The 72,089-nt window shown below is 45.0% G+C and overlaps 2 protein-coding genes across 6 annotated transcripts in view; one reads left to right on the top strand and one right to left on the bottom strand.

The window, feature by feature from the left end:
• LOC144509679 (rap1 GTPase-activating protein 1-like) overlaps positions 1 to 19,864 on the top strand; it is a 220,362-nt gene extending 200,498 nt beyond the window's left edge. For 2 of the 5 annotated variants that reach the window (XM_078238458.1, XM_078238456.1), the window contains 4 exons: positions 1,647 to 1,758; positions 4,942 to 5,042; positions 10,792 to 10,833; positions 19,406 to 19,862. In XM_078238458.1, coding sequence (XP_078094584.1) covers positions 1,647 to 1,758; positions 4,942 to 5,042; positions 10,792 to 10,809 — 231 coding nt within the window. In that variant the 3' untranslated portion in view covers positions 10,810 to 10,833; positions 19,406 to 19,862. Of the gene's footprint in view, positions 1 to 1,646; positions 1,759 to 4,941; positions 5,043 to 10,791; positions 10,834 to 19,405 lie in introns of all 5 variants that reach the window. The other 3 variants (XM_078238455.1, XM_078238457.1, XM_078238454.1) reach the window with 2 other exon arrangements.
• Positions 19,865 to 48,627: 28,763 nt separating this feature from the next.
• ybx1 (Y box binding protein 1) lies at positions 48,628 to 66,230 on the bottom strand. Its single transcript, XM_078238588.1, is given in 11 exon segments — positions 48,628 to 48,981; positions 49,060 to 49,159; positions 51,062 to 51,227; positions 55,328 to 55,425; positions 56,991 to 57,182; positions 58,507 to 58,626; positions 58,894 to 58,983; positions 63,992 to 64,025; positions 64,235 to 64,298; positions 66,034 to 66,175; positions 66,177 to 66,230. Coding segments are annotated over 10 exon segments (1,029 nt in total). The 3' UTR covers positions 48,628 to 48,981; positions 49,060 to 49,090.
• Positions 66,231 to 72,089: the final 5,859 nt, after the last annotated feature.

The raw sequence follows: 72,089 nt of genomic DNA, 5'->3' as shown, positions 1-72,089 counted from the left end.
CTGACAGCCAGAATTAGGCATTTCTCAGCAGTATTCACTGATGGGGATCCGGAATTGGGACATTGGTTTGTCTCTTTGGGCTAAGGACTCTAAACTGCCTGTACAGAGAACAGCTAACTCCAGCACAAACTAGCCATGTATCCCAGCATCCTCCTGGCCTGCACAGTTCAGATATAACATTACATCTCTCTCTGAGACATTGAGAACCTGCTTAACATCGTCTGCAAGCTGAATTTCAATTCCTAATGTAAAAACCTTGGTCAGTGTCACTTCCTCATCTGGGTTTCTGGCAACATTTCAAAAGCAGCAATTGCCAGTGAAACTGTGCGGGAGTTAATGACAATTCTTTTTCACTGTGATTGTTTTTGAGAGATCTCTTTGGTGTATTGGTCAGTCGCACAGCAATTTCTCACACACAAATCCAGCTGAATTCAGGGTCATCTTATTTCCATGAAGATTTTTGTTTAAAGGGCAAAGTTTTCCCAATCATTGGTAATTGTGTGAGTTGCAGCATTTGTTAACAGGTGAAGTCTGTACCTGTCAGCTGTGGAGTTTGACAGCACTTTTGGCAGTTTGTGAGTTGCTAGAAGCTGAACTCATCATTTTCACCTCCAGCGTAAAGCCTGGAAAAGCAAATAGCAGGACGGACACTGTGTGAATGGCCTCAGGGAGCCAGTGGGCTGTGTGGATGGTTTCAGGGAGCCAGTGGGCTGTGTGAATGGCCTCACTGTGCTAGTGGGCTGTGTGGATGGCCTCACTGTGCCAGTGGGCTGTGTGGATGGCCTCACTGTGCCAGTGGGCTGTGTGGATGGCCTCACTGTGCCAGTGGGCTGTGTGGATGGCCTCACTGTGCCAGTGGGCTGTGTGGATGGCCTCACTGTGCCAGTGGGCTGTGTGGATGGCCTCACTGTGCCAGTGGGCTGTGTGGATGGCCTCACTGTGCCAGTGGGCTGTGTGGATGGCCTCACTGTGCCAGTGGGCTGTGTGGATGGCCTCACTGTGCCAGTGGGCTGTGTGGATGGCCTCACTGTGCCAGTGGGCTGTGTGGATGGCCTCACTGTGCCAGTGGGCTGTGTGGATGGCCTCACTGTGCCAGTGGGCTGTGTGGATGGCCTCACTGTGCCAGTGGGCTGTGTGGATGGCTTCAGGGGGCCAGTGGGCTGTGTGGATGGCTTCAGGGGGCCAGTGGGCTGTAATGATGCACCGACACTATGGATGGAATTTATTGCTTTCCGAGGAGTGAGTTTGAAGGCGAGGGAGGTATTTGATTGGGTGGGAGGGTGGGTGGGAGGGTGGGAGCCCTCCCCTCCCCCCTCCTGATTAAGTCGGGATGGGAATGTTCATGGACTTTCCCAGGTGCTAATTGGATCAGTGGGATTTTATTAAACTGACTAAAAACTGCAGCTGAAATCTGTCCAAACTCCTGAGTTGAGTTGGTTGAAGAGAGCAGGATAAGAAACTTTCCCTAAACTCCATTGCATTTCACATTCCCCACATGAACACTCTTAAGGGATCCTATCGTTTTAAGCAGATTTGCATTTCTGTCTACATATGGTTCACCTTTTTTCTCAGTTTCCGCCCCCCCCAGATTTGGATTTGAATTGCCTGTCTACAGATCGATGTCTGATCTTTGTTTATGTCACCAGGACAGCCTTTCTTCTGTGGGTACACCTCATAAGAGGGATTCCTTCACCTACAGCACATGGCTGGATGATAGTGTGAGTGCTACCAGTGCACTGAGTGCAGGAAGCTCTACAGGTATGTTTGAACAGGTGTACGTTTATATAAGCAGCTTGGGCTGACAAGTGTCAAATAGCATTCGCCACAACACAAGTGCTCAGCAATGACCATTCCCAACAAGAGAGAATCTAACTATCGCCTCCTTAATATTCAATGGTATTACTATCGCTGAATCCCCCACAATCAATATCCTGGGGGTCACCATTGACCAGTCGCTGAACTGGACAGCCATATAAATACTGTGTTTACAAGACATTAGAGGCTGGGAATTGTGCGGCAAGTAACTCACCTCCTGACTCCCCAAAGCCTATCCACCATCTACAAGGCACAAGTCAGGAGTGTGATGGAACACACTCCACTTGCATGGGTGGGTGTAGCTCCAACAACACTCAAGAAGCTCGACACCATCCAAGACAAAGCAGCCCCGCTTGATTGGCACCCCTTGCACAACCATTCACTCCCTCCACTGCCAGTGCATATTGGCAGCCATGTGTACCATCTACAATGTGCACTGCAGGAACAGGGCGGCATGGTGGTACAATGGTTAGCACTGCTGCCCCACAGCGCCAGGGACCTGGGTTCAATCCCGGCTTTGGGTGACTGTGTGGAGTTTGCCCATTCTCCCTGTGTCTGCGTTTGTTTCCTCTGGGTGCTCCGGGTTCCTCCCACAGTCAAAAGATGCACATATTGGGCGGATTGGCATTCTAAATTGCCCCTTAGTGTCCCAAGATGTGTAGGTTAGGTGAATTAGCCATGGAAAATGCGTGGAGTTACAGGGATAGGGCGGAGGAGAGGGCCTGGGTAAGATACTCGGTCACAGAGTCAATCCAGAATTGATGGGCTGAATGACCTCTTCTGCACTGTAGGAATTGTCTTATTCTATAATTCTATTAATTCAGCAAAGTTCCTTATGGCCACTATTGGAGAGAAGGATAAGGGCAGCAGGTACCTGTGAACATCACCACCGGGAAGTTCCCCTTCAAGCCACTCAGCATCCTGAAATATATCATCATTCCTTCACTGTCGCTGGGTCAAAATCCTGGAACTGGCTTGCTAACAGCATGGTGGGTGTACCTACACCACAAGGACTGCTGTGATTCAGGAAGACAGTTCACCTAGGCAATAAATACTGGCCTAGCCAATGAAACTCAACCCCTTCAATGAATTAAATAAAAGTACATCAATCGACCACATGGGTCGGAATTCTACCACCTTGCCTGCTACGGAATCAGTGCGAGCGAGGGTCAGAGAACAAAAATCTCCGTTGGCCTCAGGCGGGAATTTCCACTCTTGCCTGAACGAGGCCATAAAATCCCACCCATAATAATGTCATTCACATTCCTTTCATTGGCAGTTACCCTGTTAACATTTACAATATCAGACTGAGATGACCTAAAGCACTTTCCATTCCTTTCCATTTCATTAAAGTATTTTAAAATCTAGGAATAAACCTTTACATTTATTCAACAGCATTTCTCAACTTATCTGTTCCATGTCCTCTTTTTTTCAGTTCTCTTGTCCAATAAATGGACTGCTGAAATTTCAAGTCTGTTCCAATGTCTGACATTTTCTGAGTCCCTCTTTTCCAGAATTTGCATTCATGATTTTCTTTGTAAATAGAATTAATTGTAAAGAAAACTTTGGACGAGAAATTGGATTAAGGCAGTTTTCAGGCTCTAAGTAGGTGGCACGTTCAGAACACAAGACAGGCCCGAGGCTCATGCGTATCTGGGCCTCGAGCCTAATCAGTGGAATTTGGGCAGCAGTTGCCAATTGGCTCGCAATCAATCTGGTTCCTAATGGGCACGTTCTTACAGAACAAAACTGCCCCGATTGGCAGCTCATTCAGAGGGGAATTCAAGAGGGCTGATGTGGGAATCTCAGGGCGGAGGAAGCATTCCGGTTGGATAAAGGTTTGGTAAATTCTCAGCCCAATCCCTTGGGGAATTTTGGTTACAATATGGCGGTGAACTGAAGGGGTGAGGGTGTAGGGAGTGGGGAAGTCTTCTAGATCCCTGGGGGTGCAGAAGTCACGCCAATGTTAAAGGGAGGATCCCATTATCATTTCAAAACTCTGTTTCCTTCTCTGCATCCAGCCAGATTGACAGGTCACTAGCCAGATAGGGAAACTAGCCATCGGGTGGCAGAGCTGTGCTGAGTGGTATTCAGGAGAGATCATGGGCGCACAGGGCATATCAGACTGGGAAAGGGAGGGGAGGGCGGGGGCAGAGAGAGGTTGTGGGCCAGAAGGGGATGGGTCAGCAAATTGTGGGGCAGGTGGCTTGGGATGGTGGGTTTGATGTGATTGGCCGAGGAGTGACCATGATCAGCAGCAGGTTGTTGTAAAGGGTTGGGCAACATGAAGCTCCTTCTGTTCTTCCCAATAATTCCTGAATTGAACATCAGTGTGGGATTCTCACACCAGCTTTCTTTGGCTGCTGAACAAGCCTGCCAACTCAGGGCAATTGATTCCTGTATGTACACGCCCTTTAGGAGGCAGATCGATGAAGTCCAAACCCACCTCGGGTAGGAACTCAACAGCTGACAGAGATGAGACTTTCCACCCTGGCTGTTTCCACTTCTTTCTCCTTGAGTTCTTTGCCTGAAGGCAGTTGCTGCCCACGGCATCACGATCTTCACCATGAATAGGGTAAGGAGGCAGCTCCTGAACCCAGCCTGAACAGGGATCGAACCCTATGCTGTTGGCACCAATCTGATCCAAACCAGCCATCCAACCAACCGGATTCCAAGGAGTCCAAGTTGCCTCATGCACTTTTCCATGCATGCTATAATCTGGAACAATGGATAGTGATGGTAGAGGCTCCAATATTCTTTCCATCATTGTGACCCGGAATCTCTCCTGGTTTCCTGGTTGTTTTAGACTATTCATTTTCTCGACTGTTCTCAACAGAGCACCCTCTGGTAAACAGCTATGAAATAACACAGAAAACTACAGATGCTCACGGCTTAGTTAAAAAAAAACCTTATACTGAAGGAGTGTTTTTGTAGGCATTATTTCTTAGTGAGAATGATGCTTCGTCTCCAAGCTGCCTGAGCTTCAAACATTAACCACAGAGTCAAGTTTCAGAACACCTTAAACAACCTTGGGGCTTAAATAGGTTTTCAGCTTGCTAGCATTTTGTTCTTTTCCTGTGCATTCTCTCTTGCACACTAAACTCTCGCCAATTTTCTGATGTGTAGGTGGTCCACGTCCGCCCCTAGATGTTAACAAAGCTGGTGACTTACCACGACCAGAGATCAAAATTAAACTCGAGAGACCTGAGCAGCAGAAACTCAGTCAGGTAAGGAAGTGCTGCGGATATTAGCATTCCTGGTGTGCTTTAATTTAATCCTCTGATTTTCTTTCACCAACTTTGTGACTCTATCCTTGTACGAATGTTGGGTTCTTAGCTGCTAACTTGTGTTGTTTGGTGTCAATTTTGTTCTATTCAACATTGATCTTCAGTCTAGGCTTTAACTTGATTTTAGTAATAGCAAAATGCTACAATGATTCATTTCCTTTGTGTGCTAAAATCTTTAGTGAGATAGTGACTTTATAGTCGACAAACCCAATGTTATTTTATCTGCCAGCTTAGCTGTCGGGCAAAAGATTGAATAAAAAATATGATACCTCCACGCTCCTGGGATTTTCAGGAGTTCTCCTCCGAGTTGATGTGCTCCCCAGAAATAGAGGGGTCAGAATTCCCTGAAAAATTGAGTGCCGAGTTTATCAATCCTTTAACGCACACACCTTCCCCACTGGTGAAGAGAGAGAAAAAGGCACAAATCAAGAAACTTTTAGTTATCAGGAATGGAATGTTCCACTTACATTGCACATTGTAAGGAAACAGTTGCCTGGCTACAGGAAGAGAGGAGAGGAGTGGCATTAATTGGTTAGTTCTTTCAAAGGGCAGACATAGGAACAATGGGCCAAATGGCCTCCTCCTGTAATAAAAACTGAAATGCTCAGCAGGCCAGGCAGCGCCTGTGGAGAGAGGCTCCACTGTGTTTTGCTTTTGATCTGTGCCTCGCGATTACCAACAGTTTCAAATCGAAGAGGCTCCGTTACCTTGGCAACTGTTTCCCTGGAACCCCCAATCTGTTTGTATTGTGATAGTGGATTCTAGAAAACCATCCCACCACAACAATAGCAATAGCTTTACGTTAGCCTGACACAAGCCAGTAAACACACCCAGAATCTTCCACTTGGTAAGGCTCAGGTACACAGTGGAGATAACATTCACCAGCTGTGTACTGGAGAGGCTCATTTTTAAGATTTGCATTCATGATCCCTTCACGTACACACTCGTACATGCACACATGCGTGCAATACAATATACACAGACACAGAAGATGTATTTAATAATAAAAATAGAATCAGCAAACAAACCTTGATTGTTCCTGTGAAATAGTAAAGGTGTCAGAGCACAGGGAAATCTGGAAACTCCGATTACTGAAGAACAGATTGGCATTTCATTAAATGAGGGGTAAATGGGCATAAGTTCTTTTGTTATGTATTCCACACTGCATTAGTGTAGTGTATACTGTAGTGTACAGCATACTGTAGTGTACAGCATACTGTATTGTACAGCATACTGTAGTGTACAGCATACTGTACTGTATGCTCATGTAGGAATTCAACATTTTAGTCACGTTCTAAAGTGTAATCGAGGGATTATATCTGATCATTTTAATCCACCTACACTGTCACTGACCAGGCCAAAGAATCGAACACAGCAGTGAGGTGTTTATTGTTCATTTCCACCAGGAATAATGTCACTTTGTCACGTTTCACGTTGATGACGTTATCTTGCACTTGTCCTTTCAAACCCGTGCAAGCTTAAGAATTGTCCCCAGGGATTGAAAAGAACAAAGAACAGTACAGCAGAGGAACAGGCCCTTCGGCCCACCAAGTCTGTGCCCACACAGATGCCTCTTGAATCTAATATTTTCTTGTCCATATCTCTCTATTCCCTGCTTATTCCTGTATCTATCCAGATGCCTCTTGAATGTTGTTGTAGAATCTGCTTCCACCACCTCCTCCGGCAGCGCGTTCCAGGCATTCACCACCCTCCGTGTGGGAAAACTTGCCCCTTACACATCTTTTTTAAATTGAAATAAAGAAAGGTTGCTACTCTTGAGCCTGTGAGAAAACAATCCGCTATCATTGACAAAGAATCTTAGTTGTAACCCGGCCATTCTGACCAGTCTCAATGTTTGATATTAGAGTGTATGGATTTAGCTAAATGCTGCATGTTTTACAGTTTCTTTGTTAGCTCACGTTTGGTCCGATCTGTCCATACACGCCTGATATAAAACGTTGGAATACACATTCTGATTATCAGAATTCCCAATGACTTGTATTAGCAGGTTATGTGTAATTGAGACATTCTGTATGTGTGGAATGATGTTTAAAAACAATAATTAAAATTCATTCTGAAGCATTAACAGATTGACACCAGTAGCACAACTGCAAACTGTTGATGGAACTTCCCAGGCTACAAACTGGCCAATGCTGATGGCACTGACAGTTGATGTGAACAGTAATGTTTCTCAAATCATTTTGAGCTGCAGGATAGCAGGGAGGTTGTAGTGGGAAATGGTGCAGAGTTGTATATTGTGTGTAGTATATGATAGTGACGTTCTGATGATGCATTAACCAAAGAACATAACATGGTGGCAGCCCCACGTTGATGCCAATACTATGAGGCCACTGTGCCATCGATGCGTCCAAAGAATCTGAGAACCTGCCTAAAGAGGTTTTTGCAACAAGACTAAGGAGGACTGCATTCACACAGCTTCTTACCAATTCTGGCCAATGCTGTGGCAATGGGTTTAGGGATATGTTTTGTGGTGAGTTGCTGCTTGTGCGGAGTTCCATCATTAGTGAAGGCTCAAACCTGCACTTATTAATCATTAACCAATGACCATCATCCTTGGGATGGGAAGGAAGTGAAGGGAAGCAGGGCTTTGGAGGGTCCTCCAAAGTGATGGAGCTAGCAGTGGAATTTTGGAATAAAGTCAGCTATCTATGGCAGACTAGGGCTGCATGGTAGTACAGTGGTTAGCACTGCTGCCTCACAGTGCCAGGGACCCGGGTTCAATTCCTGGCTTGGGTCACTGTTTGTGTGGAGTTTGCATGTTCTCCCCATGTCTGTGTGGGTTTCCTCCGGTTGCTCCGGTTTCCTCCCACAGTCTGAAAGACCTACTGGTTAGGTGCATTGACCCGAGCAGGCGCCGGACTGTGGCGATTTGGGGAATTTCACAGTAACTTCATTGCAGTGTTAATGTAAGCCTTACTTGTGACACTAATAAATAAACTTTTACTTTGGGTGTTGTTTCCTCACAAACAGGAAGTTAGCAGGTAGATTTCATTCCTCTGTATGATTTTGACTGGAGCAACATTTCCAATGATGAGAAGATGATATTCTTCCAGCCCTTTGAAACTCAGATAAAGGAGTCCTCGGGATTTCTGAGTCTTGTTTGTACTCACTCACCACCCATCCCTGTAGTCAAATCCACTGATTTTAAATAATGCCATTCTCATCAACTCCAGTTCATCACAAGTCAATACAGCATGAAGCTGAATTGGGAGGAGTGTTTCAGTGTCATAAAGATTTACAGCATGGAAACAGGCCCTTCGGCCCAACTTGTCCATGCCACCCTTTTTTTTTAAATGACTAAGCTAGTCCCAATTGCCTGTGCTTGGCCCATATCCCTCTATACCCATCTTACCTATGTAAATATCTAAATGCTTTTTAAAAGACAAAATTGCACCCACCTCTACTACTACCTCTGGCAGCTTGTTCCAGACACTCACCACCCTCTGTGTGAACAAATTGCCCCTCTGGACACTTTTATATCTCTCCCTTCTCACCTTAAACCTGTGCCCTCTAGTTTTAGACTCCCCAACCTTTGGGAAAAGATATTGACTATCTAACTGATCTATGCCCCTCATTATTTTATAGACCTCTATAAGATTATCCCTCAGCCTCCTAGCTCCAGAGAAAAAAGTCCCAGTCTATCCAGCCTCTCCTTATAACTCAAACCACCAAGTCCTGGTAGCATCCTAGTAAATCTGGTCCTGGTGTGGTGGGGAATAGACAGTGCATATAGCAGTTGGCCAAGTTTAAAAAGAGTGATGGGATGTTGCTTTGGTCCAACATTGTTGGAGTAAGAAAGGTTGCTGTAATGGGTGGAACTAAAGATAATCGGAAGAGAAATGAGGCAAGTCAAAGTCAAGGAATAGAGCACAGAAAAATAGTATTCGAGGCACATCGACACTAAGAAAACCAGAGACTCATTGGTAAAAGGGGAACATATAATTGGAGAGGCTCAATGCAGTGCAGATAAAGAACATTAAAGAATTTTTAATCAGTCATTTTGTTTTGTGTTGCATGAGGCAGGAAGCAGAATCGCAGAATGAAAGGATAAATGCAAATACATTAACAAAGAAAGGGCACTCTTGTGAGAAATGGAAAGTAAACTCATAGTGATTTTAAACACACACAATGGCCCAGGAGCTCCTGGTCTCTACATGGCCATACCCTGGAGGTAACCCCCAAGATGAATTGAGGGCCATTCGGAAGTCCCCATGCACTGACTACAAGGCAAGTGCCTGGGATATTTGGACTTCTGTTGGGTGATTCTGAGTTAGAGTCAAAGATTTCAGATGGTTCTCACTCACTGAACAGAATGATTTACCCAGGAAAACTTAGAAAGATTAAAACCAGTTCTACCCCTGGGTAACTATACTACTGACTTATGGACTCCCCATTGGACCCCCCCCCAGCCCCCACCACTGACTACTCCCCCATCCAGGTATCCCTCTGATGCCCCACTACCCCCAACCACCTGACTAACCTCCGACATTACCTCCACTACCCCGAACTGACCTTCCAGACTTGACTACCCCTCTGACACATCCATCTATCTTGATCAGACACGTCCAACTATCTTGATCAACTCCGCCCCACCCCCTCGGTGCCCCACCCCCTCGGTGCCCCACCCCCTCGGTGCCCCACCCCCTCGGTGCCCCACCCCCTCGGTACCCCACCCCCTCGGTGCCCCACCCCCTCGGTGCCCCACCCCCTCGGTGCCCCACCCCCTCGGTGCCCCACCCCCTCGGTGCCCCACCCCCTCGGTGCCCCACCCCCTCAGTGCCCCACCCCCTCGGTGCCCCACCCCCTCGGTGCCCCACCCCCTCGGTGCCCCACCCCCTCGGTGCCCCACCCCCTCGGTGCCCCACCCCCTCGGTGCCCCACCCCCTCGGTGCCCCACCCCCTCGGTGCCCCACCCCCTCGGTGCCCCACCCCCTCGGTGCCCCACCCCCTCGGTGCCCCACCCCCTCGGTGCCCCACCCCCTCGGTGCCCCACCCCCTCGGTGCCCCACCCCCTCGGTGCCCCACCCCCTCGGTGCCCCACCCCCTCGGTGCCCCACCCCCTCGGTGCCCCACCCCCTCGGTGCCCCACCCCCTCGGTGCCCCACCCCCTCGGTGCCCCACCCCCTCGGTGCCCCACCCCCTCATCCACCCACCTGCCCCTTCAGCCACTTATCTTAAACACTTATCTCCGTAGTTTCTCAAAGTGGCTTCAGTACCTTTAAATTCGCAGGAACATGGCAGTTAGTGCCCGTAAAAGGGAGCATGGCTTGGCTTCCCCCACTCATCCTGCACTCCCAGAACAGGCATTTCTGAGGAGGCCCAGTTTGGAAGTCCGGGTGATAAGTGCAGAGTTCCAGTGCAAGGTAAGAAAGTAGGAGAGAAGTGGCTGAAATACAGGACAATCGTTAGAATTCCAGTGGCCACAAAGCTGCTTTTCTCTTTTACCTTATTTCAGTTATTTGCCTTTTTGCAGTTCCTGCTACGATTCAAACACTTTCTGTTATGTATCAAATTGAAGCTCTCTTTTTATGTGGGATGACACTTTGCAGCTTACGTTTAGCAGTTGTACCCTTAACATCATGCAAATGTTTGATCAGTTTGAATCTTAGGAATTGGAATGAAAGGCTTTAGACGGAAATTAGATGCATTGAATGTAACTTTTTTACAGCATGATCTGGAGAATTAAGTGTTGAAGCAGTTTAACAAGAAGGTAAGTTTGGAACTGGATTAAGTTTAGTTTTTAAAATTCTGACGCTCTATAAACTAACACGTGGAAGTTGATATTTGATTTGCTTGCCTTTGTCGGAGTGCCTTGTGCTGTCTGCTTCAGCAGTGATGCTGTGTGTCTGTCAATCATACATTAGACCTTGGCAACTTTAAAAGCTGCATGATGACAAATTCGGAAGACGGCAGAGGACTGAGATTTTTCAGTGAACATTCTGGAAGCAGTCAGAGTGGCCTCATCATTATAACCCTCACCCGCTTCATTAACTTTTATTCTTAGATTGTGAATTTCACTTAAATCCAAACCTAGGGTCATAAATCTGAACGATGCAAGAGTTTGCTGAATTACACTGGGAAACTAGATTAGAATATATGATCGTAGATTAGCAAAGCAAACAGATTCAGATTCAATTCATAATTTGTACCAAATATACATTCAGTGGTAGTACAGAACTTGAACACTGATGAAAAGAGGGACTTGTTGCCAAAGCGTTTTATCAAATATATATTCCCTAAGGAGTACAAACCCCATACAAAATGTGGGCCAGAATTCTCCAGTCTCGTACGCCCCGTTACTGCTGCCAACGTGAATGAGGAATTTGGCGCTCAGCCAAACATTCGTTCACTCCAGCAGGACCGGAGAATCCCAGCCATGGGCGAGTTAGGAGAATTCTGGCCGTGGTCCAACCATGTCTAAGAAAAGGACAGCACGGTGGCACAGTAGTTAGCACTGCTGCCTCACGGCGCCAGGGACCTAAGTTCAAATCTGACCTTGGGTGACTGTTTGTGTGGAGTTTACACATTCTCCCTGTGTCTGCGTGTGTTTCCTCCGGGTGCTCCAGTTTCCTCCCACAGTCCAGAGACGTGCGGGTTAGGTGGATTGGCCATGCTAAATTGCCCTTTAGTGTCCAAAGATGTGTAAGTTAGGGGAATTAGAATGGTAAATATGTGGGGTTACGGGGACAGGGCCTAGATGAGATGCGTCGGTGCAGATTGATGGGCCAAATGGCCTCCCTCTGCACTGTACGGATTCTTGATTCTGTGAGGAGAATTTAAAGATGGTTTAGGATAGGTTCATAATGTTGTCAGAAAGAGTAGTAAGCCTGAAGATTGGGAGGATTTTAGAATTCAACTAAATATGACCAAGAAATGGTTGTAAAAAGAAGGGAATTTAGACTAAAACAGCAAAACCAGATAGTTAAAAAACCTCTATCGGTCGGTAATAGGAAACGATTAGTGAAAGTAAATGTGGCCAATTGGAGGCAGAGGCAAGGGAAATAATAATGGAAGTGGCAAATTGAAACTATTGTTTTGGAACTGACTTCACAAAATGAAATTCCGGAATTAATCTAATGAAAGTCTAGTAAGAATAAGAAGCTCAAAGATATTGGCATTCGTAAAGAAATAGTCCTGGAGAAATTAATGAGACAAAAAGCTGAAAACTCTCCAATGGTTGATCATACCTAACACAGACAAAGATGGTTGAGTTCGTTGGAGGCCAATCATCTCAGGGTATTGTTGCAGGAGTCCCTCAGGATAGTGTCCTCGGAAAAATCATCTTCAGATGCTTCATCAATGATCTTCCCTCCATTAGAAGGTCAGAAGTGAGGATGTTCACTGATGATTGCACAATGTTCAGCACCATTCACGACGACTCAGATGCTGAAGCAGTCCATGTCCAAATACAGCAAGACCTGGACAATATCCAGGTTTGGACTGACAAGTGGCAAGTAACATTCGCGCCACACAAATACTAGACAATGATTATCACCAATGAGGTAATCTAACCATCACCCCTTGACATTCAGTGACTTAACATTGCTGAATCTCCCATTATCAACATCCTGGGGGTAACCTTTGACCAAAAACTGAACCGGACCAGCCATATACATTCTGTGGCTACAAGAGCAGATCAGAAACTGGAAGTCCTGTGGTTGAGTAACTCACCTCCTGACTCCCTGAAGCCTGTCCACCATCTAAAAGGTACAAGTGATGGAATACTCTCCACTTACCTGGATGGGTGCAGCTCCAACAACACTCATGAAGCTTGATATCAGCCAGGACAAAGTAACCCATTTGTTTAGCAATCCATTCACCATCTTAAAAAACATTCATTCCCTCCACCGCTGATGCACACTGGCATTGCAGCAGCAGCACTGTGGGCGTACCTACACCACATAGACTGCAGCAGTTCAAGAAGGCAGCTCACCACCACCTTCTCAAGGGCAACTAGAGATGGGCAATAAATGTTGGCCTAGCCAGTGACGCCCATGACCCTGCAAGATTTAAAATAAGGACCTGAGGATGCCTTACATGTTCCAATCTGGTGAGAGATGATTAAATGAATTGTCCACCATATCCTCTCAGGTCCTTGTCCATTGGACTGAAGGGAATGGAGCAAATCAGTAGTTGCAGGAATGTTGTGGTGAATAGAGGACCAAAGGCCAAAGAATTGGGATAAGTGAATAGAAGGTAGTTATTTCCAGGGCCGGATACAGGATTTAGGGGTAGGGTATGGGTGCGGTATGTGGGAGGTGGGTGATGAACTGATCAGAGATTACCTTATCCCTGGCTGGTGTGATGGAACTAGCAATATCACATGAGATGACACAGTCACAGGAATGACCCTGAATCTGGATTGGCCAGTTCAGATGGAGGGAAAGATTTATGGAGGGTAAGAGGGCAATGAACTCTGAGGGGGAGAGCATGTTGATTCAGGACGGAGGTTAAAATCACCGGGGATAATAAGTTGTTCAGTGCAGAGGCTGAGGGAGAAAAGCAGTGAAAATCTTATGTTATCGTAACTGTGGGGCAGTGTAGAAGGAGGATTTTCAGTGAGAGCGGAGGGGTGGTCTGAACATGACGGCAATACAGTGATGATATAATTCAGTTACCTCCCTCAGGGAACAATCGCGCTGCATTTCCAACGTCAGTGCCATGCCTAACAATTACCTCCAGTGCTTCAGCCATGTATTAACTATTCCGCTCTTTCACCTGCATGCCCGCTCACCTTCAATCCCTCTGCCCACTAGTACAGTGAAACCTGGAAAAACAGACTCTTGCAAGGAAACAGCACTCATTGGCAGACCCAAATAACTTTGATGTTGAAATCCGAGATGGCCTGAAACCACAGACTCTCACTAATTATAAGCTCGAGACACTTCAGTGCACCAAGCCGTTTGACAATTAACACAAGGAACTGAGAGATCAGTGCAGAGCTGCTGCAGAGTTTGTGAATGGATCAGTTTTCATACAGCTCATTGCACACTGTCCAGAGTGGTGGAGAATTGGATAGCTCTATGACTGAACACTGGCACAGTTTGATTCCAGAGATACAGCAGTTTCCCTGCTGCTGTGGATGCTGGGTAAAGAATTCCCCATTCCCCCAACATTTTTAATCACGCAAAGAATGTCCATTTTGCGAGTAAGAATAGCTGCAAATAAATGCTAGCCCTGAGGTGTCTGTCACTTACAGATTTCACTGTATTCCCTGTTGTTACTAAAGATGTTCTGGTAAGTGATGCTCACATTTTAAGAAGCAAGTCACCGCAATAATTATTAGAAAATAGCCAGGGTATCGATTGGCAAAGACAAGCATCACTGGAGTAAAAATGATTTATTATTTTGTCTGAAGTTTTGCTTTTGTGTCTGCCTCTTTGAAAGTCAGTGGTAATGCAATATCACACCAGTTAGCACTAAGATTTCACACAAGGCAAGGCTGCATCAACACATTGTTCAGAACTTGGCTATAATGGCGTCTGTAGTCACAAATCCAACACCTGCTTTGCAAATGGACGTGGAGTTGGTCCAGATTCAATTTGACTGTCAGCTGTCTTTTGACCGAGAGATCGGATTCCTCAAATCTAAGAGGAACTGTCAACTCTTCACCAGTTTGTGAAAAACTCTTTTTCTGGTCAAGAGTGTGCGGTTGGAAAATTTCCTGGGACAAGTTAAACATCTAAGAAGCCATTGAGTGACTGTTTGAAAATCTTAAAAATGACAGGTCAGAACTGCTGAACAATGTGACCTACTCTACTTATACTTTTGTCAAGCTTTGACTTTAATAGAAGATGACATTTTTTTATCGGCTATGAAGTTAGGAAAACTGTATAACTAACAGACAATTCATAAGAACCTGAACAAGACCATTCAGCCCCTTTGAACCTGTGCTGTACACAAGGTGATGCAAGGAGTATAATACTCCTTATTCTGTACTGTAGAGACTCGTTCAAACAGATCACACCTGATTCACATTTCAATTCCACTTACCTGCCTTTGATCCACATCACTTAATGCTCTTAATACAAACTTGCTGATCCCAATCTGAAAAATGTCAGTTGTCACCACAGCGCCCCCAGCCAGACCCACATACACAGCCTGTTGGGAACAGAATTCCGGATTTCCACTGCCATTTCGGAAAAGGCACCTCCTTCCTGACTGTCCTCCTGAACAGTTAAAGATTTTACCTCCTGTTAACGCAACAAAGAGTATAGAAACATGGAAAAGACCTATTATCCAGCTCAGTAACCTGTTTCCTCTTCCTCCCCATATTTTTTGATCCCTTTAGCCCCAAGTGCAATATCTAACTACTTCTTGAAAACAATCAATGTTTTGGCCTCAACTGCTTTCTGTGGTTGCGAATTCCACAGGCTGACCACTCTCTGGCTGAAGAAATTTCTCCTCATCTCTGTCCTAAGTGGTTTACTCTGTATCCTCAGACTGTGACCCCTGGTTCTGGAAACCCCCACCATTGGGAACATCCTTCATGCATCTACCTTGTCTAGAATGTTAGAATTGTTTGGTTTCTATACGAAATTCCCCCTCAGTCTTCTAAACTCCAGCGAATATAATCCCAACCGACTCAATCTCTCCTCATACATCAGTTCTACCATCCCAGGAATCAGCCTGGTAAACCATCCTGTACTCCCTCTATAGCAAGAACATATTTCCTCAGCTGTGGAGACTAAAACTGTACACAATATTCCAGACGTGGCCTCACCAAGGCCCTGTATAACTGCGGCAAACCATCCCTGCTCCTGTACTCAAATCATCTCACAATGAAGGCCAACATACCATTTGCCGCCTTCAACACCTGCTGCACCTGCATGCTTACCTTCAGTGACTGGTATACAAGGACATCCGGGTCACGTCACACATTCTCCTCTCCTAAAGTACAGCCATTCAGATAATAATCTGCCTTCCCGTTTTTACTGCCAAACTGGATAACCTCACATTTATCTAAATTATACGGCATCTGCCAATAATCACTCAACTTGTCCAACTCACCCTGGATCTCTGCATCCTCCTCAAGCTCACCCTCCCACCCACCTTCATGTCATCTGCAAATTTGAAGATACTATATTTAATTCCCTTGTCAAAGTCATTCATGTATATTATGAATAATTGGGGTCCCAGCACTGATCCCTGTGGTACTCCACTAGTCACTGCCTGCCATTTGGATAAAGACCCATTTATTCCTACTCTTTGTCTCCTGTCTGCCAACCAGTTTTCTGTCTATCTCAATGCACTCCCGCCCCCCACCCCTAATCCCATGTACATTAATTTTACACATTAATCTCTTTTGTCGAAAGCTTTCTGAAAGCCCAAATAAACCACATCCACTGGCTCCCTCTCATCAACTCTACTCATTACATCCTTGAAGAATTCCAGTAGATTTGTCAAGCATGATTTCCCTTCCATAAATCCATTCTCGCTTTGTCCAATCCTGCCACTGTTTTCAAAATGCTCTGCTATTAAATCTTTCATGGTGGATTCTAGAATTTTCCCCACTACTGATGTCAGGCTGGCTGGTCTATGATTCCTTGTTTTCTCTCCACCTCCCTTTTTAAATAGTAGGATTACATTAATACATCTCCAATTTCCTATTTAGTGCCATCCGCAACACCACCACTACAGTTTGGGGGGCCTATATACAACCCCCACTGATGTCTTTTGTCCCTAGGTGTTTCTCAACACTACCCAACTGATTTCCCCTTTAACCAGCAATGCAACCCCACTGACCTTTCCTTTTTATCTGTCCTTCCGAAATACTGACCGCCCCTGGATGGTCAGTTCCCACCCCTGGTCACCCTGCAGCCATGTCTCTGTAGTCCTGACTATATCATACCCGTTTATATCCATTTGCGTGAATAATTCATCCTTTATTGTGATTGCTCTGTGCATTAAGGCACAAAGCATTAAGGCTTGTCATTTTAACATTCTTTGTCCTATTCCTATAATTTTGCACTGGGGTCCCGTTTGATTCTGGCCTTTCATTTTTTTATTCCTGTTTCTGTCTTTTGTTCTTGTCCTTGTTTCCCCCCTCTTCCGACTCCGTTCATAGGTTCCCATCCCCCTGCCATTTTAGCTTAAACTAAATATCTTTGTTATATCCACTCTTATCACGTGCTTTGATCACTTTATGCCCCTGATTTAGCTCACGCCTCACACTTTGAAACTAAAGGAAATACAGGCAACAAACCCTCAGAAGTTAATCCTATTTAAGCACTGGTGTCTTCCTGGTGACTGTGGATAATATCGCCTCCTCTCTGACCTGGGGTCTAACTAAGGCTCTGTACAATTGAACATCCTCCTGATTTATTTCGAGGGAGCTGAAATACAAAGTCAGCATTCCGTTAGCCTTTAGGATTATTTTTTGTTTCTATACATTTGCTTTACAAAGAACAGTACAGCACAGGAACAGGCCCTTCGGCCCTCCAAGCTTGCGCCAATCATGATGCTTGCCTAAACTAAAACCATATGCACTTATGGAGTCCGTATCCTTCCATTCCCATCCTATTCATGAATTCATCTAAATGCTCCTTAAATGCTGCTATTGTACCTGCTCCCACCACCTCCCCGGGCAGCGCATTCCAGACATTCACCACCCTCTGTGTAAAAAAAACTTGCCTCACACATCTCCTCTAAACTTTTCCCCACGCACCTTAAACGTATGTCCCCTAGTACTTGACTTTTCTATCCTAGGAAAGAGCATTTGACTATCCACTCTGTCCATGCCACTCATAATCTTGTAAACCTCTATCAGGTCACCCCTCAACTTCTGTCGTTCCAGTGAGAACAAACTGAGTTTATCCAACCTCTCCTCATAGCTAATACCCTCCAGACCAGGCAACATCCTGGTAAACCTCTTCTGTACCCTCTCCAAAACACCCACATCCTTCTGGTAGTGTGGCGACCAGGATTTTCCACAATATTCCAAATGAAGCCTAACTAAGGTTCTGTACAGCTGCAGCATGACCTGCCAATTTTTATATTCAATGCCCCGACCAATGAAGACAAGAATGCCGTATGCCGTCTTGACTACCTTCTCCACCTGCGTTGCCACTTTCAGTGATGGGTGGACATGTACGCCCAGATCTCTCTGCCTGTCAATACTCCGAAGGGTTCTACCATTTATTGTATAATTCCTATGCATACATGCATTGGACCTTCCAAAATGCATATTTCATGCTTGTCTGGAGTGTTTTTGTGTCCTGTCTACCCAGACATCCAAATCCCTCTGCTCTTCCGCTATTTATAATCTCTTATCCCTCAGAAAATAATCTTCACCAACTCGGAGCAAAGAAGAAAACTCACATTTTCTCACTTTGAACTCCATCTGCCACGCTTATTGACTATTTACTTGGTCTGTTTATATCACTTTGTTTTTGCTCCTGTCAACTCAATATCCCTCCCAACTTGGTGCCATTTACAAACCTTAATCTACAACTTGCTGTCCTTTATCCAGGTTCCTGTTTCTGGTGAAATAGTGAGGAGTCAATCGAGATCACTCGCTTTAATCCTCCTCTCCATCTGCTGATTCCCAACCAATTATTAACCCCTGCTCATTCCTTGTTTGATAAAGTTACCTCATATTTTAAACTTTAAATAGAATCATATGTTATGGAGCTATGTGAAAGCTAATACTAGAATCATAGAATCCCTACAGTACAGAAGGAGGTCATTCCGCCCATCGAGTCTGCACCGACCCTCCGACAGCATCCTACCCAGACCCTATCCTTGTAACCCATCACATCCTGATACATTTAAGGGACAATTTAGCATTGCCAATCCACCTCACATCTTTGGACTATGGGAGGAAACCAGACCACGCACAGGAAACCCACGCAGACATGGGGAGAACGTGTAGTCTCCGCACAGTCACCGAAGGCCAGAATTGAACCCGGATCCCTGGCGCTGTGAGGCAGCTGTGCTAACCACTGTGCCACCGTGCCGCCCAATAGCAATTACTAAATGGGGTTTGTTAGATAAATACATGACACAAAAAGTATGCAAGTTAAGTTTAAAGAACTGAAAAGGTTTGGAACCCATGAGACTGATGTTAGAAAAAAGTCAAACACTTTGAGGAGATTAGAAAGACCCAAAACATAAGCTCAGGAATAACAGATTATGCTAATAAAGATCAGGAAGTTTTTTTCAAAGAAAATTTCCAATGTGCCTCCAGTCTTTACAGCCCATATTCAGTATCCACATTATTGGGCTTGTATCGACTTGAATCAATAAAACTGAGGATAATCTTCATGTTTTTGATTTTATAGAATTACCAAAAGAGACACAAGCTGATGGAGTTGAGGAGAAACCGAATGTTTGCCACAAATGAAGACGAAGCCTTACTCTCTAAAGGAAGCCAGCAGAAACCAGGGTTGTAAAAATGAAGAATTTATTTGGAATTTAAAAATATATTCTCAAACTGCATTGCACTTTGATGGAGATTCAGTTTCAACTGGTTTTGTGTCGAAACCATTGTGATTGTCTAATTCTTGTGTTTTGGTGTTAATATTGTCATTGGATATAGTCTAAAAGCACAAAAGGTAAAGTTAGTGAAGCACTGTCCACACTGTTAAAACACTGCATCTGGGTCTATTTATGGGAATTGTTGCTGTGTTTTAGTGATTATTGCTAAAGCTGGCTAAATATCATCACTGAATAGAAAAATTGTAAATATGCTTTTGTAAATAATGCAAAATAAAAATCTTAAATGTAACAATCCAAATCATCCACTGTGTTTCACAGGTTGTGTTTCTTTTACAAACACTGGATCCCAGATGTGCATAGTGAGGCGACAGAGACTGAGACAGGTCCTCCTGCTACAGCCATTCATAAAGATTTAACAGACACTTACTCAAAGTAATGATTTGGCCTAAATATTTGTTTTGCATTTCCTTCAAACCCTCCACAAAAAATAAGTCAGTTGTACAGAGAATCATCTTCTCCTTAGGCACTCCCTCAGGTTCACGGATGACTTACTTCTGCTCTGGTTCAGTGAGTCCTGAGATGGCTGATAAGTCCATATGAATATACAAAATAAGAGCAGAAGTAGGCCATTCAGCCCCTCGAGCCTACTGCAGCATTCAACAAGATAATGGCTGGTCTGTTTGAGTTCCAAATTCCACATTCCCCTCTATCCCCAATAACCTTTGATCCCCTTACCTAATAAAAACCTATCTACCTTTGTGTTAAATTTCTGTGACCCCTCTCCCACTGAGGCAGAGTTACAACCCTTGGAGAGAAATAATTCTCCTCATCTCTGTCCTTTAAGGTGACCCCTAATTTTAAAACAGTTCCCCTAGTTCTGGTCTCACCCACAAGAGGAAACATCCTTTCCATGTCCACCTTGTCGAGGCCATTCAGGATACGAGATACTTCGATCGAGTCACCTCATTCTTCTAAACTCCAGTGGAAACAATCCCAGTCTGTCCAACCTTTCCTCATTTGACAACCCACTCATTCCAGGTATCAATCCAGTAAACCTCCTCTGAACCACCCCCAATGCATTTACATCCTTCTTTCAATAAGGAGACCAAAACTGCACACAGCATTTGAGATGTGATCTCACCAGTGCCCTGAATATAACTGAAGCATAACATCCTTACTTTTCTACTCAATTCCTCTCATTAAAGGATATCCTTCCATTGGTCTCTTTAATTACTTACTGTCCCTACACACTAATGTTTTGTGACTCATGCACTAGAACACCCAAATCCCTCCGCTGCCCAGAATTCCGTAGCTCTGCTCTGTTAATTAATATTCTGCCTTTTTATTCCCAAGGTATACACTATTTGCCATATTTTTGCCCACTCACTCAGCCTGTCTATATCCATCTGCAAACTTTGTTTCCTTCACAACATGCTCTCCCACCTATCTCTGCAAATTTAGCGAACCATACATTCGCTCCCCTCATCTAAGTCACTGATGTAATTTGTAATAGGTTGATATCCCAGCGCAGACCTTTTTGGGACTCCCCTCATCACATCCTGCCAATTAGACAACGACCCATACATACATACTCTCTGTTTTCTGTGCATCAGCCAATCTTCTGCGCAAGCTAATGTTGCCATTCTACACCATGAGCTTTGATTTTCCACAATAATCTTTGATGTGGCATCAAATGCCTTCTGGAAATCTAATTACATCTACATCCACTCGTTCCCCTTGATCCATAACATGATTTCACTTTCTCCATGCTGACTCATCCTGATTACTGAGTTTTTTTAAATGTCCAGCTATAAACTCAATGATCAATTCTAACAACTTAGTCACAACAGACATCAAGCTAACTGACCTGTAGTATCCTGTTTTCTGCCTTCCCTCTCGAAAAGAGGGTTATTTTCCAGAATCTGCAGATTTTGGGAAATTAACATCAACACATCTACTTTCTTGTCAAATTACTCTTTCCAAAGTGTATCACCTCACACTTTTCAGGGTTAAATTCTATCTGCCACTTATCTGCCCATTTGACCAGTCTGTCTATAGCTTCTTGTAGCCCAATACAATCCGCCTCATTGTTAACCACCCGGCCAATCTTTGTGTCATCCACAAACTTACTAATCCTGCCCCCACTTGGTCATCAATGTAATTTATATAAATAAACAAACAATAAGGGGCCTAACACAGATCCCTGTGGCACGCCGTTGGGCACTGGCTTCCAGTCACTAAAGCAGCCTTCTGTCATCACCCTCTGTCTCCTACAACTCAGCCAATTTTGAATCCACTTTATCAAATTACCCTGTATCCCAGGTGAATTTACCTTCTTTACAAGTCTCCCATGTGGGACCTTGTCAAAGGCGTTGCTGAAATCCATATAAACTACTTCAACTGCACTAACCCTCGTCTACACACGTGGTCAGCTCCTCAAAAAATACAATCAAATTTGTTAGGCATGACCTCCCTCTGACGAAGCTATGCTGACTGTCCCTGATCAAGCTTTGCCTCTCCAAGTGGAGATAGATGCGCTCCTTCAGAAGTTTCTCTAACAGTTTCCCTACTGCTGATGTGCGATTCACTGGTCTGTAGTTCCCTGGTTTATCTCTATAACCCTCCTTAAATAGCGGAACCACATTAGCTGTTCTTCAGACGCCTGGCAGCTTCCCGTCATGATGTGGAGATGCCGGCGTTGGACTGGGGTAAACACAGTAAGGAGTCTCACAACACCAGGTTAAAGTCCAACAGGTTTATTTGGTAGCAGAAGCCACAAGCTTTCGGAGCGCTGCTCCTTTGTCAGGTAAGTGGGAGTTCTGGTCACAAACAGGGCGTATAAAGACACAAACTCAATTTACACAATAATGGTTGGAATAACTATAGAACTATAGAAACCCTACAGTGCAGAAGGAGGCCATTCGGCCCATCGAGTCCGCACCGACCACAATCCCACCCAGGCCCTACCCCCACATATTTACCCACTAATCCCTCTAACCTACACATCTCAGGACTCTAAGGGACAATTTTTAACCTGGCCAATCAACCTAACCCGCACATCTTTGGACTGTGAGTCTGTAAACCCTCTCTCCACTCACATTGTCTGTACCTTTAAGACTTGATTACCTGTAAAGACTCGCATTCCAACCATTATTTTGTAAATTGAGTTTGTGTCTTTATACACCCTGTTTGTGAACAGAACTCCCACTTACCGGAGTTGGACTTTAACCTGGTGTTGTGAGACTACTTACTGTACCTTCCCCGTGGCCAGAGACGAATTAAAAATTTGGATCAGAGCCCCTGCAAAATCCTCCCTTGCCCCCCACAACAGCCTAGGACACAATTCATCTGGACCTGGAGATTTATCCACTTTTAAGGCTGCCAACGTTTCCAATACCTTGTCCTTCCCTATGTCAATTTTTTCAAGAACCTCCCAGTCTCTCTGCCTGAGTTCCATACCATCGTCCTCATTCTCTTGAGTGAAGACAGATGTGAAGTATTTATTCAACACTCAAATGTCCTTTGGATCCACCCACAAATTGTCCCCGTGGTCCCGAATGGGCCCTACTCTCTCCCTGGTTATCCTCTTACCATTGATATACTTATAGAATATCTTGGGATTTTCCTTACTTTTACCAGCCAGAGGTTTCTCATATCCCCTCTTTGCTTTCCTAATTGCTTTCTTAAGCTCCACCCTGTACTTTCTGTACCTCACTAATGCCTCCAGTGATTTGCTCCCATTGTACTTTTCAAAAGCCTTTCTTTTCCTTCTCATTGAATCCTGAATATCCCTGGTCATCCATGGTTCTCTGGGCTTGTTATTCCTACCTATCGCCCTGGAGGGAACATGTTGGGTTGGCACCCTCCCCATTTTCTTACTGAATGACCCCCACTGCTCTTCTGTAGATTTTCCCACCAGGAACTGTTCCCAATCTACCTTGGCCAGATCCTGTCTTATTTTACTCTCCCCCAATCCAAACTTTTTTTTGCAGTTCGTCTATTCCCTTATCCATAACAAGCTGAAATTGTACCGTGTTGTGATCGCTATCACTAAAATGCTCCCCCACCCAACCACCTGTCCGGCTTCATTCCCCAGAATCAGGTCCAGCACAGCTCCCTCCCTTGTTGGATCCTCCACATGTTGATTTATAAATTTCTCCTGTACACATTTCACGAAATCTACTCCATCCAAGCCCTTAACACTGTGTATATCCCACAAACTGAGCACAGATTTGCTCCTCAATATCCCTCTGACTATCTGGGGGTCTATAATAAACACCTAACAATGTGGCTGTCCCTTTTTTTATTCCTAAGCTCTACCCACAAAGCTTCATTTGATGTCCCCTCCAATATATCATCTCTCCTTATTGCAGTAACTGCCTCCTTAACTCACAATGCACTGCCTCCTCCTCTTTTACCCCCTCCCCTGTCTTGCCTGAAGATTCTATATCCCGGAATGTTGAGTTGCCAATTGTGTCCTTCCTTTAACCATGTCGCTGTGATGGCGGCTATGTCACACTCCCATGTGTCAATCATTGCCCTCAACTCATCCGTTTTATCTGCAATACTCCTGGTGTTAAAATAGAGACAATCCAAACTGGCCTTACTCCCTTGAAACTTAATACAACTGCACTCCCTCTGACTGGTTTGTTTTGCTGTATGATTCCGTGCCTTTATTCTGCTAACAGTCTGTGTCCCCCTCCCCCTGCCAAATTAGTTTAAACTCCTCCCAACAGCACGAGCAAAACGTCCCGCAAAGACATTAATCCTGTTCTGGTTCAGATGTAGGTTGTCCCACTTGTAAATGTCCCCACTTCCCCAGAAATGGTCCCAGTGATCCATGAATCTAAAACCCTCCCTCTTGCACTAACTCTTAAGCCTGGCATTCACCTGCTCTATCCTCCTATTTCTGTGCTCACTAGCTTGTGTCACTGGGAGTATTCCCAAGATTACACCCCGAGATGTCCTGCCCCTTAGACTACTAACCCAGGGGAGTATAACCTAGGGGAAATTTCACAGTAACTTAATGTAAGCCTTGTGACTAATAAATAAACTTTTAAGCTTTACTCTATGAACATGTACCCCTAGATCTCTTTGTTCTGTAACTCTCCCCAATGCTCTACCATTAACTGAGTAAGTCCTGCCCTGGTTCAATCTACCAAAATGCATCACCTCGCATTTATCTAAATTAAACTCCATCTGCCATTCATCAGCCCACTGGCCCAATTGATCAATATCCTGTTGCAATCCCAGATAACCTTCTCCACTGTCCACTATGCCACCAATCTTGGTGTCATCTGCAAACTTACTAACCATGCCTCCTAAATTCACATCCAAATCATTAATATAAATGACAAATAACAATGGACCCAGCACCGATCCCTGAGGCACACCGCTGGTCACAGGCCTCCAGTTTGAAAAATAACCCTTTACAACCACCCTCTGTCTTCTGTTGTCAAGCCAATTTTGTATCCATTTGGCTACCTCACTCTGGATCCTGAGAGATGTAACCTTATGCAACAACCTACCATGCAGTATCTTGTCAAAGGCCTTGCTAAAATCCATGTAGACAACATCGACTGCACTGCCCTCATCTACCTTCTTCGTTACCCCTTCAAAAAACACAACCAAATTCATGAGACATGATTTTCCACTCACAAAGCCAAGCTGACTGTCCCTAATCAGTCCTTGCGTCTCTAAATGCCTGCAGATCCTGTCTCTCAGAATACCTTCTAACAACTTACCCACTACAGATGTGAGGCTCACCGGTCGATAGTTCCCAGGCTTTTCCCTGCAGCCCTTCTTAGACACAAAGGCACAACATTTGCCACCCTCCAATCTTCCGGCACATCACCTGTGGCTGTTGATGATTCAAATATCTCTGCTAGGGGACCCACAATTTCCTCCCTAGCCTCCCACAATGTCCTGGGATACATTTCATCAGGTCCCAGGGATTTATCTACCTTGATGCATTTTAAGACTTCCACCACCTCTTTCCATGTAATATGTACATTCATCAAGACATCACTATTTATTTCTCCAGATTCCCTAACATCCATGCTTTTCTCAACAGTAGATACTGATGAGAAATATTCATTTAGGATCTCTCCCATCTCTTGTGGATCCACACATAGATGACCTTGTTGATCCTTAAGAGGCCCTACTCGCTCCCTTGTTACTCTTTTGCCCTTTATGTATTTGTGGAAGCTCTTTGCCTTATCTGCCAAAACAATCTCGTGTCCCCTTTTTGCCCTCCTGATTTCATTCTTAATTCTAAATTCTGTCACATGGGAACTGTTATAAAACTAGAAAATGTGACTGGATTCTGAAATGTCTCTATACTCTTCAAGGGATTCACTTGATCCCAGCTGCCTATGCATGTCATGTTCTTCCTTCTTCTTCTTGACCAGGGCCTCAATATCCTGAGTCATCCAGGGTTCCCTACTTCTACCAGCCTTGCCCTTCACTCTAAGAGGAATGTGCTTACCCTGAACCCTGGTTAACACACTTTTGAAAGCCTCCCACTTATCAGCCATCTCTTTAACTGCCAACAGACTCCCCCAATTAACTTCTGAAAGTTCCTGTCTAATACCATCAAAATTGGCCTTGCCCCAATTTAGAATTTTAAATTTTAATTTTAAATTCTGGCTATCTCATAGATGGTAGCCATGATGTGGAGATGCCGGCGTTGGACTGGGGTAAACACAGTAAGAAGTCTCACAACACCAGGTTAAAGTCCAACAGGTTTATTTGGTAGCAAATACCATAAGCTTTCGGAGCACAGCTCCTTCGTCAGATGGGGTGGATATCTGTTCAGAATATGATATCCACCCCATCTGACGAAGGAGCAGCGCTCCGAAAGCTTATGGTATTTGCTACCAAATAAACCTGTTGGACTTTAACCTGGTGTTGTGAGACTTCTTACTGTATCTCATAGAAGACAGAGGGTGGTGGTGGATGGAAAATTTTCAGGCTGGAGACCAGTTACCAGCGGTGTACCACAGGGATCAGTGCTGAGTCCTCTGCTATTTGTGATTTTTATCAATGACTTGGAGGAGGGGGCTGATGGGTGGGTCAGTAAATTTGCTGATGACACCAAGATTGGTGGAGTAGTGGATGAGGTGGAGGGCTGTTGTAGGCTGCAAAAAGACATTGATAGGATGCAGAGCTGGGCCGAAAAATGGCAGATGGATTTTAACACTGATAAGTGCGAGGTGATGCATTTTGGTAGGACAAATTTGAATGCGGATTACAGGGTCAATGGCAGGGTTCTGAGGAATGTGGAGGAACAGAGAGATCTTGGGGTTCATATCCACAGATCTCTAAAGGTTGCCACTCAAGTGGATAGAGCCGTGAAGAAGGCCTATAGTGTGTTAGCATTTATTAACAGGGGGTTTGAGTTTAAGAGCCGTGGGGTTATGCTGCAACTGTACAGGACCTTGGTTAGACCACATTTTGGAATCTTGTGTGCAGTTCTGGTCACCTCACTATAAGAAGGATGTGGAAGCATTGGCGAGAGTGCAGAGGAGATTTACCAGGATGCTGTCTGGTTTGGAGGGTAGGTCTTATGAGGAAAGGTTGAGGGAGCTAGGGCTTTTCTCTTTGGAGCGGAGGAGGTTGAGAGGTGACTTAATAGAGGTTTATAAGATAATGAGGGGGATAGATAGAGTGGACGTTCAGAGACTATTTCCTCGGGTGGATGTAACTGTTACTCGGGGGCATAACTCTCAGGTTCATGGTGGGAGATATAGGAGGGATGTCCGAGGTAGGTTCTTCACTCAGAGAGTGGTTGGGGTGTGGAATGGACTGCCTGCTGTGATAGTGGAGTCGGACACTTTAGGAACTTTCAAGCGGTTACTGGATAGGCACATGGAGCACACCAGAATGATAGGGAGTGGGATAGCTTGATCTTGGTTTCAGACAAAGCTCGGCACAACATTGAGGGCCGAAGGGCCTGTACTGTGCTGTACTGTTCTATATTCTACCTATCAATCTCCATAGCTATCTTAAAACTAATTATGGTCACTGGTCCCAAAGTGATCCCTCACTAACACCTCTGTCACTTGCCCTTCCTTAGTTCCCAAGAGGAGGTCAAGTTTTGCCCCTTCTGTAGTCGGGCCATCCACATATTGAATAAGAAATTCCTCCTGAATATACTCAACAAATTTCTCTCCATCCAAGCCCCTAATGCTATGGCTGTCCCAGTCCATGTTGGGAAAGTTAAGGTCCCTGACTGTTACCACCCACACCAAAGGGGCAATTCTCCCAGCCCAGCGCAGCGAGCCGGGAGACATCAGCAGAGACCATTTAGTGGGCTCCCGGCGGGGCCTGTGGGGAGGGGGAAATCGGTGGGGGTGGGAGGGTCCCGCTGCCAATCTGCAGTCGGGATCAGTGACTGAGGGAGGGAAGGGCTGATTGGGGCAGGCCATCAGAGTGGGGGGATGCGCTGCTGGGGGTCGGGGCTGTAGGGGGGTTCGGGACCGGCCCGGAGAGGCCTTGGAGACCAGCAATTGGGGAGGTTGGGAGGTGGTGTGGACTCTGCAAGTCAGCGATCGGGAAGCTGGCGATGCAGGGTCACAGCGCGTGTGCTGATCCCCTGCTCTGACAGATTGGCGCATGCGCAGTGGCCCGCTCAGCACTATGCTGCCGGCTTCTCGGGCGGGAATAGGCCCCACACCTGAATTCTCAGTGTGAATCTCGCTAGGGCTCTCTGTGATGCACAGAGTACCAAAGATTCATTCTGAAAATCCCGCTAAGAAAATCATTTGAGAATCGCGACCCAAATATTCCATTGGAATCAGCAGCTCTGTCAATTTACAATTCAGACATTTCAGAATCCAGTCACATGTTCTGGTTTTATAACCGTTCCCATGTGACAGAATTTAGAGTAAATGGTTCACACTGGTGATTGGCCACAGCACGGGTGACCTGTGTTACTGACTACGATCTGTCAATGCTGAGATATTAATCATTCAGACTTGATGCTGAAAACCTCAAACCTTTATTCCAAAGTCAGGTGAGCCTCTCAGTAGCTGACGAGGGAACAGCCAGCATATTTACTCATTCTGAATCCCTATAGTGCAGAAAGAGGCCATTTGGTCCATCGAGTCTGCACCAACTTTGCAAAAGAGCATCCCACCCAGGCCCTCCCCTCCACCCTATCCCCGTAACCCAGTGCATTTTCCACGGCTAATCCACCTAACCTGCACATCTTTGGAGTGTGGGAGGAAACCGGAGCACCCGGAGGAAACCCACGCAGACACGGGGAGAACGTGCAGACTCCACACAGACAGTGACCCGAGGCCAGAATCAAACCCGGGTCCCTGGTGCTTAAATCTTTATATATCTTTCTATTTTATATCTTTCTATTTTATATATCTGATATCTTTCTGTAATCACTCATTCCAGAAAATTGGTAACTTGCAAGTGGCTATGATCAGAACTGTTACACAGCGCCACCCCGTGTAAAGAGGAAGTATTACATTAAGTTAAAATGTTTATCAGCTTAAAGGAACATCAGGAGCTCAAACAAGAATGAAACGCAAAATTACATTTCATTAATTAGGAACATCAGAGCAGGAGTGGGCCATTCGGCCCCTCAAACCTGCACCACCATTTATCGAAATCGTGGCTGATTTTTTACCTCAATGCCATAGAACATAGAACAGTACAGCACAGTACAGGCCCTTCGGCCCACGATGTTGTGCCGAGCTATATCTGAAACCAAGATCAAGCTATCCCACTCCCTATCATCCTGGTGTGCTCCATGTGCCTATCCAATAACCGCTTAAATGTTCCTAAAGTGTCTGACTCCACTATCACTGCAGGCAGTCCATTCCACACCCCAACCACTCTCTGCGTAAAGAACCTATCTCTGATATCCTTCCTATATCTCCCACCATGAACCCTATAGTTATGCCCCCTTGTAATAGCTCCATCCACCCGAGGAAATAGTCTTTGAACGTTCACTCTATCTATCCCCTTCATCATTTTATAAACCTCTATTAAGTCTCCCCTCAGCCTCCTCCGCTCCAGAGAGAACAGCCCTAGCTCCCTCAACCTTTCCTCATAAGACCTACCCTCCAAACCAGGCAGCATCTTCCCGCACTATCCTTCCACCCCTTAATATCATTGGTATCTAGAAATCTATCAACATCTGCTTGGAACATATTCAATGATTGAGCTTCCACAGTCCTCTGGGGTAAAGAATTCCAAAGATTCACCACCCTCTGCCTCCTTGTCTCAGCCTGAAATTGCCTGCCCCATATTGTGTGATTGTTTCCCTGGGTCCTGAACCCCCAGTCAGGTGAAGCATTCTTCAAACACCAACACTGTTGCGCTCTATAAGAATTTTGTACACTTCAATTCGATCAGCTCTTATTTTTCTAAACTTTAGAATACAGACCCATCAATTTTTCCTCACAGGACAATTCTGCCATCCCAGGAATCAGTCTGGTGAACCTTTGCAGCACTCCCTCTGTGGCAAATACATCCTTAAGTAAGGAGACCAGAACTGTACACAATACTCCAGGTGTGGTCTCGCCAATGCTCTCTACAGCTGCAGCAAGACTTCCTTACACCTGCACTCAAATTCCCTTGTGATAAAGGCTAACATACCATTTGTCTTCCTAATTGCTTGCTGCACCCGCAAGTGAGCTTTCAGTGACTTACGAACAAGGACAGCCAGATCTCTTTGAATATCATGATGTGTAGATACCAGCGTTGGACTGGGGTGGGCACAGTAAGAAGTCTCACAAGATCAGGTTAACGTCTAACAGGTTTATTTGGAATCACGAGCTTTCGGAGCGTTGCCCGTTCTTCAGGTGAGTGGAGATTTTTGGATATCAAAACTTCCCAATCTCTCCCCATTTAAGAAATACCGTACATTTCTGTCTGTCCTACCAAAGTGGACAACTTCACATTTTCTCAAAGTTATATTCGATCTGCCATGTTTTTGTCCATTCAGTCTGTCTAAATTTCCTTGAAGCCTCCTCACAACTCACATTTCCACCTAATTCTTTTAGAACATAGAACATAGAACATTACAGCGCAGTACAGGCCCTTCGGCCCTCGATGTTGCGCCGACCAGTGGAACCAATCTAAAGCCCCTCTAATCTACACTATTCCAATATCATCCATATGTTTATCCAGTAACCATTTGAATGCTCTTAATGTTGACGAGCCCACTACTGCTGCAGGCAGGGCATTCCACGCCCTTACTACTCTCTGAGTAAAGAACCTACCTCTAACATCTGTCCTATATCTCTCACCCCTCAATTTAAAGCTATGTCCCCTCATGCTAGCCATCACCATCCGAGGAAAAAGGCTCTCTCTATCCACCCTATCTAATCCTCTGATCATCTTGTATGCCTCTATTAAGTCACCTCTTAACCTTCTTCTCTCTAACAAAAACAACCTCAAGCCCCTCAGCCTTTCCTCATATGATTTTCCCACCATACCAGGCAACATCCTGGTAAATCTCCTCTGCACCCTTTCCAACGCTTCCACATCTTTCCTATAATACGGCCACCAGAACTGTACGCAATACTCCAAGTGCGGAGTATCAAGTTTGTCATCAGCAAACTTGCAAATATTACATTTGGCCCCACATTCGAATCATTGATATAGTTTGTGAACAGTTGGGGCCCCAGGACTGTTTCTTGGGTTACCCACTAGCAAAGGAATGATCTGTTTATCCCCACTCTCTGTTTTCTGCCGTTAACCGATCCTCAATTTATGACAGTACCAGTACCACGAACTCTAATAACAACAGAAAATGCTGGGAAAGCTCAGCAGGTCCGGCAGCATCTGTGGAGAGAGAAACAGAGTTAACGTTTTGTGTCTGTGTGACTCTTCTTCAGAGTTAAAGAGAGGAAGGAATGTGATGGATTTTATATTCACAGAGGGTGGAGTAGCTGGAGCAGAGGAGGAGGTCTGTGATTTGTGGGAACTGGGAGAGATTACAACAGAGTGTAGGTCACGTGATGGAGGGAGTGTTGATGGCAGCATTAATTCTGTTCTCTCTAGGGTAGTAAGAAGGGGAGGTCGTGTCTCACGAACTTGATCGAGTTTTTCGAGGAAGTGACGAAGATGATTGATGAGGGTAGGGCAGTGGATGTTGTCTACATGGACTTCAGTAAGGCCTTTGACAAGGTCCCTCATGGCAGACTGGTGCAGAAGGTGAAGTCGCATGGGATCAGAGGTGAGCTGTCAAGGTGGATACAAAACTGGCTTGGTCAAAGAAGACAGAGGGTAGCTGTGGAAGGGTGCGTTTCTGAATGAAGGGCTGTGACAAGTGGTGTTCCTCAGGGATCAGTGCTGGGACCTTTGCTGTTTGTAATATATAAATGATTTGGAGGAAAATGTAGCTGGATTGATTAGTAAGTTTGCAAACGACACAAAGGTTGGTGGATTTGCGGATAGCGATGAGGACCATCAGAGGATACAGCAGGATATAGATCAGTTGGAGACTTGGGCGGAGAGATGGCAGATGGAGTTTAATCCGGACAAATGTGAGATAATGCATTTTGGAAGGTCTAAAACAGATAGGAAATACACAGTAAATGGCAGAACCCTTAAGAGTATTGATAGACAAAGGGGTCTGGGTGTACAGGTACACAGGTAACTGATAGTGGCCATGCAGGTGGAGAAGGTAGTCAAGAAGGCATACGGCATGCTTACCTTCATCGGTCGGGGTATTGAGTTTAAAAATTGGCAAGTCATGTTGCAGATTTATAGAACCTTAGTTAGGCCGCACTTGGAATATAGTGTTCAATTCTGGTCGCCACACTACCAGAAGGATGTGGAGGCTTTGGAGAGGGTACAGAAAAGATTTACCAGGATGTTGCCTGGTATGGAGGGCATTAGCCATGAGGAGAGGTTGGAGAAACTTGGTTTATTCTCACTGGAACGACGGAGGTTGAGGGGAGACCTGATAGAAGTCTACAAGATTATGAGAGGCATGGAGAGAGTGGATAGTCATTTTGGCACTGGAGACCAAAATGCTGTCAGTCTGGGTAGAAATAAGAAGCAAGGAAAGAAACACAATGCTCGGAGTAATTTACAGGCCCCCAAATGGCACTTTAGAAGTCGGGCTTAGCATAAATCAGGAAATGAGGAGGGTTTGTGAAAATAGCACAACGGTGATTATGGGTGACGTTAACATACTTATTGACTGGAGTAACCAACTTGGCAAGGGTAGACTAGAGGAAGGTTCAGAGAGTGTATGAGGGACAGTTTCTGAGAGCAACATGTTATGGCGCCAACCAGAGAACTGGCTACTTTAGATCTGGTATTATCTAATGAGGAAGGACTGATTAACGGCTTGGGAGTTAAGGATCCCCTTGGAAGGAGTGACCACAACATGATAGAATTTCAAAATCAGATTGGAAGTGAGAGGACAGAATCACATCCTCCAGTTTTAGCATTGGACAAGGGTAATAATACAGGCCTAAGGAAAGAGCTGGCCCAAGTGGACTGGACAAGAATATTAGAGGGGAGATGGGAGAAGAACAGTGGCAGTTGTTTCGGGAGATATTAAAGACAACTCAACTCAGGTACATTCCTAAGAGGAAGAAGAATTGCAAAAGGGTGAAAAATCATTCACGGCTTAATAAGGAAATCAAGGATAACATCAGGTCAAAAACGAGGTCGTATAATACTGCAAAGGTTAGTGGCAGCGTGAAGGATTGGGAGAACTTCAAACACCAACAAAAGGTGACTAAATACAATAACAAAAACGCTAAAATGGACTCTGAAAGGAAACTAGCTGAAAACATAAACACGACACCAAATGTTTCTAGAAGTTTATAAAGAGGAAGAGAATAGTGGGAATAGATGTTGGCCCTTTAGAGGATGGAAATGGGGGGTAAGAATGGGAAACTTGGAGATGGCAGAGGCACTAAACCAATACCTTGTCTCTGTCTTCACAGCAGAAGATAATAATTCACCCCCAAAAACTGCAGTTAATACAGTGGAACTTAGTGAAATTACTATAACCAGGGAGAAGGTACTCAGTAAACTGAAGGGTTTAAAAGTAGATAAGTCCCCGGGACCTGATAGCTACACTCTAGGGTGTTAAAGGAGGTAACAGCAGATTTAGTGGATGCACTAGTTATGATATTCCTAAATTCCCTGGATTCCAGAAAGGTACCAATGGACTGGAAACATGCCAATGTGACACCCTTATTCAAGAAAGGAGAGGGGTAAAAAGTGGGAAACGACAGAGCAGTCAGCCTGACCTCTGTAGTGGGGAAGTTGCTGGAGTCGATCATTGAGGAGGAGGTGACGGAGCATCTGGGAAAGCAAAGCTCAATTCACCAGCGTCAGCACGGCTTTGTGAAGGACCAGTCCTGTTTGACAAACCTGCTGGAGTTCTTTCAGGGTGTAACCAGCAAGGTAGATAACGGGGATCCTGTGGATGTGATTTATCTGGACTTCCAGAAGGCATTTGATAAGGTGCCACACAAGAGACTGATCCAGAAGATTAGATCCCAAGGGGTTGGGGGTAGAGTAGTGGCTTGGATTGAGGATTGGTTGACTGATAGAAAGCAGAGGGTTGAGATAAATGGGTCCTTCTCCAGTTGGCGATCTGTAACTAGTGGGGTCCAGCAGGATACCATGCCGCCCACAGTGGTTGTGGGAGGCACGGTAGCACAGTGGTTAGCACTGCTGCTTCACAGCTCCAGGGACCTGGGTTCGATTCCCGGCTTGGGTCACTGTCTGTGTGGAGTTTGCACATTCTCCCCGTGTCTGCGTGGATTTCCTCCGGGTGCTCCGGTTTCCTCCCGCAGTCCAAAGGTGTGCGGGTTAGGTTGATTGGCCATGATAAAATTGCCCCTTAGTGTCCTGAGATGTATAGTTTAGAGGGATTAGCGGGTAAATATGTCGGGATATGGGGGTAGGGCCTGGGTGGGATTGTGGTCGGTGCAGACTCGATGGGCCGAATGGCCTCTTTCTGCACCGTAGGGTTTCTATGGTTCTATGATTCAGTTCTTGGACCGCAACTATTTACAATCTCTATCAATGATCTACAAGCAGGGACAGAGTGTAACATAGAGAAATTTGCTGACGACACGAAAATAGGTGGGAAAGCAGGCTGTGATGAGGAGATAAAAAGTTTACAATGGATATCGACAGACTAGGGGGATGGGCCAGAATCTGGCAGATGGAGTTTCATGTGGATAAATGTGAGGTTAACCATTTTGGCCGGAAAAATAAAAGGGCAAATTACTATTTAAATGGGAAACAGATTCAAAAGGCATCTGTGCAGAGGGATCTGGGTGTCCTTGTGCATGACTCTCAGAAAGAGGGTATGTAGGTGCAGAATGGTATAAGGAAGGCAAATGGAATCTTGGCATTTATTGCAAAGGATCTGGGGTATAAAAGTAGAGAAGTGTTGTTACAATTGTATAAGGCATTGGTGAGACCACACTTGGAGTTTTGTGTTCAGTTCTGGTCACCTTCTTGAGGAAGGATGCGGTGGCACTGGAGGTGGTTCAGAAGAGTTCACTAGATTGATTCCAGGTTTGAAGGGGCTGTTGTATGAGGAGCGGTTGAGGAGCTTGGGCTTGTACTCGCTGGAGTGCAGAAGAATGAGGGGGATTTGATTGAGGTATATAAAATACTCAATGGGATTGACAAAGTAAATGTAAACCAAATGATCCCCCTTCTAAAACAATCGAGGACAAGAGGTCATAGTTGTAGAGGAGCAGGTTCAAGACAGATAAGGAGCAGCTACTTCTCAGAGAGTTGTGAATCGATGGAACTCACTGCCCCAGAGTGCAGTGGGTGCAGAATCAATCAATGGATTCAAGAAAGAGAGTGATAAATATTTGATCAAAAGCGGGATAAAGGGCTATGGGGAAAAGGCAGGGAAGTGGAGTTAGGATGCGATGGAGATCAGCCATGATCATATAGAATGGCAGAGTGGGTTTGAAGGGCTGAATGGCCTACTCTTGCTCCCAATTCCTATGTCTCCGGCTTCTTGTTACTATTCTTTATATCCAGGGGCTGGTAACCTATACCCAGCTAATCATCTGTTCAAATCCTTCTGATCAATGGATACAGAACTGTACCCAGGATGTAAGAGTGGTCAACTCCCATCGTTTGTGACCCTGGCTTGAGGTCACTGGGGTTCACAGGGCACCAGGAGGCTTGCTGCTAATGGTTCAGGAATCATTCTAAAGTCTCGAGACCTCAATGTGGGGAGTGCAATAGAAACATAGAAAAACTACAGCACAAAACAGGCCCTTCGGCCCCACAAGTTGTGCCGAACATATCCCTACCTTTTAGACCTACCTATAACCCTCCATCCTATTAAGTTCCATGTACTCATCCAGGAGTCTCTTAAAAGACCCGATTGAGTTTGCCTCCACCACCGACGGCAGCCGATTCCACTCGCCCACCACCCTCAGTGTGAAAAACTTCCCCCTAACATTTCCCCTGTACCTACCCCCCAGCACCTTAAACCTGAGTCCTCTCGTAGCAGCCATTTCCACCCTGGGAAAAAGCCTCTGAGAGTCCACCAATCGTGATCTTTATCTCTGCTTTCACTTGATCCCTGACTCCTCAGAATTGCTTACGTTTTTACAGAGAGAGGGAGAAAGGGAGAGGGGGAGAGAGAGCGAGAAGGAGTGTTTGGGACCTCGATGGTAAACAGGGAGGATTTGAAAGGACAGGCATCTTAAATAGATTCAGTATCTTGGCCTCCATGGCTTTCTGTGCGAGAGAATTCCACAGGTTCACCACCCTCTGAGTGAAAAAGTTTCTCCTTATCTCAGTCCTGAATGGCCCATCCCCTATCCTGAGACTGTGACCCCTTATTCTAGGTGCCCCCTACCCCCATCCCCCCCACCCTGCCGCAGCCAGAAGAAACAATATCCCTGCACCCTGTCTGTCCAGCCCTGTCAGAATTTTGTATGTTTCAATTAGATCCCCTCTTATTCTTCTACATTCCAGTGAAGACAGGCCCAGTCGACCCAATCTTTCCTGATACCACAATCCTACCCTCCCAGGAATCAGTCTGGTGAACCTTCTCTGCGCTCCATTCTCTGACAAGTATATCCTTTCTTGGATAAGGAGACTAAAACTGCACGCAGGAGAACATGATGGAGGTCGAGGTTATGATTGCAATTTGCTGAACTCAATATCGAGTTGAGAAGAGTGTAGATCACTGAGACAAAGGATAAGGATCTGCTCCTTGAGCTTCATTAGGAGCAGGTCACAGAGGACAAGGTCAGAGTGGGAGCAAGGTGGAGAGTTCAAATGACAAATGATAGGAAGCTCAGGCTCTTGCTTGTAGTGACGTTCTGCAAAGCAACCTTTGTCTCCTAATGTGTAGGTGACAATGTGAACAGCAAATATGGTAAACTACATTGAAAGGGGTACAAGTGAATCGCTGTTTCATTTGGAAGGAGCGCCTGGGGCTTTGGATGGTGAAGAGGGAGAAGGTGAAAGATCTTGTGTGTTTGTGTGGAGGGAAGAAAGATTGTGTCATGTGTTCCTGAGGGGCGTAATAGTCCGTCTGGATTGCTGAGCGGAGGGCACGCGCCATGTGTTTGCTGATGGCATCACACTGGAGTTGATAAAAATGGCGGAAAATGATCTGTTGAATATGGAGGCTGCTGGGGTGGAGGATGAAAACCAGGTGAAGCCTAGAATGGTTCAGAGAAAGAGGAGAATGGGTAAGAGCGGAAGTGAGTGACAGAGATCAGACGTGGTGGAGGGCTCTATCAACCGGAGTGGGAATCCTTGGTTGAGGTGAAATGAAGACATCTCAAAAGAGTTGGTGTAAAAAATTGCACCGTCAGGATCGAGCTGAAGGAAATGAGAAATGGGAGAATGGAATGGAGTTTTACAGGAAGCAGGGTGGGAGAGGCCAGCAGGTATAAAGCTCTTGCCTCCAGCTTTTTTCAAAGATATTTATCCACAAGCCTTTGAAAAACTAGCATGAATCCTGCTGTTGCCAGTTCATGCTGGAACATTCCGTGTTCTAACAAGCTCTGTTAAAGAAATCGAAAGCAAAACAGTTGCTGGAAATCAGAAATAGAAACAGAAAATATTCAGCAGGTCGGGTGGAGAGAAGAACCGAATTTACGTTTCAGGTCAATGACCTTTCCTCAGAAATGGGAAAGGTTAGAGAGCAAAAACAGTGCAGAATCGAGGAATGGCTAAAGGGAGAAGAAATACAAGGGTCGTAATGAAAGAAGGAAATCAGGAGAGATTAAGGTTCTTGTTGCTTATCCCAACACTGGATTAATTTACAAACTCAGATCAGAGATTTCTCTGAAAATAACAGAACAAAGGTCATTATATATTAGGTATCTACCACTGAATTCCAAAACAATTCCTTTTTACCCGTGTAATTATCTCAAAAACATCATGGGGACAATTTTCTGACCCCATTTCTGATGGATACAAATCCTGTTATAGCCGGAAACTCTGGTGAGAAGCCAAAAACAGGATTCACACCGGCGGGAATTCCGAATGGGATCTTCCTGGGCCCTTCCCACTGGTGTGATCCAGTTCATGCCCAGAAAGGGCGGGAAGCTGGTTAGAATGTTTTTGAATCAATTTCAAACTCATTAACAAGATGGAAGTCAGATGTTCTGGTCTCATGGAATCTTCCCGCCCACTAGCGTGATGTCACTCGAGTGCCAATTACCATTGGTCCTTAAAATCACAGACCAGGCACCATGGACTCCCAGAGGGATGAAGGAGGTGGGCATCACTCACCACTTAGATCCAGGGTGCACAAGAAGAAAGTAGCCGCTGGCCAGATGGCAAGGGGGGTTATTCAGGGAGCTGGGGGTTGGGGGGCTCGGGCTGGGCTGGAGGGGGCCAGTTTGGGGGTTTCCCTAGGATGGGGGTTGTGGTTGATCAGTGAATGATGCCTGACACTGAGGATCTCCTTAGAGTCACAATGTTGGGATTGTTTGGACGGCCTTCAGGAGGATCTGAGTTTAGATGGAGAGATGACCTTTCCTTTTGGGATTGGGTTTAAAGACAGAGGCGTTGTGGCTTTGAGGTGCTTTGTGGTGGCACTACATTATCAATGCCCTTACTAACACTTCCCGCTGCCTCAGCAAAGCAGCCAGCATAATTAAGGACTCCACGCTCCCCGGACATTCTCTCTTCCACCTTCTTCCCTCGGGCAAAAGATACAAAAGTCTGAGGTCACCTACCAACCGACTCAAGAACAGCTTCTTCCCTGCTGCCATCAGATTTTTGAATGGACTTACCTCGCATTAAGTTGATCTTTCTCTACATCCTAGCTATGACTGTAACACTACATTCTGCACTCTCTCCTTTCCTTCTCTATGAACGGTATGCTTTGTCTGTATCGCGTGCAAGAAACAATACTTTTCACCGAATCCTAATACATGTGACAATAATTAATCAAATCAAATCAAATCATTATTCACACCCACTCAGTGCACCTACAACTTTGTATTCTTGCATTTTCTACCGCTACATCGAGGTGTTTCCCCAGAATTTCAATCAGAAATGGTAGAGGCCTGTTCCCTTCCGCTCCCTGTGGCTTGTTATGCCCTTGCTGGGCAGCCTCGAGAGGATCTGGACCTGAAGGGACCCGGCTGACTTCCAGGTTGCACTGGTGATGCAGTGTCATCCTGTTCTGACCACCGCTCCTGAGATGCGCTGGGATTGGGGAGGGGGGGGGGGGGATTCTGAAGGGCTGCAAATTGCAAATTTCCTTGATGGAAGGCCCTGGGATGGGTTCCAGGGCTGCTTCCTCACTTGGGGTGTTCAAAGGCCCCTGAGACGCTCCAGGGGCTGCTGGAGTGATCGCCAGAAGCCTCTGCCTCTCTGCTGCTGCCATTCCTGGAGACCTGACTTTGTCTGCACCATGGTGTAGTCCTCAGCGATGGACTTCTGTGTCTGGCCGTGCTCTCAGCATTGGTCCTCCGAGACTGATCCATACCTTTAACTACACCACTCATGACATCCTGCCCCAGTTTTCCACTGCGGTTGCCGCCCTTGCACTGGGTGCCACGCTATGCCGACAAAATCTCCACTCCCCCCCCCCCCCACCTCCCGAAAGCTTTGGGCCTCCTCCATTCAGCCTTGCAGTCACAGGAATGTTGCTGACACCCCTTCCTGGATTTCTCAGCCCTGTATTTGCATCTCCAGCAACTCAGTGATGAACGTGTCCAGAGGCTCAGCACCTGGCTGGAGCACAGCTGTGTCCTGGGATCCAGCAGACCCTTGACTCTCCGATCCCTGGGACATTCTTGTCTCCAGCTGATGAGCGTCAGCAGCTGTGTGGTGCTCAGCAGATAGTGACCCAGAAACCCATCTGCTAATTCTGCCCACCACGGTGCGTGTCTCTGCGATGGCGTACGGTGCGGCTGAGAGAGGTGAGACGTCTTTGGTGTCTTCCTCGGAGATCTCCTCCGAGATGCTGTTGAGGGTTGTGAAGGGGCTGTGCCTCTCGATAGCCCGGCCTCAACAGATGGTGATCCTGCAAGAGAAGGGACATGGGTTCCTAAATCATAGAATCCCTAGTGCAGAAAGAGGCCATTCGGCCCATCGAGCCTGCACTGACAACAATCCCACCCAGGCCCTAGTCCTGTAACTCCACGTATTTACCGTGCTAACCCCCTGACACTAAGGGGCAATTTACCATGGTCAATGTACCAAACCTGCACACCTGGAGGAAACCCACGCAGACAAGGGGAGAACGTGCAGTCACCCAACAGTCGGCTGAGGTCCCTGGCACTGTGAGGCAGTGGCACTAACCATTGTGCCACTGTGCAGTAAATAAGGATAAGGCTCTGAGCTGTTAACAGCCCCCTTTGAGACGGGTCATCTGGATGGAGGTGCAGTGGATCCTCACTCCTCTGGTACAGGCCAACCTCACTGTGGGTCACTGCTTGTTCCAGGGGAGACAGGTGGTCACTCACCCTTGCAGCATGTCGGAGGTCATTGGCCTCTATTCTCCTGGTCACACTGCTGCTGCTGCCTTGCATATTCACGTGCTTATTTAAAAGCCCCTTAAACACCCCTATTGTATCTGCCTCCACCACCACCCCTGGCAATGCATTCCAGACACAGAATACCACAGTGCAGAAGAGGCCCTTTGGCCCATCGAATCTGCACCAACACATGAAATGTCTTGACCTGCCCACCTAATCCCACTTGCCAGCACTTGGCCCATAGCCCTGAATGTTAAGGCGTGCCAAGTGCTCATCCAAGTACTTTTTAAAGAATGTGAGGCATCCTGCCTCCACCACCCTCCCAGACTGTCACCACCCTCTGACACCTACCACTGTGTGTGAAAAATAACTTGCCCCTCACATCTCCTTCAAACTTTCCTCCTCTCACCTTCAGTGCAAGCCCTATTTCAACTCTGGGAAAAAGCTTCTGACTGTCAACCCTATTTAAGTGGGGAAAGGTTGTGATTGGGGACCGCACCGGTTCCAGTGGCGTGAATCGCATCGATTTTCATGCCCAAAATGACTACTTTTCGGGAAAATCTTGCATGAGTCAGAATAACAAAAATCGAAGCTGGTGATTGTTCAATTGACGTCTAATAAACTTTCTTTATTTTCCAGTCAACCCTGACCTGTTTAACCTGTCTAACAATCAGGTGTGCCCTAAATTGCAAGCTGCAGTGAATCAGCCCGAAAACAGGAAATAAACAGGTCTGGCAGCATCTCTGCAGAAACTAGAGTTAAGGTTTCAGGTTAATAACCTTCCATCAGAACTGAGGGAAGTTAGCGAGATGAATGTTTGTAATCGAGTGCAGGTGCAGAGAGAGGCAGGAGGAAATAAAACAGACAAAGGTCTGAGTGTGTGAAAGGGAGGAGTGATGAAATGGCCAGTGGGGTTATGGTGCAAGACAAATGGAAATAGGAATGGGACAGACAAGGAAACAAGACATGGGTCTTGTGAAGGTGTAAATGGGGTTGAATATAGAAAACTAAGTGATCTCATTGAAATCTAATGAGAGGTCACACGACACCAGGTGATAGTCCAACAGGTTTATTTGAAATCACAAGCTTTCGGAGCGCTGTTCCTTCCTCGGGTGAAGTGTCCACCCCAGTCCAACACCGGTATCCCCACATCAGTGAACCTTGCAGAATTATTAGAAGGTAAGTGCTGAGAGGCTCCTTCCTCTGGCTGGAGAGGTCACACCATTCTCAGGATGAGGGGTCAGCCATCAAGTCTCAGATTCTTTTCACTCAGTGGTTTGTGAATCTTTGGACATCCTGAGTCTGAAATACATGCAGCAGTTGAAGATTTTCACTCAGCTGGGATGGAACCCAAGACTCCAATTCCCCAGCCAGGGAAATTGTAACATACGGCCACTCTATCCCAGGTGGATATGATTGGTGTTTGTTGTAGCTCCCACACCATCTATAACTTATTGTCCGAGAATGAAGTTTGTACAACCCCAAGACACTTCAGGGACTTCATTTGACCACAGCAAATGGGCATCACTGGCTTATTGCCCACCCCATCCCTAACTACCCTGGAGAAGGAAGAGCTGCTGCCTTGAACTATGCTAGTCCCTGTGGTGTCACTAACACCCACAGTGCTGTTCAGGATGGAGGTCCCAGAATTTTGATGTGAACTCTGATTTGTGGAGCCGAGACAGCACAAGCATTGTGGGACAATGAACAGGAGACCAGAGCCAGATTGTCTATGGGATGCATGTGGATTGTGATGGCCGTGCATCGTTAGATATGGAACCCTGACTTGTTTTAATGTATGATGCGGTGTCTCGATTCTGCTATGGTACTAATACTGTTTTCCTGCTTTCTCCCCATCCCCTTGATAACATTAATATTCCAAAAAACTATCCATCTCTTGATTATATTCAATGACTTAGCTGGATTTGAGATGACTTTAATGTCTTCCTCTAGCACCTTTAATCACCTATCTTTATATTCCAAGTTTCCTCAGCTACCTCAGATTTGAAATTAGGTCAAGAAACCAAATGGTTGGCAGCCTTAACTTCATTTTCTTTAGGTGTTTTATTGAGAATCCCAGAAGAGAAGGTGTTTGTTTATAGATGATCTGGAGGAGGGGACGGAGTGTAGGGTAACGAAGTTTGCAGACGACACAAAGATAAGTGGAAAAGTGAATAGTGTGGAGGACGGAGAAGATCTGCAGAGAGATTTGGACAGGCTGAGTGAGTGGGCGAGGATATAGCAAATGGAGTATAACGTTGAGAAATGCGAGGTTATACACTTTGGAGGAAATAATAACAAATGGGATTACTATCTCAATGGAAACAAATTAAAACATGCTACCGTGCAAAGGGACCTGGGGGTCCTTGTGCATGAGACGCAAAAGCCCAGTCTGCAGGTACAACAGGTGATCAAGAAGGCAAATGGGATGTTGGCCTATATCGCGAGGGGGATAGAATATAAAAGCAGGGATGTCTTGATGCACCTGTACAGGGCATTGGTGAGGCCGCAGCTGGAATACTGTGTGCAGTATTGGTCCCCTTATATGAGGAAGGATATATTGGCATTGGAGGGAGTGCAGAGAAGGTTCACCAGGTTGATACCGGAGATGAGGGGTTTGGATTATGAGGAGAGGCTGAGGAGATTGGGTTTGTACTCGTTGGAGTTTAGAAGGATGAGGGGGGATCTTATGGAGACTTATAAGATAATGCGGGGGCTGGATAGGGTGGAGGCGGAGAGATTCTTTCCACTTAGTAAGGAAGTTAAAACTAGAGGACACAGCCTCAAAATAAAGGGGGGTCGGTTTAAGACAGAGTTGAGGAGGAACTTCTTCTCCCAGAGGGTGGTGAATCTCTGGAATTCTCTGCCCACTGAGGTGGTGGAGGCTACCTCGCTGAATATGTTTAAAGCGCGGATGGATGGATTCCTGATCGGTAAGGGAATTAAGGGTTATGGGGATCAGGCGGGTAAGTGGTACTGATCCAACCTCTCCTCATAGCTAATAGGCACGGTAGCACAGTGGTTAGCACTTATTGAATGGCGGGGCAGGCTCGAGGGGCTAGATGGCCTACTCCTGCTCCTATTTCTTATGTTCTTATGTTCCTGTGATTGCTTATCTTTCCACTGAGCTAACTGTAGCTATACTGCCTGTGACAGTCAACAGGAACAGTTAATGGAATGTGTAAATCTAAATTAACCAGCTTAAAGCAAATTGGAATTGTTGGACCAAAATTCAAATTAGCAAATGGTAAAAGATATCCGGATGGTCTCTAATCCGATGGTCAACTCATGAATTAGTTGCTTGGATAAGACTTGATGAAACCACTGCTAACATAATCCACTGTAAGAAGTCTCACAACACCAGGTTAACGTCCAACAGGTTTCTTTGGAATCAAGTCAGAGGAAGTGTATTAAGTTTCAAGGGAGTAAGGCAAAGGTGGATGGCCTCTATTTTAAATACCAGGACTATTGCAGGTAAAACAATGAGTTGAGGGCAATGTGAGACATGTGGAAGTGTGATATAATAGCCATCACAGAGATATGGTTGAGTGAGGGGCAGGCTTGGCAACTCAACATTCCGGGATACAGTATCTTCAAGGCAAGATAGGAAGTAAAAGAGGAGGCATTACATTATTAGTTAAAAGGAGGCAGTTACTACAGTGAGAGATAATATCTTGGAGGGGGCATCAAATGAAACTTTGTGGGTAGAGCTTAGGAATAAAAAAGGGACAGCCACATTGTTAGATGTTTAGCCCCCCCCCCCCCAATAGTCAGAAGGATATATAAAATCAATATGTAGAGGGTCCAACAAGAGAAGAAGCGGTGCTGGACCTAATTCTGGGGAATGAAGCTGTACAGGTGGTTGGGGGAAGCATTTTAGTGAGTCAATAACAAACTTTGATTTAGACAAGTTGCCCCAAAGAAACATTTAGAATCGGGGGGGGGGGGAAGAGATAGAATTGCAGAGTTTAGTGAAAAAAAGGCAGGAATTGACCAAGATAGACTGGGAACAGTTGTAGGAAAATCTACACAAGAGCAGTAGAGAGCATTCAAAAAGAAAATGAGGAGGTACACCACCATGTTCCCTTTCGACTGATTAGGAAGGAGTAACAAGCCCAGAGAACCATGGATATTCAAGATGCTATGAGAAGGAAGAGAGACTTTTAACAAGTACAAGGGGAGCAAATCAGCAGAGGCATTAACGGAGTACAGAAAATCAATGGTGGAGCTTAAAAAGGAGTTAGGAAAGTAAAGGGACATGAGAAAGCTCTGGCTGATAAAAGTAGGGGGAAAAAAAAATCACAAGATATCCCATAAGTATACCTATGGGAAGAGGATAACCAGGCAAACTATGGGTTGATCCAGAGGACATTGCTAGAGTGTTGAATAAATACTTCATGTCTTCACCCAGGAGAATGAGGATGATGGCATGGAATTCAGGGAGAGACTGAACTTCCTGAGCAAATTGACAGGGAAGGACAAGGTATTGGAGGCTGTGGCACATTTGTTGACCACAGATCTCCGAAGGTGGAAGGTCATGTTAGTGGAGTGGGGAAAAGGTATACGGAGACACCAAACAGGACAAAGCAGCCCGCTTAATTGACACCACTTCGACATTCAATCCCTCCACCACCGACGCTCAGTAGCAGCAGTGTACACTATCTACAAGATGCACTGCAGCAATTCAAAGGTCCTGAGACAGCACCTTCCAAACTCACGACCACTTCCATCAAGGACAAGGTCAGCAGATAAATGGGAATACCGTCACATGCAAGCTCCCCTCCAAGTCACTTACCATCCTGACTTGAAAATATATCACCATTCCTTCACAGTGGCTGGGTCAAAATCCTGGAATTCCCTCCCTAACAGCAGTCGGTCAACCCACAGAACATAGACTGCAGCGATTCAAAGCAGCAGCTCACCACCACCTTCTCAGGGACAACTAGGGATGGGCAATAAATGCTGGCCAGCCAGTGACACCCATGTCCCACGAATGAATAAAAAGACATTCAAGGCTAATGCTGGTAAATGGGATTAGGTAGGCAAGTCAGCGTTTCATATGTCTGTACAGACTTAATGAACTGAAGGGCGTCTGTTGCATTGAGATGATCAGCCACAAGTTTATTTCAAGGGAGTAGGCTCAAAGGACTGAATGGCATACCAGAATCCAACCTCCATCCAAAGCTTTGACAAAGGTTCATCTGGACTCGAAACGTCAGCTCTTTTCTCTCCTTACAGATGCTGTCAGACCTGCTGAGATTTTCCAGCGTTTTCTGTTGGTTTCAGATTCCAGCATCCGCAGTAATTTGCTTTTATAGAGGGTTGTCTAGAATTTGGCATGATGTGGAGATGTAAGATCGTGCATATCGACACAGACATCAAGTTTCTAGAATTGGGCAGGCAGGGAGATACTGTCTCAGAATAAGAGCTGAGCCATTTAGCAGAGGAAGAATTTCTTTACAGAAGCAAGTTGAGTGTCTTTGGAATTCTATGCCAAAGGACTGGAGGCTCATTTCTGTTCAAGGCAGAGATTAATAGATTACTAAATAAACTTTAAGGGATATGGGATAGTGCAGCAAATAGAGCAGGTTCAAGCGGCCAAATGGTCCCCTCCTGCTCTTGTGGCAGAGGATTATATAGCAATTAACTCACCTGACTTCTCAGCTTTTCCACCATCTGCAAGGTCCAAATTAGCATGATAGAATGTTGTTCTCCCAACTTCCTGGATGAGTGTAGGTCCAACACAAAGCTGGACACCATCTACTGACAAATACACCCAGTGCACTGCTTGGCATCTACAAGGTGCACTTCTTTGACCTCACCTTTGCCTTGAAGGATGAACTGCATGGTTTCAAAGTCTTGGTAAGCTGCTGTGGTACATCTTCCAAATCAGCCTCTATTATCTTGGACAAAGACAGCAGACTCATGGAGGGATGGAACTTGCAGGTGGTAGCACTCCCAAGTCACCCTCTAGATTCGGAACTTTCAACCAGCATGCAGAGCACAGCACCGCCCCATTCAATGAAAACAATTGAGAGCACCTGGAAAATGTGGATCATTTTCCACATCTTCAGACCCTTCTCTTGACGAAGAGGCATTGACAATTAAATTCAGAGACACCAATGAGCTACTCAGCCCTTGGCCAACTAAGGTAGGGAGTATTTGCGGACCAGGATCTCAATCCTGATACCAAGGTCATCATTCACTGCTGCAATGATAGTGTGTTCCTATCTATTTAGGAAGCTTAGCATAACCTAAATATCTCAGAAGTACTGAAGTATCACCAATCATGCCTTTGCCAAGTCAACACAGACAGAAGGGGTACTGAAGAACAAAGAACAATACAGCACAGGAAACAGGCCCTTCGGCCCTCCAAGCCTGTGCCGCTCCTCGGTCCAACTAGACCAATCGTTTGTATCCCTCCATTCCCAGGCTGCTCATGTGACTATCCAGGTAAGTCTTAAACTATGTCAGCGTGCCTGCCTCCACCACCCTACTTGGCAGCGCATTCCAGGCCCCCACCACCCTCTGTAAAAAACATCCCTCTAATATCTGAGTTATACTTCACCCCTCTCACCTTGAGCCCGTGACCCCTCGTGAACGTCACTTCTGATCTGGGAAAAAGCTTCCCACCGTTCACCCTATCTATCCCCTTCATAATCTTGTACACCTCTATTAGTTCTCCCCTCATTCTCCATCTTTCCAGGGAGAACCACCCCAGTTTACCCAATCTCTCCTCATAGCTAAGACCCTCCATACCAGGCAACATCTTGGTAAACCTTCTCTGCACTCTCTCCAACGCCTCCACGTCCTTCTGGTAGTGCGGCGACCAGAACTGGACGGAGTACTCCAAATGTGGCCTAACCAGCGTTCTATACAGCTGCATCATCAGACTCCAGCTTTTATACTCTAATGCCCATATGTAGAAATAACTGGAGAACGTATAGGCTTAGGATGAACAAGAGAATGTCATCACATGACATTACCATCACTGAAAACACCCTCAAAATTCAGTGTCATCATTGACCAGAAACAAAACTCTGAGCAACCCATTCCTGACTCCACAAAGCCTGGCCATTATCTTACAAGGCACAAGTCAGATGCAAGATGGAATACTCTACTTGCCTGGATGAGTGCAGCACCAATACCACACACTTACCCACCACCATCCAGGACAAAATAGCCTACTGATTGGCACCCATGCACCACCTTGAAGATTCACTTTGCCACCAATGCACAATGGCAGCAGTGTGTACCATCTACAAGATACTCAACAGCACCTTTCAAACCCGTGACCTTTACAACCAGGGGACAAAAGCAGCAGATTCCTTCATTTGTGTGGTAGGAGTGTAATTTACCACTTATCAACCCAAGCCTGGATATCCTCTAGCTTTTTCTGCATATTGACACGAACTGCTTTGCACTTGCACATTTCCCTCCAAGCTACCCACCCTGACTTGGAACAAGATCACCGTTCCTTCACGATGAGCGTCAAAATGCTGGGACATCCCTAACAGTACAGTGGCTGCACCTACATATGGACTGCAACAGTTGAGGGTGGCAGTGGCCCATCACCGTTCCTCAAACTCTGGTCTACCCATTCAAGAATAAACAGGACCATGAAACCTGGTTCACAAAATGTCCCTTTTGGAAGAAAATCTTAAGAATACTCACCAGCAACACCCAATTCTTTTCAAATAAAAGGAGGACCATGTAATCTTTTACTTCCTGCAACTGAGTGAGACTTGAATCCACAACAACCTTCTAACTCAGGAGAGGAGGCAGAAGCATGAAAAGCAGAACTGCCATTTCTTCAGCCACTGGGTCAAAACTTTCCCCCTCAACAGGGATGACAACTGTTACAAGGCTGCTTATAGGTTTACTAGTGTGAAACCACCACCTTAGAAGGCAATTAGGGATGGGCAATAAAAGCTGGCCTTGCCAGCAACATTTATCCTAAAAATAAATGGATAAAAAAAACTGGCTGGAGATTTAACATCTCTTCAGCTTTAACTTAATCAATATAGATGGGAAAAGACAAGACCATTTAGCACCATATCCTGCCAAGACCTCATACTACTAAATGTAGCCACATACACAGGCCTCATACTACAAATTAAGACATCGAATGGTGTTCTTTCGGACCTTTATTAGATGCCCGGTTGTACTTAAATTTCAGGTGTACAATGCTTACAAATTAAAAACTGGTATTTCAAAAATTCAAATTGACCAGATATCAAATAAGCTTAAAAACCATCTGAAGTAAAAAGGAAAATAGACCATCTACAAAAATCTGTTTTAAGCCAGTTCCAAAAAGCAGTTCCAGGAAAGGTTAAGAAACCATGCTGCATAGGTTTACTAGTGTGAAACGTTCTGGTATCTGGTCAACTGTATGCAAGCACTGCAGATCTTCATTACAGTCGAAAGCTCACTTCTTATTATTGCTGGAATTTGACTTTGATGGTCTTCGTTTGATGACAAAACTGTAAGACAAATGTGGAGTAATTGTTGCAGCTTGGGTACATCTATCAAAGACAATAAACAAATATTAAAATACTTACTTAGTTGATGTTAAGAGATGCTGAGCTGGTGTTACTCAGCATTGCCCTGCTCGGTCTCCGGAGCAGAGATGTTCTCAGCTGGTGTTTCGGGTGCCTTGGTCTGAAAGACAGAAGTAACCACAATCAACTCAAGCTCGACTATGAGAGAATCTGCTCCAGGTGCAGATTTAAAAATAAGATCAAAAACTGTTCACATACAGCAGATAACAAGGAATAACTCATCTACCCTCAAAAGATTATCGTGGTCATTGATTTAGATTACAGCGTTAGTTAAATCACTGGAGCTTTTACTCACACCTGTTGCATTATCTCAAGTTGCTTGATGCCAATATCAGGTGACAAAATGGTATGTTAGCTTTCAGCACAAGATGATTTAAGTATAGGGATAGAGATGTTTTCTGGCAATTGTATAGACGATAGTGAGGCCACACCTGGAGTAGTGCGTGCAGTTTTGGTGTCCTCGCTAAAGAGGAAGCACAGCGAAGGTTTATCAGGGATGGCGGGTCTGTCATATACAAGGAGAGACTAAGTCGGTTAGGATTATATTCACTGGAGTTTAGAAGAATGATCCCGATTTTGGGAGGGGTGGGAGAGAGGAATCTAGAAATAGGGGGTCATAGTTTGAGGATAAGGGGTAAACCTTTTAGGACTGAGGTGAGAAATTCCTTCACCCAGATGGTGGTGAATGTGTGGAATTCACTACCCAGAATGCAGCTGAGGCCAAAACACTCTGATTTTAAGAATAAATTAGATACAGCTCTTGGGGCTAAAGGGATCAAGGGATATGGAGGGGAAGGCAGGATCAGGATATTGAATATGATCAGCCATGATCAAAATGAATGGTAGAGCAGGCTCAAAAAACCAAAGCAGAGACAGCACATCCATCAATGGTGGGATGGGAGGGAGGGTGGTTTGGATAAGAGGCGAGCATTGGAGGAATGCAGAGCTCTTGCGAGTTGTAGGGCTAGAGGAGGCAAGAGAGGGAGTTGGACAAAAGGATTAGCAAGCTAAAAACAGACATTTGGAAAATGGGAGTCAATGGGGGTCAGAGAGTTGGGTGATTGGGCACTAGTTAGTTTTCAATGACCTCAAAACTAATAAGAGGTGGGTGGCAAGCTCGAGAACAATAACCGAAGGCAGCAAAGCAAATATGAAAAGGGTTTCAGGATGGGCGGAAGACTTGGTTGGAAGCTGAACTCAGGGCCAAGCAGGACAAGTTGTGAACAAGGACACCAGTACAATCCACACCAGTGAAGTGGATGGAATTGAGGATAAGGGAACAGAGTGGGTTGCAACAGTCAGAAAAGCATCAGTATTTGCAAATATTTAATGAGATTTTGTCAGATCATTCAGGACTGGAACATTCCAATAGAATGGAGGGTTCAAGGATGGATAGCAACTTTGCATCGAACCAGTCACCTTTTTGGATAGTGCTGAAGGGCATCCATAGATGAGACCCCCAAGGGGGCCAGGACAGATCTTCTGCAGGGAGGGAGTTAGGAAGAAAAGCCACGGTAAAAGATTCTCTGGTTACTACCAGAGCCTGCAACAATCAACAGCAATCTTGCTCAGCAGGAAAACTAAATTGGGTTACGAGAGGATGATGATGCTCCCAATGTCACAAGTCAGTCATTTCAGAGCAGTCAAAATGACAGAAAATGCTCAAATACTTGCAAACATGGAGAGATTTGAGGGAGGAAAAGATGGAATAACAGTTTGCAAAGGCAGGAGTCATGGGTGTGAAACATTTGCAGATTTCAAAGGAGAGGGACAGCACCAATAGTAGCAGCTGGCACGAGGCTGGGATGGAAGCTTGGGTGGTGAAGTGAACAAGAGGTAGGTCTGATGCACAAGGTGAAGAGGCAAGATAAAAAAGGAACCACAGAAATCAGTTGGTTAAGGGCTAGGAAAACGTAGGAACATGGCAGAGACAGTTTCAGCTATCAGCAAATTTACCTCGCAGCCCAGTGTTAATGGGCACCAACATTAGTCATGATCTTACCTCCTCGCCATCTTTTGGTTTAGGGTTTTGTGGTCGACGACGCCTATAGTTGTAGTTGCGGCGAAATCGCCTGGGGTGTGACTGTTGATCTTGCTGGCCATCCCCTTGGTTTTCTTTATCTTCTTCACTACTTCCCTCCCTTGGTGGACGTGGGCGAGGAGGTCCTCTGTGGCAAAACAATTAATTGAAACTAATTTCACTACGGCATTAGACGCAGCTTTCAATGCCAGGCAACCTATCCCTCTTTAGCTATCAGCGCAGATTTAAATTGCAGCCAAATGACATTTGCCCACAACCTTAGTCAGGTAGCAACAAACCCACACACACATTGCAGGGGGTGGGTGAAGAAAAACAGATAGACAGCTTAAAGCAATGTGATTGCTTAGAGCAAGTGGCGAGTTGCTGTAACACATCTTGTATCTACTACACTGCTGCCAATGTGCAGTGAGTCAATGTTAAGTTCATGGATGACGTCACACTCCCTTGCCACAGATAGTGGTCAGGCTTTAGAGTCAGAAGGAGACTAACTCGCTGCAGAATTCCAAGCTGACCTGGTTTTGTAGCCACACTATTCACAATCGGTCCAGTTCAGATTCTGGTTGATGGCAAGCTCAACAATGTCAATAGTGGGCAACTCAGCAATGGTAACGCAATCAAGAGGAAAAGGTTAGATTCTCTTGTTGGGAGATTTTGCCCAATTCTCACTAACTCCAGTTAGGGCTCCTTTACAGAAACATACAAGGAGCAGGAGGAGGCCATTTGGCCCTTCAAGCCTGCTCCGCCATTCATCACAATCATGGCTGATTGTCCAACTCAATAGCCTAATTCTGCTTTCTCCCCATAACCTTTGATCCCATTCACCCGCCTCTTAAATTCATTCAATGTTTTGGCATCAACTACTTCTGTGGTAATGAATTCCACAGGCTCACCACTCTTGCCTGGTAAACCTTCGCTGCACTCCCTCAAGATCAAGAACATCCTTCCTCAGAAAAGGAGACCAAAACTGCACACAATACTCTTAGGCGTGGCCTCACCAAGGCCCTGTATAATTACAACAACACATTCCTGCTCCTGCACTCAGCCTCTCGCAACAAAGGCCAACATGCCATTTGCCTTCTTTACCACCTGCTGCGCTTGCATGCTTACCTTCAGTGACAGGTGCACCAGGACATCCGGGTCCCACTGCACACTCCGTCTCCAAATTTACAACCATTCAGGTAGTAACCTGCCTTCTTGTTCTTGCTTCCAAAGTAAATAACCTCACATTTATCCAAACTATACTGCATCTGCCATTGATTTGCCCACTCACCCAACCTGTCCAGATCATTCTGAAGGATCTCTGCATCCTCATCACAGTTCACCCTCCCACCCAATTTGGTATCATCTGCAAACTTTGAGACGTTACATTTTGTTCCCTCATCCAAATCATTTATATATAGTGAATAGCTGGGGCCTCAGTACCGATCCCTGTGGCACCCCACAAGTTATTGCCTGCCAATTTGAAAAGCACCCATTAATTCCTACTGTTTTCTCTCTACCAACCAGTTTTCTATCCATCTCAGTACACTTCCCCCAATCCCATGCGCTTTAATCTTGCACGATAATCTCTTGTGCGGGACTTTGTCAAATACTTTCTGAAAGTCCAAATATACCACATCTACTGCTTCCCCCTTGTCAACTCTACCAGTTACGTCTTCAAAGAATTATAACAGATTTGTCAAACATGATTTCTCCTTCATAAATTCATGCTGACTCTGTCTGATCCTGCCACTGCTTTCTAAATACTCTGCTATAAAGTCCTTGATAATGATTCGAGAACTTTCCCCACTGCCGATGTTAAGCTTACTGGTCTATAATTCCGTTTTCTCTCTACCTCCCTTTTTGAATATTGGAGCGACATTTGCTACCCTCCAATTTGCAGGGACTGTTCCAGAGTCTATAGAATCCTGGAAGATGACCACCAATGCATCCACTATTTCTAGAACCTCTTCTTTAAGTACTCTGGGATGTAGATTATCAGGCCCTGGGGATTTATCCACCTTCAATCCCATCAACTTTCCCAATACCATTTCTCTACTAAAATTGATCTCCCTCAGTTCTTTCCTCTCACTAAATCTTGCACTCTCCAACAGTTCTGACATCTGATTTGTGTCCTCTTGAAGACAGAACCAAAGTATGTATTCAGTTGCTTGGCCATTTCTTTGTCCCCCATTATACATTCCTCTGTTTCAGTCCGTAGGGGACCTACATTTGTCTTTTTCTTCACGTATCTATAGAAACTCATGCCAGTATTTATGTTCCCTGCAAGCTTACTTTCGTACTGTATTTTCCCCTTCTTAATCAATTCCTTGGTCTTTCTTTGTTGAATTCTAAACTGCTCCTAATCCTCAGACCTATTATTTTTCTTGGCCAATCTGTATGCTTCTTCCTTTTGTGTCAGACAGGAATAAACAGTTGCTGCAGTTCCCCCATGTGTTCCTTGAACGTTTGCCATTGTCTATTCACTGTCATCCCTTTAAGTAATTCTCCCCAATCTACCAAGGCCAACTCATGCCCTCAGTTTCCTTTATTAAGATTCAGCACCCTAGTCTCCTAATCAACTACTTCACTCTCAATCTTGATAAAAAATTCTACCATGTTATGGTCGCTCATCCCCAAGGGGTCTCATACAGCTAGATTGGCAATGATTCCTTTCTCATTACACAGTACGTCTCTAGTTGGTTCCTCCACATATTGGTCAAGAAAACTATCCCGTATACACTCCAAGAATTCTTCCTCTACGGCATTGTGGCTAATTTGATTTGCCCAATCTATGTGCAGATTAAAATCACCCATGATCACCGATATTCCCTTATCACATGCATCTCTAATTTCATGTTTAATGCCATTTCCAACATCACCACTGCAGTTTGGGGGCCTATATATGACACCCACTAATGTTTTTGCCCTTTGACATTTCTCAATTCTACCCAGACTCCGTGTTGTCAGAGCTAATATTCTCTCACTATTGTGTTAATTTCCTCTTTAACCAGCAGTGCCACTCCACCACCTTTTCCTTTATGCTTGTCCTTCTTAAATATTGAATACTCTGGGAGATTCAATTCCCACCCCATGTCACTCTGCAGGCATGTCACCATAATCCTAACTATATCGTACCCGTTTTATATCTGCGCGATTAGTTCATTCATTTTATTGCAAATGTCACACTTTGCCAAATGCTGCCTTGATGCATAGAGTAGCCTCACCTCAGATCTTTCGTCCATGGTTAGACCAAGGCTACGAGGAGAGGAGCCAGGTGGCCCTGCCTGAAACCAAACTGAGCTCTGTACAGGAATAGCCTGGCTAGAGATGTGGCTAGTTCTGGAGCACAAGTCTGCTGTTACCAGGGAGTTGGCAGGGCCAATAACCTTTGCAGTATCCAATGTCTTCAGCCGCTTCTGGTACAACATGGAATGCATCAAAAATTGGCACTTGATGCAGAGCACCTCCAGAGATGGAGATCATCCACTCAGCACTTATGGCTAAAATGGCTGCAAATGCCTCAGCACTAATGTGCTTGGCTACCCATCAATGAGGATGATATTTGTAGAGGTGCCTCCTTCTGGTTGTTCGGTTTGGCTTGATACCTCATTTTTAGATATGCCTGGTGTTGCTCCTGAGGGGACAGTGACATAATGGTAATACTGCTGGACTAGTAATCCAAAAGGCCCAGTCCAAGGCCTTGGCAACATGGGTTTAAAATCCCACCATAGCAAGTGTGCAAGTCAACCAAGTGTAGAATCAATTCCAGTAACAGTGGTAATGAAATCATCAATTGTAAAAACCCATCTTGGTTCACTAAATTGAATGAACTGTATCTGGTTTGACCTACACATGACTCCAGATGCACAGCAGTGGTTGACTCTTAACTGCCCTCCAAAACAGTCTAGCAAACTGCGCAGTTCAAGAGCAATATAGGGGTAGGTAATAAAGGCTGAGTGCAAGAATAAATCAAAAATGCCATCCTGCATTCTTCACTGAACCAGCGCTGATCCCTTGGCTTGAACATAATGGCTGTCAGAGGGATATGCTGGGCCACAAGGTTACAGCCACAGCACCTCATGGATGCCCAGTTTTTAAGCTGCTAGATCTGTTCTGAATCTATCCAATTCTGAACAGCAGATTCTCATTAAGGAATCATGCAAAAAAGCTCCAGCTCAATAGTTACAAGATACGCGGCAAGGCTAATGTTTGGATCTTGGTTTCCACAGGAAAGCTGCAGCATACCTGCGGTAGCGTGGACGGTAGCCCCTAAAACGATTTTGTCCTCTGTTGGGTTTACCACCTTCTTCCCCAGCAACTTGGTTTTCATTTATTTCACCACCCTTTTAGAGCAAAAAGAATAAACGATTAGAACAGTAACATAAGAATCAGAGGTTTACAGCATGGAAACAGGCCCTTCAGCCCAACTAGTCCATGCCGCCCTTTTTTTTAAAAAATGACTAAGCTAGTGTCAATTGCCTAGGCTTGGCCCATATCCCTTGATAGCCATCTTACTTGTCTGAACGCTTTTTGAAAGAAAAATTGTACCTGCCTCTACTACTACTTCTAGCAGCTTGTTCCAGACACTCACCACCCTCAGAAAAAATTGCCCCTCTGTACCCTTTTGTATCTCACCTTAAACCGATGTCCTCTAGTTTTGGACTCGCCTGCCTTTGGGAAAAGATATTGGCTATCTAGCTGATCTAACATGTCCCCGCCGTTCCCAAAAGGCCCAATATACATATGCTTATAGTTACATAATGACTTCCACCTGCAAGCTGACGTTAAATAATTACTAGTGGCTGATTGAAGTCACACTGGAATTGACCAAAAAAAGGAACTGACCTGCATTATACAACAGATTCAACATGAACAAGAGCTACAATGGAAACATCACTGAAGACAAGCATGCAGGTGGTAAAGATGACAAATGGCATGTTGATCTTCATTGCAAGAGGTTTTAAGTACAGGAGCAGGGATGTGTTGTTGCAATTATACAGGGCCTTGGTGAGGCCACACCTAGAGTATTGTGTGCAGTTTTAGTCTCCTTTTCTGAGGAAGATGTTCTTGCTCTTGAGGGAGTGCAGCAAAGGTTTACCAGACGGATTCCGGGGATGGCGGGACTGATAGAGATTGACTAAGTTAGGATTGTTTTTGCTAGAGTGCAGACGACGAAGGGGATCTCAGAGACTTACAAATTTCTAACAGGACTAGACAGGGTAGATGCAGGGAGGATATTCCCAATGGTGGGGGAATTCAGAACCAGGGGTCACAGTCTGAGGATTCAGGGTAGACTATTTAGAATGGAGGTGAGGAGACATTTCTTCACCCAAAGAGTGGCGAGTCTGTGAAATTCATTACCACGGGAAGTAGTTATGCCAAAACATTGAGTGTATTCAAGAGGCAGCTAAATATAGCACTTGGGGCGAATGGGATCAAAGGTTATGGGAGAAAAAGCAGGATTAGGCTAATGAGTCGGATGATCAGCTATGATCATAATGAAGGTGGAGCAGACTCGAAGGGCCAAATGGCCTCCTCCTGCTATGTTCTGTTTCTATATGTCTTGTTTTTTTAGTCTTAAGACGAAGTTCAATATATGAAATGAAAGAAGACAAAAACGTGGTACCACTCCAGAAACAATACATGATACAGGACAGAAAAGGGGAGGCTATATTCACTCGCTCAGTTGGACTAGATCAAAGTTTTCCTCATCAGTTATTAGCTCCCTCTAATGAGATGAATGCTAGCTAGTACCTGGCAGTTCAAGGATTCTTCTATTGTTCTTGATAAGTAGTAATGGGTGCAAAGTCACTAAATCTTTATCACCATTTGGAAAATTGCCAATATTTTAATAAACCAATTGACCAAATTTGCAAAAAGCAATCTCTACAACTTGTCTGGATGCTACCTCAGTAATTTCTCCCTGAGGCTGGTTGCTATATTGTGGACGGCGACCATAGCGGCGACGAACAAAGTAGGGTGGATAACGCTGTCTTCTGTATGGAGGACGATGCTGTTGATTTTGATATTCCTGGTTTTCTCCATCTGTTGCTGTTTCTGCTCCATCTCCTTTCTCTCCACCTTCAATGTTCTGTTGGTACTAAATTAAAATCATGGAGACCATTTATTGTTTTTAATCCAAAATTAACAACTAATACAATTTGAGCACAGCCAGTAAATCTGCAGACAAGGTGCACAGATAAAAGGCAGACTTTCTTTGATGTAGAGTTGGGAAGAGAGTGGTGCAGTGATAATGTCACTGAACTTGTAATCAAAGGTTCAAGCCCTGGGGTTGTGCTCAAATTCCATCAGGACAACTGGTGGAATTTTAGTCTCAGTAATGTTGTCATGAAACTATCTATTGCTGATCAAACCCACCTGGTTCACGAGTGTTTTGAGGGTAGAAAATCTGCCATCTTTACCTGGTCTGGCCTACATTTACTCCAGATTCATGGTAATGTGGCTAACTCTTAACTGCCCTCTGAAATGGCCTAGCAATTCACTCAGTTGAATGGCAATTGGGGACAAGTAACAAATGCTGGCTTAGCCAGTGCCATCCACGTCCCATGAAAGAATTTGGATTTCATTATCATGCTTGATGGATGGAATACAAATTTTGAACAATGTCAAACCAGTTTAACCAAGTGTCTAATTAAGCCTTTTTTATCCAATATAAAACGTGAACAATACAAAACACCCTTCAAATTAGCATTACCACAGTAAAATTTAGTAAAACCACCTCCCCCTCTCCATGCACTCCAACTAATTAACAATGTTTTGGTCATTTAGAACACCATGCCCGTTTCCCATATTCCTTTGACTCCTGGGTTTCAGTTCATAGAAATCATAGAAACCCTACAGCGCAGAAGGAGGCCATTCGGCCCATCGAGTCTGCACCGACCACAATCCCACCCAGGCCCTACCCCTACATATTTTACCCGCTAATCCCTCTAACCTACGCATCTCAGGACTCTAAGGGGCAATTTTTAACCTGGCCAATCAACCTAACCCACACATCTTTGGACTGTGGGAGGAAACCGGAGCACCCGGAGGAAACCCACGCAGACACGAGGAGAACGTGCAAACTCCACACAAACAGTGACCCAAGCCGGGAAACGAACCCAGGACCCTGGAGCTGTGAAGCAGCAGTGCTAACCACTGTGCTACCGTGCCGCCCAGTTGTACAGGTTAGAGGACGAGATGCGGATTCCCAGTCTTTATGATCAGTTATAGCCAAAGCAGCAGCAAATGCTATTAATTTATCCATATATTGATCGCACATATATAGCTATCTCCAGTAGTGCTTTGCAGCTGATGTTATTTAGTTCCACTTGGAAAAACTTACACAAAGCAACATTGTTACCTAGCTGCCCTCAAATCAGTATGTTAATGGCAATAGCTACAAGCCTAATGCCTATATTTACATTACGTGGTGGCCCTCGGCGGCGAGGGTTGTAGCGACGGTAACGATTTCGGTCCGCAGCATATCGGCTTCCTTGGACTGGAACTCCACCTGGACCAGTTACATTTGCCGCCTCTGCACCCTACAAAACAGAAGTACTATATTCAACCTAAAACAAAATTTGAAGTATACATAGACAAAAAAAATTAAAAGTCAGGTTGAGAACATGCCATTAATTTTATTTATATTTCTGTCAGAACTCAATGTTACAAATCCTACCTGAACAGATCGAATTAGAAACTTTTAGTAACGCAAAAAAAACCCCAAAGGTTTAACAGACCCAGAAAATTTCAAAATTGGCTGTTTTAATATAACATCTTGCAGCATCTGAACTAAAGCTATTCAGTACCTTTTCACCTTCCACCACGTCAAACTCCACAGTTTCACCATCTCCAACACTACGTAGGTATTTCCGTGGGTTATTCTTCTTTATGGCAGTCTGTGAAGAGTGTAGCATCACAGTAAGATGTAAAATCATTTCCTTCATATTTACAGCCATTAAGGAATATATTATATTACATTTCCCACAACTGTCACCTATTTGGAGAATAGTAGTATTTCTTACTCAACATGCAAGAGAAAGAGCATTGGAATGCTTCAGTGCAAGCAGCGGAAAGAGCTCTGAAGTCATCAATTGGAGACATTAACACTTTCTCTACAGCAATCAATGGAATTCATAGAGCAATGTATGGCATTAAAATCCAAGTGCAAACCATCTCCTTAACCTGACAAGATCCCTCAGCACTTAGGTATTCCTCATAGTGTACGCGCTCCAACAGTACATAACTGCCGTGATTGGAGTTTCAACACTAAGCAAAGAGCAGATAAACACCACACTTGAAAAGGTGACTGAATTAACTAGATCAACAGTTGTCAACAGTAACTAACTTCTGTACAATCCAAATATAGGAACTTGCGCCTGGATTCATGAGCACATGGTTCCAATAACAGTCATCAGCTAGGAGAAGAATGCCAAGCCCCCATTCGCTACTGACATGACCTGCTTTTCACTGGAGACTCTTCCTATACCCCTAAATAAATTAAAATGTTTTAAAACCTTCCGCTCACCTGTAGTTTCCAATCTGTCACGGCAATTTATTCACTCATCAGCCTCCCAAACTCAAAACAGCCACCCCTGAATACCCTTCCTTCTCAAAATGCATTGAACTTACCCTCATAACTTTAAATGAAATAAATCTTCCATCTAGACAATTTGTAAAGCCTTCAACCGAGATGCATATACTATGGAGCAGAATTCTTTAAAGCAATGGTTCTCAAATGTGGGTCTTTGGACCCCTCGAGAGCTCAGACATCTCAAAAGAGTATCAGTGGGACTTGTTATCAGTGGCGAAGGTGAAACATTATTGACCATCCTGCTTATTGGCAATGTCAGAAATGCCACACACCAAACAGCGTGTCAGTGATATTCTCACAGAATCAGGCCAGTAAACAGCAGGAGAAAAAAAGTGCTGAAATAATCTGCAGCTGCTCAGTGAGTAGGCAGGCAGTGGAGACACCTTCCAACAGATGCCACCCAGTCCATGAAGAGCAGAAGTTTTGTAAAATGCTGTAGTCAAAAGCATGATGCTGAACAAGTAGGTTTAACTTCCTTTAAGTTTATTTATTAGTGTCACAAATAGGCTTACATTAACACTGCAATGAAGTTACTGTGAAAATCCCCTAGTCGCCACACTCCAGCACCTGTTTGGGTACACTGAGGAAGAATTTAACATGGCCAATGGACCTAACCAGCACGTCTTTCTGATTATGGGAGGAAACCCACACAGACACAGGGAGAACATGTAAACTCCGCACAGACAGTAACCCAAGCTGGGAATTGAACCCAGGTCACTGGCACTGTGCCACCCATATCTGGTGAAGGAAAGAAGCTTGAACAATCATACCCATGTTAACTATACCAGAATGCCCTGACAGAACTTTAGGCAATTTCATTAACAGCACACTGCTGAGCTTTACATGGGTATGAATGTACATGATTCTATAATTTAGAGAGTCTGTGGATTATTAATCCATTTGAAATGGGTCCTCCAAACAAAAAATGCTCAAATTTCTACATGTTAATATTCTAAAGACACCAAGATGACATTAGCACTGAACTAAGTTGCCGGTCAAATTATTTAAATGAACACAAGTGCAGTAGAAATGGAGATCTTGTATATCCAGTCAAAACATTCAAAACTATATGGGATCACCAAGATCAATGCAAAACTGGAGCATTTTCTGCCCAGGAATGCTTACTGACCTAAGGAAAATTATACATGAACCAATACTGCATCCATTCCTGTTCCAGCGAATCACTCCTGACCAAGTACAAATTTCTGGATTACTCATCAACAAGCGCAAAGTTACAACAAATTCAGAACAGAGCCAGAAAAGCAATTTCCACACTGCGCGATAATGCATGCAATCAATTTCCTGAGAACCTACCAATTACCTGACCCGATGATGGGGAAAAAACCACAGCAGGAGTTCATGCCATGTCCTTCTCCCAGTGCCTAAGTGACCACATGTTGATTGAGAGATTTATACATTTAACTTTTTATTCTGAAATAGTTTGGGTCAGAGCAAAAAGTAACTGAAATGCATCTACTATTTTGTCTTGTGCTATCAATTTACATAAACTTCAGTACTTAATTCTTGGACAGAGTATGAAAAAGGTAAATCAGGAATATTAAGCTAAATTAAAGAAGGAGACATGCATGCAAAGTTGTGAAAGACAGATTACATATCCCTGGAAGTAATAATTTTTCAATCAAGACACAAGTGAAATCAGAAAGATAGAAAACCTTGGAATTATACAAGACATAATTGGATGGAAGCAATTCTGGTGGTACTAGATACAAGCATGTAGATAACCAAATAACCTTTGCCCATGGGGAAACTGCCTCTCAGCTCCAGGGACCCGGATTCAATTCCAGCCTCGGGTGACTGTGTGGAGTTTGTACGTCCTCTCCGTGTCTGCGTGGGTTTCCTCCGGGTCCCCCCCTCCCCCCAAACAGTCCAAGAGATACAGTAAGAAGTCTCTCAACACCAGGTTAAAGTCCAACAGGTTTATTTGCTAGCACAAGCATTTGGAGCCCTGCCCCTTCATCACTCACCTGATGGAGCAGCGCTCTGAAAGCTCATACTACCAAATAAACCTGTTGGACTTTAACCTGGTGTTGAGGGACTACTTACTGTGCCTACCCCAGTAAAATGCCGGCATCTCAACACCACAGTCCAAAAGATGTGCAGGTTAGGTGGATTGGCCATGCTAAATTGTCCCTTAGTGTCAGGGGAATTAGCAGGCTAAATATGTGAGATAGGGCCTAGGTGGGTCTGTCCTCTTTTTAGGTCAAACCAAACCAAGTAAACAAACTCAGATTAAATCAGGACAAAGTAAAAGGGGCAGCTCCCCAAAAAGGAGGGGGAACAGCCCGAACAGAAATCAAAGTACAAAGGAAACTTAAAAACATCAAATTAAAATGTGATTATTGGGGTCAATAATGCACCCCAATCCCTGCGGTGCCCAGCGGGCGCGGAAAGCGTCAACCTCGCCCGTGGACACCGCATGTTCCCTCTCCAGGGATTCGGGGCAGGCTGAACAGGCCATCTTCTTTGCTGCAGGGATTCAATGTCCCCAGTACCTTTCCTCACCAAAATGTAACATGCACTAAACTCAACATTACCTCAGATTGCGTCCAAAAATTTCACATTCCTGCTTTACGAAAAGCTCACATCAGCCTTGAAGATCACCACCTTGGCAATTACCCATTGTCTCGAAATTTTAATATAACAGCCATTCCACTGGTCATCTTGTCCTTGCTTTGCACATCGGACAAACTACTGTAGCAATCCTTCATCATTGCTCATATCTAAAGCTTAACCGTCTCAGTGCGCAATAATCAAGCCACTATCGTGGAATTTTCCACCTACCCATTTTCCTTCTTGCATGTATAGTAAAGAACATTATCCTGCTCTTTTTAGAAATCTAACCAGTGCTCCGAAACATGTGTTGGCTCTTCCCTTTAGAAAAACACAAACATTAAGGGGCTATACTGTAACCACATGTATGATAAACATGTAGAGTTGTTTAAGTTGAATTGGTCCAGTAATCACAGGAGCAGACTACAAAAGCCTGCATGTCATTTGCTCTGTCCAGATTAGCTCCAGCTTCTGTAATAAGCCAGCCCTAGCCCCTCAGATCCAGCTTTACTCTGGCATTCAGGTGTGATATCAGGAAGGATTTCTAATTGAAAAATTAAAAGGTTATAGTTTCGGAAATACTCAGCAGATCTGGCAATACCTACAGAGATAACAAATATTTCAGGTCACTGATCCTTTGATGGAACTAACTGCTGATGAAAGGTCACCAGCCTGAAACACACCCTCCAAGATGCTGCCAGACACGAGAATTAGTTGGAGTAGGCCAGCTGACCAGCCCCTCGAGCCTGTTGTCATTCCATAAAATCATGGCTAATCAGATTATAATCTCAACTCCACATTCCTGCCCAATCTCCATAAACCTTATCTACTTCTGCCTTACCTGCATAGCAACCATTTGCAGTTCATGCACAAAGTTACGCAGACCCCTCTACAATCTCTCACCCATTTAGATAATACACTTGTTACTCTTCCTGCCAAAATGCACAATGTCACATTATACTCCATTTGACAGATCCTTGCTGACTCATTAAACCTACCTATATCCCCTGGAAGCCTCTTTATGCGTTCTTCACAACTCACTATCCTACCTACCTTTGCCATAAGTAAATTTGGTAACCATACTTTGGTCTCTTCACCAAAGTCACATGACTTGAAACAGTTTGAGGTCCCAGGACTGATCCTTATAGCAGACCATGCGTTACATCTTGCCAACTAAAAAGAGACCCATTTATGCCACCTTTCCTGTTAGGTAGATAATCTTACCCCTACACCATGAACTTTTATTTCCCACAAATCCTTTATGTGGCACTTTATCAAATGCCTTCTGGAAATGGCTGCTTTATCCACAGCACATGTTGCTTTTTCAAACAACTCCAATAAATTGGTTAAACAGGAGAATTTCCATACTGGGTATTTCCAGCATTTTTTGGTTTTATTTAGGATTCCGACATCTAGAGTAATTTGCTCTTTGAAAGGCATGAAGGGATATAGGGAAAGCAAAATAACTGAAATGGAGATACAGAACAGCCATAAACCAAGTGAAGGACAGTGGGCAAATGGCTCACTCCTAAATCATGAGATTGCGAAAGACACTATAATTACAAATTCTATTAATTAGTTCAACATATTTGCCGACATAACTGTCCATAAAATTGCATATCCCCCATCAGAGACATTGGATTGGTATGTTTATACTAACCAAACGATTGTAACACTTCCAACAGCTGTTTATAGGGACTTCTACCAATAGTATACATGCATTTCTTAAAATATACACTCACCTGATGTACAAATACATCTTCCTTTGTATCATTCCTACAAAGCAAAAGAGTTATACTTCACATATTTGCACCAGTCACATCCAGAGGGCAATTTATTCAATAATTTAACTCAACATTTTACAGTATCATGACAAACTGACTTAATAATTTTACACAATTCTATGTATAAGTTTCAAGCATTAAAAATGGCAATGACAAAAGCCTCCTGGCTGTAAATACTATGCATGGAGACTGTTCACTGACCTGTTGATAAATCCGTAGCCATTTCGTACATTGAACCACTTTACTGTTCCAAGAACCTTTGTTGCTGAAAAGAGAAAAATATGGTTTTGATACACAAGCTTAAACTTTCAAAGAACAACAAGTTTAGGAACACAAGCAATAAAATTGCTACAAAACTCCAAACCACACGAGCAGCAATTTGCTGCTAAGGACAACTGGTAAATCACCATATGACTGCAAATTCACCAGGACAGATTCTGGATAAGGGATGGCTGCATGGAACAATGGACAAGAACACACCTCCATAACTGATAACTGTCATTTCAAAATGGAATCACAAATCAATGTTCTTATAAAGAGCCATAGAAACATTTAAAACACAAATAAATATTTTCTTAATTATTCCTCAAAGCATAACAAAAGCAGCCCTGAGCCTGTCCCTCCATTCAATAAGATTATTGCTGATCTACCTGAACACCTTATTTAGCCAAACAATCCACACAAGCATAACTACTAAACCAAACTTGACGAGTTCGAAACACCATTAACTAATTTAACAAATCAAAATGCCTAAAATGAACCAAATGTCAGATTTATTCATGGTCATTCAATTGGACAACTCATTTCATTACAAGAGTGACAGTAGATGACATCAGTACTGGTGTAAAGGGCTTACTGAGCTCAGCAGAGAGAGCGCCAAGTCAATTGACTTGTCATAATAACTTGTTATTTTGGTTTAATTCAGTCACACCACATGATTTGACTGCTTGTTCCACGTGAACTCCCCACATGTCAGTGAACAATTAAACTGCCCCTCATGTAGCCCAAGGTGGTGGTGGTGTTTATTCAAAGTGGAGGTGACCAGGGAACCGGCAATATCCATTTGGCAGAAAGGGCCACTCAACACATTGAAAAGCTGGGTGGCACCATTATCCCTGGGCATTTTTATCTGCTGTGAAATTAGGCTGAGATAGTTGGAGCTAGAGCCTGAACAGCCCCAGGAGTGCCTGAAACTTTGTGGCATGGATGGGAAGCCCCAGGAGGGGAAGGGGAGCTGCCCTCTGACAGCATGGGGAACACACCGAGTCCTGTGCTTTGTTCTTGGCCAAGTTGGAGTGTCCAGTGAAATGTTGCTGGCACATTGCCATGTCAACAAAGCTGCACAATCCAGATTAGAGAGAGTGCCGGAGCTGTCACAGGATAAAGAGGGAGAGGGGACGAGCGCACCGCCATGCGGATTAAGCTGCCTGTCAGCCCGGGCCCAGGAGGCGGTTAGCAGCCGGGGGCCCCGGGGTTCCACTCGGGCCGTTTGAACCACATTCCACGGCCGCGCCAACGTCTCCCGGGCGGCGGTTTGAGTTTGAGGCGGGTCCCGAGCGCGGGTTCCAAAGCTCCGGGCGGCCTCGGGCCCAGGCTTCCCCCCTCCCGCACGCTGCCGACATGTGGCCGGCCGGACAGGCCCCGGGGCCGGGGGAGAGGCGGCTACACGTGGCCGCGGGGATCCCGCTCGGGCCGGGCACAATGGGATCGCCCCCGGGGGCGAGCGGGCGAGGTGGGGGGAGGAGCGGGATTCCCGCCGCATTTCCCCCGGGCCGTGCGGGCGCGGGTCCCGCTCCCTCCGCCCCGAAACCCCCCCCCCCTCCCCTCGGGGGGCGGCCGTTACTTTTCGAATCCGCGAGAGCTCGACGCCCGCGGCCGTTGATGGGAGCGGCCGGGCCGTCGGAGCGCGGATCGAGCCTCCCGAAGGCCGCGGGGAAGCCCCGGGCTCGCGTTGTCCTCCTCTGCCCGCCCCCAGGGCCCCTTCCCCCGGCCTCACCCACCGATGACTTTCTTCTCCCCAGGGGATTTGGGTTTTTCTGGCTGTTGCTGCTGTTGTTGCTCGGGTTGCTGCTCTGTCTCGGCCTCGCTCATGGTGTTGTCAGGCTGCGGGTGATGGTACAGTCGGGCCGCTCTCAGCTGGGGGGCTCCTGCGCTCTGTCCGCTCGCTGCTCGCTCTCTCCCTCTGCTGAAAGAACATGGCTGGCCTCTCGCGAGAATTTCAAATAAATACCGCCGCCCGACCCGCCCACACCGCCCGAGCCCATTGGCTGAACCGCCGCCTTGCCCTCCACTGATTGGTCCAACCCTCCGTCCATCATCCCTCTTCGCGCCCGGCGTTCCGGCCCTAACGGTCGTGATTGGCGCTCGGGTTCCAGAACCACCTCCCTATTGGTTCATAGTCGCGTCAATCATCCGTGACGCGCCTCCTTTGTCCTGCTCAGGCCCCGCCCCCGCCACCCGCTGATTGGCGCGTTCCAACCGCCCCCTCCAGGTTTGAATGGCAGCGGGCGGTTGTCAATCAGCGTGGCCCGGCGGTTCGCGCTGCTGCCTCACAGCGCCGGGGACCCGGGTTCGATCCCGGCCTCGGGTCTGTGTGGAGTCTGCACGTTCTCCCCGTGTCTGCGTTTGCCCCCACAGTCCAAAGATGACCGTGGTATCCTATTTGACCCGAGAATGAGGTTCCAAATAGATTTCAGCATCCATAGAATCTCTACAGTACTGAAGGAAGCCATTCAGCCCATCCAGTCTGTACCAACCAAATCCCACCCAAGCCCTATTCCTGTAACCCATTTACCCGGCGAATCCCCCTAACACTGGGATCAATTTGGCATGGCTTGAGTGGGAGGAAACTGGAGCACCCGGAGGAAACTCACAGGGAAAACGTGCAAATTCCACACAGTCAGTGACCCAAGCCGGGAAACCCGGGTCCTTGGCACTGTGAGGCAGCAGTGCTAACCACTGTGTCACCGTGCCGCCCTTCATCAACAGATTACCACAGTAACAATTATGTCCAAATCTCAACTCATCTGCTGTCAAAACCCTTCTCCATTAAGTTATAATGGGGACACATTGTGGCTCGAGAGAGTCCAGCTTAGCGGTAAAAAAAGTCAAAAGCTATAATGTTGATTGGTCAGGAAGATGGCCTGAGGACTAGATGTCCAGGATCTCTGGTCAAGGTTCAGAAGTTGGACAGGACACCCAAGCTGATTGGCCAGAACAATAGCCTTGGGCCTAGAATGTATTGATGAACTTCTGTTGGAGATAGAAATGGAGGTTGGATTGTTGTGGGGACACGAGGTCCCATTGATCAAGAGTTACAAATTGGGTTAGAAGTCTGAGGTGAGATGATCCATGCACACAAAAACTTTGCTAAATGTTGTAAAAGCTACTTACAAATAGGACTCCTCACTGAAGTCTTTGCACTTGCCAAGGATTAAACCTCATTATTTATATGAAGATAAAATTTGTTAAACGGTGCATTTGACCACCTTATTTGGGGTCTCAAATTCCCACACTCTCGATCCTAAAATACTCCTCGACCAACCTTTTGGTCATCTACGCTGGTATATCCTTATATGGCTCAGTATCCGAGTGTGTTTGATAAAGCTCCTCTTGGGATTTTATTCTGTGTTAAATGTGCGATATAAACAATTTTTTTTAAAATTGTGACAGAATCTGGGCCAGAATCTATTGCTGGAGAATCAATTTCAGAGGGCAGTTTGGAGTCAGCTATGTTGCTGTGGCTCGATAGTCACATTTAGTCCAGACTCAATAAAGACAACAGATTTCCTTCCTGAAGGAAAATCAGCAGACCAGATGGGGGCCGGGATTGTCTGACTTCACCCGTAGCTGGGATTCTCCAGTCCCGCTGCTGTGAATGGAGATTTGGCTGAGTGCTGGCAGCAGCAGCGGAGCATACGGGACTGGGAGAATTCTGTCTGGGTTTTCAGTAGTTTTGTTACTGAAACTGGCTTTTTATTCCCGATTTATTGAATTAATTGGATTTACATTTTCCAACTGCTGTGGTGGAATTTGAATGCATATTTTCAGATCATCATTCAGGCCTCTTGGACAACGTAATCATTTTTTTATGATACTATGTTATTGAGGGTGAAGAATGACTTTGGATGGCACGGTGGCACAGTGGCTAGCACTGCTGCCTCACAGCACCAGAAACCCAGGTTCAATTCTGGCCTCAGGTCACCGTCTATGTGGAGTTTGCACTTTCTCCCTGCGTCTGCGTGGGTTTCCTCCAGGTGCTCCGGTTTCCTCGCACAGTCCAAAGATGTGTGGGCTAGGTTGATTGACTATGCTAAATTGACTCTAGTGTCAGGGGGATTAGTAGAGTAAATGTGTAGGTTACGGGAATAGGGCCTGGGTGGAAATGTGGTTGGTGCAGACTCAATGGGCCAAATGGCCTCCTACTGTACTGCAGGGATTCTATGATTTTATTTGGGCTGCTCAATTGCATTCTGTCACTAAAGTCAGAATGTTTGAATTGCAGATCTGATCTGCAGTGTTCACATCCTGAACTCCTTCAATCGGAAAACAGTGGCTTATGTTTGAATTTTAAAGATATGGATTGTATATAGAATAGTTTGGTTTGTGTTGCATTATTCATAAAGAGCCAAATACAGAAAGGTTCCATTTCATCCCTGAACAGGGTAAAACTAATACTAAATTTTCATCAGTGCTGAAGACATACCAATATTAGATTACGAGATAAATGAGCTAAATTTCCCTCTGCATTAGCTGATGAGTTGTAATGGCCTCTGTCAATAAGAATATAGCTTATTTACTAACTTACCGAATCTGTTCTATATAAATTAGCAGTGACAATATCCAATACCATAGTGATAAAACAGTCAACTGAGCTCACCATTCGCAGAGAGAACAGGAAAAAGATACATGTCCAACTTAACGATATTATCTAGTTGTATTTCCACTAACTTGAAATACAGATATTTCAGCCTACAGAAATGAAGGGTCACTCTTTTATTCATCATCTGCACAAGAACAGCCCTGAATGAAAAGCAAATAGTACTTTCACAAGAGAAAATACTTAGAAAACATGTATTTTGTGTTTCTGATTCCAGCATCCACAGTAATTTGCTTTTATCCAGTACTTAACATATGCTGAGCACATTTGGTTGAATGGATTCACTCCCTGGTTTACTTAGTGAGGAACTGCACACTGATTTACAGTTTTAATTTCAACTACAATACTTGTAGCTATCTATTTCTATGTTTCTATGCATAGTCATAGGAACTCTGCAAGAATCAGTTCCTCATCTCATAGCAACTACAGTCAGTTACATTTACCCTATTCAAGGTGAGTGTATAATTACCTGGAACCCAGCACCAATAACTCAAAGCTCAAGAACATTCTTATCCCCAAATTCCCCAAGGTAATTGTATGCTATTACTGGCACATATTAAGATATGTGCATCTTAATCACAATTTCTTTGCATTCTTAATTAAAAAATATTTAATTCCATAAAATATCCATGTGACATGAAGACAAAAATATTCATGCACACAGAAATTACCTTTGCAGGACTTCAATCTCCTTCATTGTTTCAAATTCACTTAAAGACTGGACGGCAGCAAGGGCTATGAGTAAAACATGATTAATAACTCCCCTACTCAACATTCACAGTTCCTCTAAGACCTGAGATAATCAATAGCGCTCTTCAAATTAGTCGCGACCCTATACTATTTTGCTAAGATTGTGTGCAAAATATCTGAGTCTTGTTTGTTGCACAACACTTAATAAAAGGCAATATTACCAATATCCTCAACGTTTAGGAGAATGAGTCATGTGCAAGATGACCAATGATCATTCATCTGGTGAAAGGACTCAGTAATGACCAGAGCGGCAAAGATAAAATTGTTTGTTTCAAGAGAACCCTCTCTATTCACCTGGTGTAAAACTCTAATAGGCAGCATTGTAATCCTGATGAACCTTCCTCCTCCCCTAACTTTATATTGAGAATATAATCAGAAACTAAACCCAGTATGTGTTATAATACAATTCACAGCTTCACAAAAATGCAAATTATTCAGATAACCCAGAGGAATGAGAGTCCTGAGAAAAGGGAAGGTGAGAAAACAGATACAAATGAAAATCATTTGACCTTGTATGTTATGATGTGTGCCTGTATCTGGGTTCCTGACAGGTAGCACAAGCCAGGTGACTGGGGATAGCCCTGGTCCCCAAGCAGCCAGCCGCCAACCTGATGGTCTGGCTGGAAGAAAGGAGTATTAAAGGACTGGAAAAGGATGAAGCCATCATGACAACTGACAAACTAGCCAGCACAGACCAGCAGAATAGTTTCCAATGGCCATAGACGAGCTGAAAATTGTGAATGGAACCCCTTCCTGTTGTGCCAGAGGGCCTGGTCTTCCACGGAAACATGGAGGGTCACATGGAAGGTTGTTGAATTCTCTGCACCCGATGAAGGTCAGAAGCATTTGTAAAGCCCACCACTCTGCACTGGGAAGGGAATTCCTGACACGCAGCAACCATTACATCTGTCAATTGCACTGTGCACAGCAAACCAAGAGGATTCACTGATGCCTCCTAATAGAAGCTGAGGATAGCTTGATTCATAAAGGTTCAGAGGGATACAGCGTCCTCCACACCCTCAGGCAGTGCTGCTGATGCACTGGCGCTGAGCTACAACTTAGTTGAGCAGATGGAAAAAACACAACACTGGAGTAGCAGAGCAGCCGGGCACAGACTTTGAAGTGGAGAGAGTCTTGTACACCCTCATCGTGTATGGCCTCCTTTCCCCTCCAGCTCACACTTTATCAAAGGCAGATCAAGCAGAATGCCCATGTTCCTACAAAGTGAAGGCAATCCTTAGAGACTGAAGGAACTCCCAAAGATCAGCCTCCAAAAAAAAACTAAAATGTCAGAGGCTAGAAATCAGAAATAACAGAAAGTGCTGGAAATACTCAGGTCAGGCAGCATCTGTGGAGAGAACCAAGTTAATGTTTCCAGTCAATGACCCTGCATCAAAACATCCAGCCATTTCACACCACACAAAGGTAATGTTCTCTGCTTTATCTGACTAAGAAATAAATATTAATAATTGTTATTAAGGAGCATAAAAGCAACATTGCATTTAGGAGTCAGAGGAATGTAGGTAGCACATTGCTGCCACAGAGACTCCTATTCACACCCGTACTGTGCTGTCTATGACCCTGTTGAATTGCCAATCTCACATGTACTGGACTGGGACATGGAAATTTCTTACAAGAGAAGAATAATCTGTTAGAAGAGCTGTCCTGAAACTCCTGGTGTTCCTCCTAATAACCAGCTCAAGAATGGTACTGATGGATGCTTTGGAGAAGGCCACTTACACGCTGTATCTGATGAAGGGAGAATGCAGATAATATTTTAGTATAAAACTGAAAATGTTCTGTTTTAAGACATGAATAATGCTGCTGTTTCATTCTATGATTAGTAGCCAGTGTCTATTCCACTTGATTCAGGTTTACACTTAGTCAATCCTGATTGAGAAAAGAAGAAGCATTGAGTCTCAGCTAAGAATACATACTGAAAGAAAATACAACAAATGGCACACAAACTCAGCTTAAACTGTTTCAAAGGTAACTGTCAGTTATTCACGACAGAGGGAAGGTTTACAAAAATTGTGAAAATCCTTGTGAAAGAGGAGAATATGCGGTTATTACATCATTTAACTTCATTTCAGCATTGATGTCAAAACAAGTGCACGGCTATTCAATCCCACAATGATTCAGATACACAAGATTGGCTGGTTCTCCAGGCAAATGCAAAAAATATCTATTTGCAGCAATTCTTGTTTTAGCTTTTTCCTTATTTCAAGATCACCAGATACTGGTTGTTGACCCAACAGAAGGAACACTTCAGTTATAGGCAATAAAACGAAACAAAACCTACTCCAATTTATAAATCAAAGAAAAAGGTTTAATAAAGAGGCATCATTACTCCAACACTTCAAGCCTCACCCTGGGTCATTCCCAAACTCCCACAAAGCCCAGCAGCTTCTTATTTATACTGAGAAA

The sequence above is a fragment of the Mustelus asterias genome, chromosome 22 (genome assembly GCF_964213995.1).
Source record: "Mustelus asterias chromosome 22, sMusAst1.hap1.1, whole genome shotgun sequence".
Lineage (NCBI taxonomy): Eukaryota > Metazoa > Chordata > Chondrichthyes > Carcharhiniformes > Triakidae > Mustelus > Mustelus asterias.
Note: the sequence above shows the minus strand (reverse complement) of the source record. Positions and strands in the feature narration are given on the sequence as shown.